We start from the raw sequence: 72,089 nt of genomic DNA on the forward strand, positions 1-72,089 counted from the left end.
TTTGTACTTGAAATCACGCCTAATAAGATAATTAATAATTTGATTTAGGCTTAATATAATTTTAATTCAAATGATTACCAATAATAGATTTTATTGTGCATTAATCAACCAACGTAAATTAAACAGGTTTAGGATTAACTTGATGTATGTATGTTAATCGAAAAGCGCACGAGAATATCATAAGAATTGAGTAGAGACCTATTTAGGACAGGTTCAATCTCTTTTAGTTTGGATTTGTACCATTATCCTTACACGAGGCTAGGAAAAATCAATTGCTCATCACAAGTCTCGAGTGATATGATCATTATCCAACATATCGTTTTGCAGGACCTCAAAACTGACGTGGCCACGTCACTTTCATCACGTGGCGACAGTGTTGCCGCGCCGCGTTGGGATTGGGTTTAGAGTTCTTAAACTGCTTCTTCTCCCCTTCGTACATTTTCGTTTTGCTGCCGCCGCTCGCGCTTTCTCGCTTCGTTCTTGCTCAATTCTTCATCAAATCCTTTGTAAAGGTTCCTCATCTGCCAGGGACTTAGTGTACATGCATCTATGTTTTAAACTATAGGACTTTGCTCATGTTTGCTTAAGGTTGACCCAAGACTTGGTGTACTTGACTTATGTGACTCAATATACTCAATTCGACTCGATGTGACGGTGTGGTGAAATGACATGACTCAATGTGATGACATGACTCGTGTGTGCATACTCAACTCAATGTGATGACATGACTCAATGTGCATGACTTGTGTCTGCATTCGTGTTGTGATTGTGCTCGTGCGACTCGAAAATGCAAAAAAGCAAAAAAATTTCGTCATCTTTGTGGAAGGACGTGAAAATGAAAAGAGGTAGGGTGTTGGTGAAAATAAAATTTTTTGAACTTCCCTAAAAGAAAAAAAGGTGAAAAAAATTAATCAAGTAATGATGCATGTTGAATGAGCTTAATCAATTGTATGTGTTAATCGTTGTATTTCATGGTGCAAGGACTGTGGCATCCTAGACTATCTCAGTTGGTGATTCGACAATGAAAGTACTTGGGTAACTAAGGCTCGGAGGCTAAGTACCTCATACTTTGGGATGCGATGACGATTATGATAATGAGTGATTTTAAGATGACCAGGCATGCTTAGAGTTGCATCAAGATTTCATGACAAAGGGTTCCTAAGGGAAGGATTATTTTGCTATGTATTTGTGATGTGTGTGAGAGTGACAATGAGGTTAGGCTACAAAGGGTAAGGATGTGGAAAAATATTTCGAGAAGAGCCAAATGATGGTGACTCTTAGGTTGGGTAGGCTAATGAAGTAGGGATCAAGCCCCAAGTCTAGCTCTAAATGGATAGGGATGCGCATTGGAGATCCCTTAATATGATCATGCATGAATGTGTGATGAATGCATTTTTATTATGGCTGCACCCTGATGTGAGGTTGCCTACGTATCCGTTAGGATTCAGATCAGACGTAGCTCTAACTGAACCTCTTACAAGCGTGTGTACACCTCAAGGAGGTCTTTCAAGGGTTGTAACGGGGTTAGGCTAAAGGTTGAAGAAGAAGAGATGAAGGCTCAAGACCCAAAATAAGCACTCAAGGTGTGCAACCTTGCATTCGAATCTTGGTATTTATATGCTTGAGGTTTCTCACTTTCTCACTTATTTTTTTTTTTTTGTATTTGGAATTTGCATTTGAATCTTCTTTGGATAAAGATTGTATATTCGAAAAGGGTAAAGATGATATGATGTGGCTAAAAGGGATGCCTCAAATCATTAGTATACTAGCCTTGTGCTTAGCTCAACATAGATTTTTTTATTTTTTGAAATGCAATGATCATGATGCAAGGAAATAATTTCTCATTTTATTTAAAATGGAAAAGGTAAAAAAAAAATTAAAAAAAAAAACCTCATGAAATAAATCTAAGAAATGATGGAAGGTGCCTATGCTAGACTTATTGAGGGAAAAGGAAAACAAAAAAGAGAAAAGAATCATGAAATATTTCTCATTAGAACTTACCTTGTGCTTCGTGCTTTCCTTGACCAAAGGTTGTAGAAAAGGAAACCTGGACATTTGTTGTCAGTCACATGATTTAAACTCGATTCAACATGCATAGACTGGAAAATTCCCGAAAGAACATGGTGATGAGGGAGAATGATATGCATGGGGAAAGCATGTAGATTAAAGTATGTGGAAAGTGTTTAATAAGGAAAGTGTGAGGTATGTAATGTATGGAAGTAGAAGGGAAAAGATGTATTTGTGGAAGGAGATGGTAATTTCCAGGAATAGGATGGACCCTTAACTCGAATGACCGAAAAGATGAATCATGCATGGGCCTAAGACATAGTCATGGAGTGAAAAAAGTATGTACAAAGTGTGTGCAAAGACCCGTGAGTATAAGTGATATTTACAAGACTCGTGTCATGATCATAGGACTAGACACGTGGTTCAACAAGACCAGTGAAAGAGCAAGTACGGGTATTAAACTGGTTAGTCATAACAGTGGGACTCGATGCAAAGACTCGGAAAGAAGTACTCAAACCATCGCACAGCGATGGAACCATCGCATGGCGTCGGTCCCATCGCGATGCACTAGTTATAGACACGTTGCGTTGGGAACCCTCGTCCTGCACTATAGATTAAAGTGGTGCGCTATTACTGGAATGACACCACAATCTATTTTTAGCCATTCTTTCAAAGGTTTAAGCCTATAGTCTTCTTGGTCGAGCATACTTATATGTTAGGTTTGTTTTAATTAACCAATTAATTAAGCAAAGTCCTCTTAGCTTTGGGTTAGTATGTATAGACATATGTACAAGACTCAAATCAAGACAAAGGTTAGTGTAATCACAAGCAAGGGGTTAGTTTAATCATAAACAAGGTATGCACAAGTAGTCAAATAGTCACAACATGATGCAATGAGTTTGCCATCTAACCATGGCTCTAGTTCTCGAAGGTTAAGGATTATGGTTTCCAAGAGGGTCCATGGTTAAGAGTCCAGATGCATCGCACGGAAGCCTTACCTTAGAAGGGTTGCACGATGGACGGGACCCGCGAGTTAAACTCAACTCCATGGTTTGGTGAATTCAACAAACTCGGATGCACCCATTATTGCACGGAGCATTTTTAGGATGGACGGAGCGTGAATTCCCAAGGGCTAAAACCACATGTAAAACAAATATGGGTTTAGAAAGGTCGAAAAAATTTAATTCGAAAGTAAAATTGTCGAGACGGTACTAGAATCAGGCAAAATGCGAAGACAGAAGGCAGGTGCAAAATCACCAGGCACGATCGCTAGTCGGCAAGGACTAACGTCCGACGATAGCCTTGTCGCGATGGGACAGGACTGTCGTCCGGCGTTGGTCACTGTCGTCACGCGATAGGACTGATGCTCTGCGGCAGTTTCAATTTTCGATGTTTTTTTCGATTTTTCGCAGCGTCTTTTCGATTTTAGTTGTGAAAAATATTTAAGGAATTCCTACGTCCTATGTTTTTTGACACATTACAGAAGGTCTTTCAAATGCGTACCTTTTTATGCTTATGCCACAATGTTAATCAAAATTACGCACATGAATATCAATAAACTTTTAAGTTTCATCCTCTCATTCTAATCAATTGTCAAACAAATTAGAAAAATAATTTAGAAATCCTCCCTGGTGGAGTCGCCAAAAACCGTAGGGAATTTTTCAACTTTGCCCTACATGTGGGTCATATTTTTAAGCATGGTGGCGCTCCAAGGAAAAGCTAGAATCTAGAGAAAAAGAGTCACCAACAAGTTTAGGAACTTGTAAACCGTTCACGAGTGTGAAAGTTACACCCCATTCACGATCACGGAGATCGCTAACTCCATATTGGTCTGGAACCATGATTGGATGTTCGAGAATGATGGTATGAATCCAACCTAAAAGAGATTGAACCTTCCCTAAATAGGCCTCTACTCAATTCTTATGATATTCATGTGCGCTTTTCAATCAACATACTTACATCAAATTAATTCTAAACCTGTTTAATCTACGTTGGTTGATTATTTATGCACAATCAAAATCTAATATTGGTGATCACTTGAATTAAAATCATATTAAGCCTAAATCGAATTATTAATTATCTTATTAGGCGAGATTTCAAGTACAAATTCCCTTTAAACATACAAAAAGGGTGTGATCAAGCAATAACAATAAATCAAGAATACTCAAGCAACATATGATTAATATAATATTCATCATCATAAGACATCATCAAAGCATCGTTACTAGTAAGATCCTAGGCATGATACTAAACGGATTAATAACAAATCCTAGCATGTCACTAATAACAAAATCAAATCATTGTCCTAAACATGATACTAGAAATCATAATAACCCCCTAAACATGATTCTAGGAATTGAATCAACGTCCTAAACATGATACTAGGAATTAAAATAACATTATAAACATGATTTTTACTCCAAAATCAAAAGAATAATAAAAAGGGTGATTGAATTACTCACCTTGATGCCTCAACCTTCTTGCTATTTAAACAATACACATGTTAGTAAACTTCAAGAAAATTAAATCAATAAAGTAAATATATCAAATATGAATTGAAACAGAGATTTGGGACCAAACCCTCATAACTATCAGCCTTTCACGTCGAGGTCGAATGCAACGTCGAGTATGGTTTGGAGTATTCGAATCTCGTGAATGAGGTATCGTGACTGATTAGGAGAGTATCAAGGATATGTTTAGGCTAAGGCTAAGAACATAAATGATTGATGATAGGTGTATGATAAGGATTGTTGATGATGATTGGAGCTAGGTGGTTGTAGCTTATGATTGATGATTCTAGATGATTTTAAAATGGAAAAAACGACCTCTATTTATAAGGAAAAAAGAGAGTCTGACGATTAGAAAAAGATCAGAATTTGAATGGAAGTAAAACTTACTCTGACGCGCTGCGCTGGCTTTATCGCGCCACGTTGGGTGCTGACGCGCTGTGTTGGGACCATTGCGGTGTGTTGGTACGCTGCTGGCATTATGCGCTGGTTTTAAAGGATAATCTAATTAGTACAGAATTTGATTTCTAATGAAATTATGATATCCGAACGCCTATGAATTTGAATAGAACAAAGATTATTAAAAGAGAAATTTTATTCGGTTTCCAATTCATGATCTTTATCTTTTTGGAAAGGATAGATTAGAACCTTCTAGAGGATTCTAGTAGTTCTAACAGACTTAGGATTCGGAATAAGATATTTGGACCCTCATATGATCATTGGGTCGTAGGTAAGGTGGACCTAGGCTCGGTTTGGGTTCGGTTTAGTATTTTGGCCATAACTTATTCGTTTTAAGTCGGATTTGGGCTTATAATATATCATTGGAAAGCTCTTTTCAACCCCTATCCTACTAAATAGAAATTGGACAGGGATTATTGACCAAAATAATCGAGTTTGGAAATTTTTATGATTTGGACACGAAATGAATGATTTTGGGTTTAAAGGCACGAAATGAATGATTTTAGATTTAAGGACACGAAATGAATTATTTGAATTAAAAACATTTTAGGAAAGGTTAGAATATGGCCAAGGTTTAAGGAAACTTTGTGGGACTCTTCAAGTCTTTAACGAACTCGTTAATTAAAGACGTGAAAGGTACTCATCACTGGGTTTGGTTGTGGGGAGACACAATAAGGAGTCTACAGTAGTATGACATTTAATATTTTTATTTTAAAATAAATTGTAAATTTTATTTCATTCGTTGTATATTTAGATCAAATTCCTATTAATATCAAAAGATAATTTTAAATTTAATTTTTTAAATTTTAAAATCTCATTTCCCAATTTTGCTTATGTGGCATTTGAATTATTGAATTCTCGTGCGATGCACGGTTTGTTTGTATTTTTTTAAAACAAATATTTTTTTGTATGTATGTAATAAAATTTGTTATTTTATTCTTTATACATAGAATATCATTTAATATTTTTATTTTAAAATAAATTATAAATTTCATTTCATTCATTATATATTAAGACCAAATTCCTAATTAATCTCAAAAGATAATTTTTTATATTTAAGTAATTTAAATTTTAAAATCTTATTTGCCAATTTCGCTTATGTGACATTTGAATTATATAATTCTCGTGTGATGCATGGTTTGTTTGTATTTTTTTAAAACATTTATTTTTGGTATGTATGTAATAAATTTTTTTATTTTATTCGTTATACATAGAATATCATTTAATATTTTTATTTTAAAATAAATTGTAAATTTCCTTTCATTCGTTATATATTTAGATCAAGTTCCTAATTAATCTTAAAAGATAAATTTTTTATATTTAATTAATTTAAATTTTAAAATCTCATTTGCCAATTTTGCTTATGTGGAATTTAAATTATTTAATTATCGTGCGATGCTCGGTTTGATTGTATTTTCTTTAAAACGCATATTTTTTGTATGTATATTATTAAATTTTTATTTTATTCGTTATACATAGAATATCATTTAATAATTTTATTTTAAAAAACTTGTGATCTCATTCGTTATATATTTAGTTAAAATTATGAATATCAAAAAATTATGAATATCATTTGCCGATTTTGCTTATGTGGCATTTGAATTATTTAATTCTAAAAGAAATTACAAATCTCTTATTTGATTGGGTATAAATAAAACTTATAATCATACATGGCGCGATAAGAAAATTTAATCCTACGTGGCTCTCTAAAAACTCGGGAAAAAACTCTCCTTTATATATATACTAGTAAGTGCCCTGGGCATTGCCCCGGATAACCATTTTAAAGAGTGTACAGATTATTATTATTATTATTATTATTATTATTATTATTATTATTATTATTATTATAACAATGATAATAATTATTATTATTAGTATTTATATTTTTTTAAAATGTTAGATACAAAAAGAGATAGGAAACACTACCTATTTTTTTCACGTTTGTTATTATTTTCTGTTTTTGTAAGTTGTACTATATTCACTTGGTCTACTACGACCAATATTTTTGAATAATACATACAAAAATATATAATTAAGATATTGTTTATTAAAGTTTTATGTCGACATATGTTCTAAATTTCAATGGGACACTAAGATAGTAGTGCGAGTATAATTTTGTGAAAAGAATTGAAGATGCGTCGGTAAAAATATAATAAAATAAATAAAAAGTTAAAAGTAATTGTTTTTTTAACACATAAAATCAACAGATTATATTATTGGCCTAATTGGACTATTTGTAAGATATGGCTAGTAAATGGGCTACGGAGGCTTTGTAAAACCCGTAAAGTTCTAAGACCTTGCTAACATTGATCTGAATTCACTTCAAGATTCCCTTGTACTATACAATTTCTATTGTGTCCTAATTTTATTAGTTTTTGACTTTTTTAATTTCATTAACAAAATCACAACATATACAAAAATATTACAACCGAATATGAAGAATACCTGATTCAAAAGCTTTAATGGTAAGTCAATAGTAGATTAAAAAAACTAATGATACATGGCCATATTTATAATTATAATTACGTGGTTATTCGTATATGAGTAAAATTCTATCGTTAATCGTATATTCATATTAATTATAATATGAGGTGTGTTGGTATAAGTAAAATTCTATTATCAATAAAGATTAATTTTTTTCAAAAAAATTATAAATTATTTTATGTATACTGTTTTTCAAAAAAATTATAAATTAATTTTATTTTTATCTTAAACAAATCTATCCAATCTAATATAATGTGGAATCTAATCTAATTACAATTATATCTATTTTCCGCCTACGTGGCTCGACAATTGGCGAAAAACTGGAATGTCAAGTGTCTCTGTCTCGTGGCCTGGCTGCGAGACCGACTTTATTTATTAGTGACTATTACGTGTCCCAAGCGTTGCCCCGAATACCCATTTTAGAAAGTGTACTTATTTGTGGGCATGTTTTGTATTATTATTATAAGTATATTAATTATTATTATTATTAGTATTTATATATTTTTTTAAAGGTTAGATACAAAAAGAGAGTAGGAACACTATCTATTTTTCTTTTTTCACCTTTGTTATTATTTTCTGTTTTTTTAAGTTGTACTATATTCTTGGTCTACTACGACCAATGTTTGTAAATTTTACATAAAAAAATTATATAATTACGATATTGTTTATCAAAGTTTTATGTCGACATATGTGCTAAATTTCAATGGGACACTAAAATAATAGAGGGAGTATAATTTTGTGAAAAAAAGAGTACATGCGTCGGTAAAAGAATAATAAAATAAATAAAAAGTTAAATGTAATTTTTTTAACACGTAAAATCAACTAACTATTCTTTACAATGGGTTATTATAATAAGTTGAATCTGGTGAGCCTATTCCACTAAAAAGAGTTAGTTATTCTTTATAATAGGTTATTATACAATGAAAAGTTAGGTGCTATTGTTAGAGACATGCTTTTTCATCAAATAGGATCATGTCAATTTCCATAAACTGATTGTTCCTCTTTGGGTTTAATACTTCCCAAAATCTAGTGATCCTTCCTTTCAAAATCCATACTTGTTTGTCGTTATTGATTTCATTCTAAATCCTTGATCAAATTATAATTTACTTGTTTATGAGATGTTCTATGTCTGTGAATGGTTAGAATATAATTTTGTAAACATCAATTGAGAAATTTTAGTTAACATAAAAAAGCAAAAGAAAACTAATTGTAGTATTAAATTTAGTAGTACCTTTTACTTTTTATTGCTTCCATTCTTACTACAATAAGTTGAAATAAAATAAAATAATAATATGATTAGCATTACAAGAAAAAAATATAAATAAATAAAAAAATGAATAAATAAATAAAAATATAAAATAAAAATATTGAAACGTTTTTTAAGTGAAAAACCTGCAAAGTTCTAAGACCTTGCTAACATTGATATGAATTCACTTCAAGATCCTTTGTATTGTATAGTTTCTATTGTGTCCTAATTTTAGTAGTTTTTGACTTCTTTAATTTCATTAACAAAATAAAAAACATACACAAAAATATTACAACCGAATATTAAGAATATCTGATTCAAAAGCTTTAATGGTAAATTAATGGTAGACTAAAAAAAAATTAATGATACATGGCCATACTTATGATTATAATACGTGGTTATTCATGTAGGAGTAACATTTTATTGTTAATTGAATATTCATATCAATTATACTATGTGGTGTGTTGCTATAAATAAAATTCTATTTGCAATAAAAAGATAAATTTTTTTCAAAAGAATTATATATTATTTTATGCATACTTTTTTTATCCTAAACAAATCTATCCAATCTAATCTAACGTGACATCTAATCTAATCACAATAATATCTAGTTTTATGCCCGGGTGATGTCCTGGTTAATAAAAATTTAAAATAACAATCTTACTTGAATGTTAAATACGGTCAAATAATTCGTTCTAATAATGTAGGATATTTAGACATACGATATCATATGGCTTATATTTATATAATAGTGTACTTTTTGTTGTGTTGTTTGTAAATAGATATCTATGTTATTATTAACTTGAAATTATATTTATTGAACTTAAATTTTTTTCACTGAACTGAAGTATTTTCACAAGACTAAAATTATTTTTTTACTGACTAAAACATATTTTTATTGATTCTCAAAATTTTTCTTAAATAAGTTAAATAACAACGCATTTTGTATGCGGCTAGCCACACCATCTGGCCGGACAAAGTAATACCTATAAAATTGACTGAGTAACCCCTGTAATACTAAATGATCACTAACCTCTAACACTGACTAAGTAACCCCTATCAATAGTAGAAAAACATAAATCAACACCGCCTTTTTCGCACTGGTTTTTAAAAACCGGTGCAAAAAAAATAGGCGGGATTGAGGGAAAGAGTTTTCGTACCGGTTCCAACCAAACCGGTGCGAAATTATATTATTAGCACCGGTTCAAACTGGTGCGAATTAAAAAAAAAAAAAAACAAAAGAGGGAAAGAGTTTCGCACCGGTTCGAACCAAATTGGTGCAAAATTTAGTTATAAGAACCGGTTTAAACCGGTGCGATTTAAAAAAAAATAAAAATCGGGCTCCCTTCTTCTTCTTAATTTCTTTCCCCCTGTTTTTCATTATTTCTGTTTTCCCTCCCAAAATATCGCCCTTCTCTTGAATCCACCACCTCTGAAGTTTCTTAATTCTCCATTGAAGCGGTTTCCGACCTTTCTCTCGCTGCACCCCCTTCTCTCTCCATATCTCTCCTCCATTGAAGCGCGTGCTCTTAATTCTCCATTGAAGCGGATTCTGAGCTTTCTCACCTCCATTGAAGTAGCGTCGAGGTAAGATTTTTTTCTTGTCCTTTTTAAATTATCGAATTCTAATTTCGCAATCTAGGGTTTGTCGTTGATTTGATTTTCAGTTTAGTAATTTAAGGGTTCTTGTAATCTAGGGTTCTTTTTAAATTATCGAATTCCATGTTTTGGATATCCAGTACAGTTTATTTTCGTATATCATGTGAGTAAAAGGAATGTGGAGGTTCCAGAAGTATGTGATCGAAACCTGTTTTGGAGATATAAGCTTAGTTTTAAGCACTTCAAAGAATAAGTGAATATTTGTTATAATAGTTTATGGTGTAGATTTTATATGGTGTCATCTTTCTGCTTTAGCATTGCACTACTGCAGTAGTTCTCTTTTCTATTTCCGCTTAGAAGGTAAATTTATTAAACTATGACAGAGCCAAAGAATAAGAATGTTTTAGTACTCATTGTTTAATCAGTCATAGATAAGCAGCGATACCAGAGAATTTTTAACTCTTGTATAGTCTCATAGTTTTGGCTTTAGACTGTTAACGGAGAGTGTGTTCGTTATTCAGTTATAGCTGAATGAATTTTTTAATGTTGCATGCTGTTTGAGGAAAGTAATTTTTGGATTACTACGTGTTATTTTTGGATAACATACAGATAAGGATTTGATAGGACCTTTTGTAATCCTGATGTGTTGAGAACTTGAATTGTGTTATTTTCTCTGTTCCGTAATAATTTATAAAAAAATAAAAATATGAAAAGACAATAAGGGGATGTCGTTCACTATATGCTAATATATGTATTTAATTCCAAACTTAGATATTTCTTGGTTTGTATGAATTGTATCTAGTGACTAGTATTACTATTATGTATCCTAAAGCAATGAGTGTAGTTGGAAGATGCATTGTTGTATTGAGTTATTGCTAAATGATAATTGCTATAATTTGATTGGGAATTTGAAATAAAATGATATATAATCGTTGTCTTGTTGACTAATTTATTATTTGATTGAATTAGAGTATTGCAACAGTTAGTTATTTAGTTGAATAGTTGGATTTGAATACTTGTGGAATTATTGATTATTAATTAATTGGTAGACATGATAGATTGATACTTTGATAGTTCATAGTTTCCAATTGACAAATGATAGTTCATACTTACTAACTTTTGTTTTTTGTTTTGTTTTTTGTTTTTGTTTTTTTTTTATAGATTCATATGTGAATTGAAGTACAAGTTTAGCTTGAAGACTACATATTTAGCTCAAGTGGGAAGTTAGAAAGAATACATCCATTGTACTTGCTATATTGGTATGAATTATAAACTTTACTAAGCTATATTTATTTCTCTTTATCCATATAATAAAAGTTTTTTCATGCTATTACAACTTGTGTATTGTTTAATGACAAATAAATACAACAATATATAAAATGCTTGCATCATCATATGCCTAGATACTCGTTCAAGGCTTTCTCATTAGGAGAAAGTCTTGAATAGTCCCCGGTTGGGACTGTTCTTGAACGTTTACTCTCACTTAGGTGGTGAATGTATGTCTTTCTTTTTCGATTTTGAGGAACATCTTTGCTTACCATTCCCTCACCCTGTTCTCTGGGTACATATGTGGGTAAGTAATTATCGACATCGTGTACTTAGAGAACTGGAGGGAAATGCTGCCGGATTTTCCTTAAAATTGGAAAGTCGACATACATTCACTAGTGAGATTAGACGTTCAAGGATGGGTTAGGTTGGAGTGATAAGGACCCTTTGGAAGCATATATGCATTTTTTTACTATATGAATGGTATATGCATGGTGTGTGGTTGAATTTGATTTACATATATAATATATGTAGCAATTATACATTATTCATAATATGTTGCTATGTTTAGAGACAATTTACAAAATGGAGAAGGATCGTGGTTGGATGTATGGTAGACGTGATACATTGGAATTCTTTCATGGGGTTCAAGAGTTTTACGAGAGGGCTTCATCTTATAAGCGCAAAATGGGTGTCGATTGCCTCTATTGTCCTTGTGTTGATTGTAATAATGTGAAGGTGGTCAATAGTGTTGAAATCATTAGAGATCATGTAATTTGTCCTGGGTTTAGGCTTAAATACCATGTGTGGATTTGGCACGTTGAAGAAGGAGAGTACAGTGGGGATGTTGATGGGAATGATGTGCATGATAGAAGCAATGAGATTCATGTGGACGAGGAATACATGAATGATGAATATATAATTGATAATGGTGCTGAGGACGGATTTGTGGATGATCACGTGGATGAGGTCGAGGATGAAGAGGTGGATGAGATGATGCGTGGTGTTGAAGGTGACGTGTTTGAGTCATTATCGGAGGCTTCGAAAAAGCCTTTTTATCCTGGGTGCAAAAAATACACCAAACTATCAGTCGTGCTAACACTTTTTAACATTAGGTCGAAGCATGGGTGGACGGACAATAGTTTTACTTATTTGTTGACCGCGTTAAGTGAGATGTTGCCTAATGGGAATAAAATTCCTAAGTCTTACTATTATGCAAAGAACCTCATGTGTCCATTTGGTTTGGAGTATAAGAAGATACATGCATGTCCTAATGATTGTATTCTTTGTCGAAATGAATATGAACAATTGGAGGAGTGTCCACGATACAAGAAGTCGCACTACAAGCGCATGAGTTGCAATGCTGGTACGAAGGGACCTCCTGCTAAGGTGTTGTGATATCTTCCCATTATTCCAAGGTTTAAGCGTATATTCTCAACACCAAAAAAGGTTTGTGAGTTGGTTTCGTAATCGAGTGATGGGTAGAATGGATGAGAGTGTCACTGATACAGTAAAAAGTTCATTTGATAAGAGTGTGGTTGCATGTTGACTATTCGTTTTTGATAAGTTACTTGCTCTTAAATGCATGTTGCGAAGTGTTCAATGCATGATGAATGTTTCCTAACGCTTGATGCCTTGCATATGAGGGACTGTAATTAATGAATGATGTGTATGATCAATTTTAATTCTTGTTCTTGATGACAGTATTTGAGAGAACACTCTGTTTGCAATAGAGTATGCATTGTATTGAGTCCCTCCCTAGTTCCTATTCAGTCCCTCCTTGTTGCCTATTTAGTCCCTTTCTTCGGTATTTGTCTCTAGTGGAATGAGTCCTTATTTCAGATTGGCATGCCCATTAGTAATCCATATGATGAAGGGACTTAATTGATTAAAAGTGGTCCAAACTATGGGTTGCTCCAGTTTTAGTGTTGTGCACTTACTGTTGAGGTAACATGCTTTGGGATTTTTTTTGTTAATGAGAAAAAATGACACCCTCTGATGGATTATCCCCCCTTTGTTTAATGTGACTTAGAAGTAATGTATAAATGCTTGTAAATGTGCAAAAAAGAAAAGGTGACTTTCATATACAATACTACTAAGAAGACTTCATACCATTTTAAAGTTAGCTACACATTGAGTGCCTTCACACAATGTCTTCTAACATGACTGCCTTAGACAAAAAACTTACAAGACACAAAAGTACACATAACCAAAGTTAATTAAAATAACTTACAAACCCATTGTATCAACAAAATGTTGGTTATGTGTGGCAGTCCCTGTTGGCTATTTCCACTATTAAAGCCTTCAAAATGCAATTGTCTTCAACATTTTTCTTAATTCCCTTGAGACAGATTGTGTTCAGTATTAGTCGGTTGGGTAATACTGACATTAATTTTTCCATGTTTAAGGAAACTTAGACCTTGAAGCATTAATTCATTTGGTACTTCTATTTGAACGGACAATTGTCCCATTCTTTCCAGCCTTCTCTTTCCATTGTGAGGGTTTTTATAACGATTTCCGCCATTTACCTTAAGGATTTCCAGCATACAGTACTACATGTGCAACCAAGTGAAATTCAAAGACTTCGGATCATATGTATTGTATGCATTTTCAATTGTTTGTAGTAACTCTTCTAAACTTCTTGGAAATTCCTTATACTGTATTGATTGAATGGCTCGGAAAAAACTCAAATCCAGAATATTCAAGTCTGAGCTTTGGGCTGGCTAGTTTATAAGCCTAATGTTAAAACCATCCGAAGTTGCAGCTTTTAAGAAATCTGTATCATTAGGGTTGATGTGGGGTCTAGCATTGTCCTGTTGTATCCATATTTCCTTGCATGCTCCTAATGGCCATTTCGATCTGATTGCTGGAAGCATTTTATCAATTAACACTGATCTGATAACAGATTTAGTAACTGATTGCAAAGCCTTTGTCTTAATTGTGCCCGCCACTTTATTATTTGAGTTTTTCTTTGCTGCTACCTGTTCTGTGAAAAGAAAAACACCAAATTTTCCATCCCAAAATATTTCCCCATCGTTACAAATATGAGATAGAGCAGTCCCAGCCATAACCATAACCTTTTCCATGAAATTTTTACTCTGAGTTGCTCTAATAGGTCATCCTCCCACGGGAAAAGATAAAATCTTTGAGTCTTTTCACTCATGTAAAACCATTTTTCATCAATATGCACCATGTTATACATTGCACTAAACTTAGGAAGTTCATTTACCGTTCCCAGAACGACACTGTATATTATAAATTGCACTCTTTTAACTTTATGGTGATGCTTAAGTGATGGTTTTATGCTATTTGTGTGTGCCCTAAGTATGCCAGTCCTTAGCAACCTATACACTGTTGTATGACTTAAGTGTAGTGCCTCAGCTAACCCTCTTATTGAGGTTCTTTTTTTAATTGGTATTGTTGCTAAAATAGTATGATCAAAGTCTAATCTCTTCCTTCCCCTTTGTCTTTTTCTGCTGCGCACATTAATCACTCTATTTCCCCCAAAGGCCCTTAGCTTTTGCCCAAATTCTACCAATAGTTGTCCTATGTACATTATATTTGTATGCTAATTTTTTAATTGAACCCCTTAGTACTGATCTCCCCCCCGGGTAGTACCTTTTTCCTTCTTGTGCTAGAATAAGTTCTTAAACAATATGTTGTCTTTGTTTGTCACTTAATTCAAATGTTTTTTTTTCATTTTTCTCTACTATGACATTATCATGTTCTAATTCGATAACTACAGTTGCTGGATTACCATAATTTTCTAATTCTATATCAGATTCAGATTTAGAAGAAAACAATACCTCGTATTCTTCATGAAACCGTTGTGACAGTTCCGAATTGTAAAGCTGTTCTATGTCCTCAAGCCCCTCAGAATCCATTCCCCTGTGTTGTGTGTGCTGTGTGGTTCCTACTGTAGTGGACTACTTCAATAATAAAAAAAAAATGTGGTGGGTAGAGTAAAACTGAAATTTGATTAGTAAATGTAATGTATTTCCACTGTTTCACTGTTGCTGGGTGGAGTTAAGTTAGATATTTGGTGACTTTTGGGTAATGCATTGCAGCACGTCACTTACTGTGGCAGCAGATTCCAGGTTTTGGTGGGTCTCATTTTTTTGCTAATACAATGACAATTTTGTAATTTTACCCCTATCAAATTTTGCCGTCAAAAGCTTTATAATGCGATAAAAAAAGAACGGAGGAAGTATAAAGTAATTATTTTAATTATAAGGGTCACGGCGATGAGTACAGTAAATAAGGTTACTTTGACGGAGATGGGGTAACTCCAATGAAAAAAATAGGGTAAGTCACATAGATAAGTGAAGTAATTAGGGATTACTTATTTACTTGAATGAACAAATTAAATGGGTTACTTATTTAAAAAAAAAACGATAGTACTTGTGTAATCAATTTGGGTTAAATATATGGACATAATAGGTTAGGGTTACACTTATGAATATATGAGGTTATTCATACAAATGAATAAATATTAATCTTATAAACCAATATGGCATACCGTTAGCTATATTATGATTATTTGGTGTTAAAATTTCAAAGTTTAGTTCCAAAAATTCAAAGCTTAAACCAAATTGTTTACTTAAGATACGAACAAGTCTACAAGAGAATATTGACTTTTATAAGCATATCTAAGGACTAGAGAGAACTAATTACGTACTCCATCTGTCCCTATTTTAATGCTTCATTTGATTTGACTTTTTACGGTCTTCAAAATGTATCTTAAAACGTATATCTCTATTTCTATACGTGTAAAAATCAGGCCCGTAGCAAGGGCAGAGCAGCCGCCCTTGGCCCCTGATTAAAAAGCCTAGATTCAATATAATACAAGGCCCCAAAATATATATTAAAAAACAAAGAAGTGTGTATTGTACAACACTACAATAGTACGTACTACCTAATTCCATAATATCAAACAGTATTTTCGGTCAATGTCCTTCCTCCCTAACTTTGGGCCCAAAATTATTCACTTTCCTAAGTGAATTTTATTAAACCCCTCACCCCTGCCCCCCCCCCCCAAAAAAAAAAAAAAAAAAAAAATTGTCATCAATTCAATTATAATAAATTTTTTTCTTTTGACAAGTAATTAAATTATAATATTATATCCACTTCTTTCGGTAATTTTATTTTTCAAAAATTATCTCTTTTCGATTTTCAGTCAGATTAATGATCTCTTTCGCGATTCAATTGAAGATTAAAATAATGATAAACGGTCCTTTTACTCTTCAATTTTCAACGGGATTTATCTAATTATATTTAATCCTATTTGCATACACTACTTTATTCATCAAGGTCTCTTTTTTCCAGTAAATTTTTCTTAATCTGTATAATTACTTTCATTCAAGAATTACAAAATTTGAGGAAAAATCTATTTGATTGGTTGGATAATTGGCTTGAATGGTTTGGCTGGTGTAAATGTGGCTAGGTGTAATTGCTTCAACGAGAGTTGTAGGAATGTGATTTCAATGTTTTATGAAATTTGATGTTTTTAAAGATTATTAATCATAGTAAATATCCTATCAAAAAATAAGTCATAATAAAATATGCTTTTTTCTTTTTGCATACCTAATTTTTTTTAATATTATATTCTATATGTGAATTAGGGCCCCAATTTATGTTTTTGCCCCAGGTCACCAATGTTTCGGGGTTTTTTGATGTGTCCTACGGGTGAGTTACAATTTCCTAGTATGCTTCTTCCTTTGCCTATACCTGCACAAATAACGGAGACTCCTGATGGGGGTGGGAGTTCCGCCTCCGAAGATCAAGTTAGAATCTTTCTTAAAGAAGTATAAAGAACAATAAATGCTTCTCAACTAGAGAGCGTTTTGCAATGGGTTTTGTGTTTGGTTAGTTGTTGGAATAGTTCTGGATCCCCATAAATGAGATCTGCCCCTACTATTTATAGTTGGGGAGAACTGTACCTCATTAGGGTATAATGGACACGTGTCGCAAAGGGATTGGGCCTTTGCTGACCGTTGCAAGCTTGACACGTGGCAAACCTTTATAGGGCCACGTGTCTAGGGGGTATTTTTTTACCCTAAACATCTTCCCCTCACAGGTGTGACGTGGCATAGCCACGTGTCACCTGTGACAGACGTCAGAAGAATGGGAGGTGACGGTTCGCCTACGACCCTCCTTTTTTGAGTTTTTCAATTTTCAGGGCAGAAGGTGTTGATTTGCCTTCTGCCCCTTTCCTATAAGTAGGAGATATCACCTCTCTCCTCCACACTTTACAAAATTTTCAAAAAAATTTTCACAGAGAGCTCTGACACCGGCTGTTTAATTTCCTGAAGAATTCTTGCATCCGGCATTTGTAGATCAATCGCATCCGGCTACCGGTTGAGTATATTTTGATCAATTTCAACAAGGTACCGGCTGCACCTTTCTCTTCACTTTTAACTTCTGATTTTAAGGATCTTGACCGATTTTCCCATCCGGGTTGCATGCCGCCTGGGGGGGGGATCTTGACTGATTTTCCCATTCGGGTTGCATGCCGCCTGGGGGGGGTCTTTAACCCATTCCCAAGTACTGAATTCACTCCCTCAGCCGGCATAGCTCCATCTGAGGGGTCTTCAACCTTCAAAAAATCATGAATTCAATGTACCCCCATCCGGTGAAACATTGCCTGGGGTACTTCTGAGTTTAATACCGCTTGGGTTACATTCTTCGATTTTTAATGAATTTAATATCTACGCTACCTCAGCAAGAGTATTCCGTCTGGGGTATCTTCAAAATTTTTTCAAGTTGCATTTAATATACCCCCATCCGGTGATTCACCGTCTAGGGCCTGTTTGAGCAATCTCCTTTTTTCAAAACAGGTTCCACTATACCCTCATACGGAATTAACTGTCTGGGGTATCATTGAGTGACCTTGGTAACATTTTCAGTGCCTACAACCGGAATCCATACCGGTTATGGTGCTTTCAATCTTTTTTAATCTTCTTTGAAAGATATTCAGCCGGTGATGCTCCGCCTAGGGCATTTCTGAGTTTATTTGACAAAAAGTCCTCAGACCCTTAGCCGGTTTTAATACCGCCTGGGTGGCTTTTAAGCAATTTTCATTTTGGTCCAATGACCCTCATCCGGCTAGTCACCGTTTGGGGGACCTTTAAAAACTTTTCATGGAAGACCGTCTGTGCTACTCTTGCAAGATTTATCCTTGAATCTGCTTGATCTAATTCTTCTTTCTTATTTCAGCTTTGTACACATCCGCCTGTGGTGACTTCAAGCCACTTTCAACTTTGACGGTTGTACCCAACAAGCTTCACATTCTAAGGTACCGTCTGTACCCTTTACAAATCTTTGCCCTTTAATTTCCGGTTGTGCATATAGAGTTAGGATATGGACCCCACCAATATAAACACGGCACAGCCTACGACAGTGGTCAGCCGGTCACCAGGGACGGTTGAGTCTAGGACTGGGACTGCCGTCTGGGGGTGCTTGGGACAATCTTCACCTACTTTGAATCCGACCGTTTCTGTTCATGTGCAGGACAAAATGGCCCGGACTAGATGGACGGCAGTAGACCCTGATTACAAGTCCGATGATGCATCCGTTGATCCGGCTGACCCTTTAAACAAAGAGCAGATTGAGGAACCGTCTTAGAGAGTTCCAAATGAGGATGTTCCACAAGACTCCCCGAGTGTACCTAGCACACCGGGTGATAGCATTTTGGGTAGCTCTGGTTCTAATGCCGAGGAATCCGCCAAAGGATCAGATGATTGGGAGTCCGACTCTGATGAGAAGTCTCCTGAAGCGGCTTCCCCTATTGATGAGGAAGCCTATAAGTGGCCGGCTGCAGGTGACCCTACCCACATGACTATGTCCGCCAGGGATGTGGTTACTTTAAACGCAACACTCCCTGCTTTTTTGAAGAAGAAGCCGGTAGGGGAGAACTGGGAAGTGGTAGTACCGCCTGTACAGGCAAGCGCCGTTTGGACCGACGATGTGGAAAATGCCGATAACTACTTCGGCTGTTACGAAGCGACATTCAAAGTCGGCCTCCGGTTCCCCCTTCATCACTGCATAAAAGCCATACTAAGGGGGTATGACTTGGGTGTATGGCAGTTGACCCCTAACTCATGGGTCAACATTTTGGGATACATTGCCGCCTACGAGTTGCAGGAGGTTAAGCCCAGCTGGGAGGCATTTGCTCATATGCATTACCTCAGCCGGGCGCCGGGTGGATGGAATGCATGGTATACCTTAACAACCCATCTGGAATATATGATGACCCTGGACACGCCGTCTAAGTGGAGCAGTTGGAAGAGCAAATTTTACAGTGTTTCTTCTCCAACTCCCCAACTAAACCGCCGGCTGGGCAGATATAATAAGCACCCGGCTTTGCTCGGGAAAAAATGTGCTCTCCCAAAAGTGCCGGCTGAGGCATGGGAGCAGATAATGGAGAGGGGTCTTTTTCTTAAGACGACCTCTCGGATGGATGATGGGAGCGACATTATTGTTCCCAAATTCTTGGTTCCCCATCCGGAATGGTTTAAAGATGAAGCCTTCATGTCCCTTTGTAATCTTAGTACAATGTTTACTAAGGGTAGGTTGCTAAATGACCTAGAATTTGCCGTCAACGTATGTTTATCAGTATTTTAACCCTGCCTTTTGTCTTTTTGCAGAAGTTGCCAAAGAAATGGTGCCACCAGAAAAAACTTCAGCCACTTCTGTTATTCTTCTTAGGAAGAAGCAGATAGAGGAGGAGAAGGCGGCGTTGGCCGTCAAAAATGTCGGGGTAGCCTGCCTTTGCTCTTTTATTATATGCCGGATGTGATATACTTGAAGTAGATGATATCTAACTGGTTGCAATGTGTTTGATTGATTTCAGGCTGGGAGCCAAATCATGCCTCGCTCTTTAGCGAGCATGCACAAAAGGCCGGCTGGAAACATACCTCAGCCGGCTGTTTAAACACCAAGGCTGGGCGCTCCCGCCCCGGCTGCTGCGGCTTCAAGGAAAACGCCTGAAAAAGACAGGCCAACTACTGCAGGAAAGAGCCTGCAATTCATTCCCCACTTTGAAATGGTAGTGGAGGAATTGAGGCCGGTGACTCCGGCCGATCAGACTCGGAAGAGCTCTGATCCAAGTGCGGCTGGGGGGGCTTTGACCCCACAGTCCGAAAAAGGTAAAACCTTTGCCTTTGATCCCCCCTGGCCGCTTGGTCATATGAGAGTTAAAACCCAAGCAAGCCAATCCGGGGATTCCTCAAGCTACCGTCTGAATATTGGCGGAGCGTATGCCCAACATTTGACGGATAACTCTATAATTGCAGATTCATCCTCCATCCAGCCCATTTACAACCAGTATGCGCAGAGGATGATTAAGACTCTGACCCGCTCTGAGAAGGCGGCGGTGCCGGCTGTGCACCAGGTGAACCTTGACCGCATCAACTCCCTCCTAGCTGAGGTAATTAACCGGATGACCTATGTTTATGCAATGTTCTATATTTACCGGAAGAGTAATAACCTTTTTAATTTCTTAACACTTTTTCCGGCTGATGTCGCAGGTGATGCTGAGAGTTGATGAGTTGCGAGTCCCCTTGCATAAAAAGTAAGAGGAGGTAAGGGACGCTCAGAAACGTGCATCTGAGCTGATTGACGTTTGCCAATTCAATGCTATTAAATATGACTTGGAAACTAAACGGAAGGAGTTGGAACAGGAGGAATTGCTGAAGGGAGCTGTTTCGGCTAGGGAGGCGACAAAAAAGAGAGCGGATGAGCTTGATCAAAAAGTCAAAGACCTTCAAGCTAATATCAAGATTCTGAAAGGAGTCGACACTGAAAATGCTAACCTCCGCCTTGAGAACAACCGGCTGAAGGACGAGCTTGCTTCAAGTCAGGCGGCACATAAAGAAGAGCTGGAGAAGGAACAACTTCGCCTGATTGAAGAGAATGAAGCCGACTGTGAGGAACGCATGAAGCTGGCTTGGAGTCTCATTCATCCGGACTATGAGTTCGAATACTTAAACCTCCAATACTTGTATGCTTCTGAAGTATACGAGGCTAAGGTACTCGGTTCTGACCCTCCTCTTCCTTTTGAGGTGTGGGTCGAACAGAATACGGAGAGTCAACCAGATGAGGTAAATCAGGAGGCCCTAACATAAATCCAGCCGGAACCAACTATGGTGCAGTCGGCTGAAGTTCCAACAGAACAAGCTCAGCAGCCGGAGCGACAGCAACCTCAGCAGCAACAACAACAGCCATAAACAATCTTCTCTTATTTCTTCTTTTTACCGGCCTACGAGCCGTGTATGTTTCTGTACTTTCCCCGGACATGGGTCTGGTTAACATTTCTATTTTAATATATTTACCGACTCAGTCGGTTTTGCTATGTACATTTATCCTTTATTTGCATTTTTTTAAAAATGCAAATTACTTATATATATCTACAACGCACCGGCTGATACAATCAAATGCCCCTGAAATGGCTGACTTTGTTTATTCCAACGGTAAACAAGCAGCCGTTTCAAAGACAGCCGGATAGGTAACGATCTTTGACCTACAACATACCGGCTGATACAATAAAATGCCCCTGAAATGGCTTTGTTTATTTAAACGGTAAACAAGCAGCCGTTTCAAAGACAGCCGAATTGGTACTATGATGTTTTAAAGAGCATTATAGGTCGTCTCCATATCTTTTGGATAAAGACCGGTTGCTTTAAGCCCATATATATATATATATATATATATATATGTATATATATATATACACACATATATATATATATACACACATATATATATATATACACACATATATATATATACACATATATATATATATATATACACATATATATATATATATTTAAAAATCTGTTGTGTTTTTAACGCAAGAGTTTTCATACAAAGAGGAATAACATCGTCATTTTAAACAAATATTCATCCGGAATACCTAACCGCCTGTAGTGCTTTGCTGCTAAAGTCGGTTGGTGTTTTTACTAGGCTTTTGATTTTGCCGTATGGACCACTTTTGGGTCTATGCCGGCCGAATCCCAGATTCAATGGATCATTTCGAACGGTTGTTTACTTTCAATGATGTGTTAGTAAGCCGTTTGAGTTTACGATCGCTAGAACAATGTACCACCCGGAAGGGAGCTGTTCTCTTCGGTGAATTCACCCGGATGGGTGTCACCGGATGACTGCTCTTTTTGGAGCAGTGGTTTAATAAGTGTTCTTCCGTCTGTGTTTTTGCACTAGACGGGTGCTAATACAATTAAATGAACAGAAATGATATACTTCAAATTTCAATGCTATTTACAAAAATTACAAATTCCTTAGAAGTAGTACTTTTTCAAGTTATCTACGTTCTAGGTGCGAGGTAGCTACATTCCGTCTGGGGTTTCCAGGTGGTATGTGCCATTTCTAAGTTCTTCAAAAATCCGGTAGGGTCCTTCCCAATTTGGAGTTAACTTCCCTTGTTCGTTCGCCCTACCGGTTGCCTCAAGTTTACGTAGTACAAAATCTCCTACTTTAAGGGGTCTTTTGCGCACCCTTTTGTTGTAGGCTCTCGTCATTCTCAGACGCTAGATTTCATGACGTAAGGCGGCATTACCTCTTCTTTCAGGGAGAGAATCCAAAGCCAGACGCATGGCCTCCCAATTTGCTTCTTCATCATAAAGCATGATTCGAAGTTTTGGTTCATATAGTTCAATAGGGAGGACAGCCTCTGTGCCGTATGCCATGAGAAATGGGGTTTCACCGGTTAACCCCTTCTCTGTCGTTCTGATTGACCAAAGAACATGAGTCAATTCTTCAGCCCAAAGACCGCCTGCTTTTTCGATCTTTTTCTTTATTCCGCTTGAAATGAGCTTGTTGAAAGCTTCCACCTGACCGTTCGCTTGAGGACGGCCTACGGATGTAAAATAATGTGAAATTCCTTGGTCTTGCAACCAAGTTTTGAGGACAGGCGTTTTGAACTGCGGTCCATCATCAAAGACCATTGACATAGGAACACCGAACCGGGTGATGACATTCTTCCAGATGAAGGAGATAACATCCTTGGTTTTGATGCCCTTTACCGCCTCTGCCTCAACCCACTTTGTGAAGTAATCAACAGCCACCAAAATGTATCTACAGCCGCCTGAGGCTGGCGTATATGGTCCCAAAATATCCATGCCCCATTTGGCAAATGGGATAGGGCTGAAGATAGCCGTCAAATTAGTAGCCGACTGACAGATAAGCCGGCCAAATCTCTGGCACTTGTCACATCTCTTTACCAGATCTAGAGCATCTGCCTCAAGAGTGGGCCAAAAGTACCCCTGTCGCCTGACTCTCTTTGCAAGGGTTCTGCCGCCTATGTGTGATCCATAGAAGCTGACATGTAGGTCTTCTAGCACTTCCCTTCCCCTTTCTGGGGTTATACACTTGAATAACGGCTGTAGGTACCCCTTTCGAAAGAGTTCACCCTTGTGCATGAAGAAACTTAATGCTCGTCTCTTTAGAGCAACCGCTTCTGAGGAGGCATCCGGCAGAGTGTCGTCTACCAAGTAGTCCCGGATGGGGTCCATCCAAGTAGAGCTTCGATCTAGAAATCCAATGGGATCATGTTCAATGCTTTTCTTTTCCATGACTTCCCAAAAGACTGACCTAGGCGTATCGCAAGTGGCGGATGATGCTAGTTTTGATAGTGCATCCGCCTGATTATTCTCAGACCTCGGCACTTGACTTAGATTGAATTCATCAAATGCCCCTGCCTCTTCTTTGACTGCTTGAAGATATTTATTCATTACCGGGTGGGTGGCTTTGTAATCACCATGGTACTGGCTAACGATTAGTTGAGAATCAGAACATGCGTCAACCTTCCTTGCCCCGGCTGCCTTACACATGCGGATACCGGCTAGCAAGGCCTCGTACTCTACTTCATTATTCGAAGCTTGAAACTTGAATCGTAGAGCATACTCGTATTTATCCCCTTCCGGGGAATGACAAATTACGCCTGCCTCACAACCATTCATGGTAGAACTCCCGTCTACATACACCTTCCATACCTGGTCAGTATTATCCGGCTGTACCGCCCTAGTCATTTTGACAATGAATTTGACAAACGCCTGACCTTTCACTACCGCTTGGGCTCGAAAGTTATCTCTAGACTTTGAATTTCCACTGCCCATTAAATCATTCTCCCGGATGACTCTAACGTGGTCATAGGCCGTTTGAGCGGTTGATCAGTGTAGACGGTCACCGGATGAGCCAAGAAATAAGGTTTCAACCGTTTGACTACTTTGTATAAAGCCAGACCAAAAATTTCAATCATGGGATATCGAAGTTTAGCATTTCGGAGAACGTGGCTTATGAAATAAACCAGGAGCTGTTTGCCGTCTATCTCGGCAAAGAGAACGACACTTAGGGAATGATCCAAGACGGCTAGGTACATATAGAGGGCCTCCTGGGTTAGGGGACTCACTAATCTTGGCAAAGAATGCAAGTGTTGTTTCAGCCTCTGGAATGCCGCCTCAGCCTCTTCACCCCATTCAAACCTGGACCTCTTTTTGATTGCTTGAAAAAAGTAAAGGCACTTGTCACCTGACCGGCTGAGGAATCTCCCCAATGCCGCCAGACAACTGGTAAGCTTTTGAGCCTCTTTGACGGTACGAGGCGACTGCATGTCAATCACCGCCTGCACCTGGTCCGGATTAGCCTCTATACCTCTCTGGTTAATCAAAAATCCGAGAAACTTCCCAGACTCAACACCAAAGACGCACTTTTTTGGGTTAAGCATGACCTTTTGCCGCCTGAGGGTGGTGAAGGTTTTTCGGAGGTCAGATAGATGATCCGCCTGTAACTTGGACTTGACTATCATGTCATCAATGTACGCCTCTACATTTCTCCCAATCTGATCATAAAAGACCGAGTTTATCATTCGTTGGAAGGTAGCAGGCGCATTTTTCAACCCAAACGGCATCACCGTGTAACAGTATAAACCTTGATATGTGACGAAAGTCGTCTTTTCTTGGTCTTTCTTCCACAAAGGTATCTGATGGAAGCCAGAATAGGCATCCATAAAACTCATCAGAGCATGACCGGCTGTAGAGTCTACCAAGTGGTCGATCTTTGGAAGCGGGTAACTATCTTTCGGACAAGCTCTGTTTAAGTCCGTGTAATCTAAACACATCCGCCAGGTACCATTCGGCTTTTTCACAAGGACAACATTGACTACCCAATCCGGGTAGTAGCATTGCCGAATGAACCCGGCATCTAAAAGCTTCTTGACCTCGGCTGCGGCCGCCTGAGATCTTTCCTCGCCATGGTTCCTCTTGTTTTGGCTAACCGGCTTATTTTTAGGATCCACAACGAGTTTATGAACAGCAAGATCCGGGCTTACGCCCGACATTTCTTCCACTTCAAAGGCAAACACATCTTTGAATTCTCTTAGCAATCGGAGCAAGTTGGTTCCTAAGTTGTCAAAAGCAACCGTCCCAACTTTGACATTTCTGTCAGGCCGGCTGTCATCTAAGATGATGTCAATAATTTCTCCTGTCGGATGGGGGCGAAGGTCGTCTAACCTCTCCCCTGATAGTGATTGCTATTTTTTTTCTTTAGCGGGTGCCATTTCATTCGCCTTTCTCTTTTTACCGGCTGCTTTCAAGGCCGGTGCTTCTTGATCACATTCGTTAAGTTCAACTATTTCCTTTTCCTGACAGTCTGTGAACTATGTTGGTTTGACGTCTGAGAGGTAACACTCTCTCGCCGTCTTTTGGTCCCCACTCAAGGAACTGACTGTGCCATCATCCCTCTCGAATTTAATCAACATTAGAGACGGGATGATCACTGCTTTGGAGATGTTAAGGGTTGGGCAACCAATGATCACGTTGTAAGCCGTCAGTTCCTCAACAACAAGAAACTTGACAACCATATGTCGGCCTTTCCCCTTCTCTCCAAACCGGATGGGTAGGTCAACCATCCCCACCGGATGCACTACTCCTCCCCCAAAGCCAACAAGAGGGTATGGAGCCTGAATCATGCTACTAGGCTTGTACTTGAGTTTTTCTAAGCACCGGTAGCTTATAAGGTCGGACGAGCTCCCGGTATCAATTAAGATCCGGCCAACTCGTTGATTGGCAATTTTACATTCGATGACTATGGGATCATCGTGGGGCCGCCTGACCTCCCCTCCATCCTTTTCGAAGATATTGATCTCCGGGAATGAATTTTTAGACGACTGACCCTCATCCACTGAGTTAATCAGCCTTCTTATGTTATCCTTTGTACCCCGGATGGTAGGACCTTCACCTGCAAATCCACCGGCTATGGTTAAAATGGTATCCTCATCAGTGTCAGAATGAGTTGCCGGTGTCTTTGGAGGTTGTCCCTTGACCTGTTTGGGAGTACCCTTTGATTTTGGCAGATAAGTTTTTAGAGCCCCTTCATCAGCAAGGCGGTCAAAGAGCCGCCTGAGACTAAAACAACCTTCAGTGTCATGGCCTATCTCTTGGTGGAAATGACAATATTTACTTTTATCTCGGCTGCTCACAAGACTCTTCATTGCTGCCGATTTTTCAAGATTTAACCGGTCTTTAACCTCCTTGAGAATGGAGGCGCAATCCTTGGTGAATTCGTACCTTGGGACATACGGATCCGACCTCTTTCTCTTCTAGAACGGTTGTCCAGATGGCTCTGCCGCCCAGACTTCTTTTCGTTTCTTCTCTTCCCTTTTGGCCGGCTGAGTAGGCCGGCTTTCACTTTTATCGGATCTTTTGTAATCCGCTGGAAGTTTAACAGCGCAAAGTTCCATTGCCTTTACGTAAGCCTCTGCCTTCATTAATGCCTCATGAAGGGTAGAGACCCTTTTTCTGACCAAGTCAAACTTAAAGGTTAACCCGTCCTTTAGACCTTTGAAGAAGTCGGTATAGGCAACGTCATCAGACAATCCCTGGATTTGGATTCTCATCAGGTTAAACCGCCTGACATATGACTTGAGCCCTTCCTTGTCCCCCTGCTGTATTGCCCCCAAATCAAGGCTTGTCTTTTTAGCAGGGATGTTCATTGAGAAGTTAGAGGTGAACCAGTATGCCAACGCTCTAAAGTTATTGATGCATCCGGCAGGTAGGTTACCAAATCAACATTGAGCAATCCCTTTCAACGTTGCCAGGAAGCACCTACACCAAGAGGCATCATCCAAACCCTGCAAATACATCAGGTTGGTGTATGCCATAAGGTGATCTTCTGGGTTGGTGGTGCCTTCATAGGCACCTACCAACACATTTTTGATCTTTGTCGGCTGAGCCATCTCAGTGATTTCCCTGGAGAACGCCGTAAGCTGTTCCCAAAGGGTGAGCAGCCGGAGCTGCCAGTCCATAGGCTGGACAGGTGGCTGCTGACCCCCGAATAGGGTCGTCTATGAGTAAGGAGATCCAAATGGCATGTATGGTGACCCATGAACTGCCGGTTGGATTATATGAGGGCCGGATCGAGCGGAAACCTCGGTCGACCGACTCTCTTTACTTGTTCGCGAGTGCTTCCTTGATGTAATATGGAAACTGTCTTGAAAGGTCGACGTCGATGCCGACTCGGAACGTTGCTGGATCTTTTTATCCCGAATGAGCGTCCGAGCATCAAAGTAGACCTTCTTTGTTCCATCCGGCTGTATGTGCCGGAAGGGTTTTCTGGTTTTCTCCATAGGAATGCGAATCTTTGAGATATCAATGGACCTAACCGGCACCTTTGACTTTGGGTGCGGAGTAGGTGCTATCTTTTACCACCTTGGCCGTCTTTTTCCCAAGACGTCTCTCTTCCGCCTGCCCCTTTCGGGGGCTGGCTGATTTATGTAGGAGGCCTTTGATTTCTCCTTAGAAACTCATCATCATACTCATGAATTCGTCCCTGGAGACAGGAGTGGCTCCTTCCGAAGCGGGGGTTAACCCAAGCAGACCATTGGTGGGATGACTAAGGCCCACCTAATGTTCTTCCCGTTCCCTTTTGTCTTTGGAACGGGTATTCTTGGTCCTAAAAGAACCATCAGCGGCTGTGTAAGTCTCGACCTCATAGTTGTCGGCTGTATCTTGGTCCGAGTGGACCTCAGCCTCACCAGCAGGTTGGCTATCTTTCCCCGGTAGAACAGGTTCTGAAGTCATCTAGAAAGTACTCTCCCCACAGACGGCGCCAGATGTTTTGGGGTTTTTTGATGTGTCCTATGGGAGAGTTACAATTTCCTAGTATGCTTCTTCCTTTGCCTGTACCTGCACAAATAACGGAGACTCTTGATGGGGGTGGGAGTTCCGCCTCCGAAGATCAAGTTAGAATCTTTCTTAAAGAAGTATAAAGAACAATACATTCTTCTCGATTAGAGAGCGTTTTGCAATGGGTTTTGTGTTTGGTTAGTTGTTAGAATAGTTCTTGATCCCCATAAATGAGATCTGCCCCTACTATTTATAGTAGGGGAGAACTGTACCTCAATTAGGGTACAATGGACACGTGTTGCAAAGGCATTGGGCCTTTGTTGACCGTTGCAAGCTTGACACGTGGCAAGCCTTTATAGGGCCACGTGTCTAGGGGTATTTTTTACCCTAAACAACCAAAACCTCAGAAACGGGGCTGGTAAAAATTATATATACTTAATATTAATAAAATATACAATTAGACAAATCCAACAAGATTTCATGTGACTATATTAGCTCTTATTGATTAATGAATATTTAAGGTCAAACTATTTAAAGTTTGACCCAAATACTAGAATTGGGACAAAAATCTAGGGACAGAGAGAGTAGTAGCATGTTTAGGGAACTTGTGGTTTGAACTTGATTGTATGGTAATAAGATGCCATTGTTGACATTTGCTGTGATTCATGATTGAGATTTATGAAAAGGTTGTCATTGAATTGTTGCAAGTATATGTTGGAATTTCCTTGTGATTTATGTCCATGTACTGATATGCAAACAAGGATGATTAGGAGGCAACAAGGTATGTGAAATATGTTGATTGAATTGTTTCACAATGCTTGGATTTTAATACTCATTATTTTTTTGATGCAAATTTTAATACTCATTCATGACATGTGTACGTGATATGATGAATTGATTAAAAGGGAAATATGAAGTCTTTTATGCCAATGTAAGTTAACTTGGTTCAACAGGTAATTATTCTATAAATGTAAGGAAAAATTGCAAGGAAGGTCCTTTTAAGGAGACGACCTTGTGAGGAAGGTCCTTTTATGAAAAAGGTGGCACCAAAGGTCCATTGACCAAAACTCCTGCGTTGACTCCCATTTTCTGGCCAAAATAAACTCACGTGCTGGGCACGTGACTTCTTTAGATTTTTTTTTCTTTTCTATTATTTCCCTTTCTCCATGTGAACCACCTTCCTCCATGTGAACCACCATCACCACCTCACCCCCTTCCTCCATGTGAACCACCATCACCACCACCTCCAACACATCACCACCCACCCACCCATCACCACCGAACTGACCCCTACTCCGAAACCCCACCTGAATTGGTAATGGTGCGACTATCAGAGTACTTGCATATCCCCAGCCCCAAGCACTTGCAGACGACCCAGCAGCTGGCGACCCCACCTTACCCTTTCTTCTTCCTTCCCACCATAACTCCCGACATCAATTGAGTAGTCAGCCCCCTTCAACCCACCACTAGCGACGCCTCTCAACCCACCAACAGCAGCACTCGCCCTTTACACACCACCAACACAACCCACAACCAGCCCATAATAACCCACCCTTCCGCTGCCCTCGCCTCTTCCCCAGCACCCCAACTCTTTCAATTCCTTGCCCTTTTTGGAATTGGCCATTCGAATAGATGATATTGGGTAGCGGATTGTTGGTTGCAATTTGTTTTGGTGGTTCAGTTGGTGGCTGATAGACGGAATTTGTGGAGGTTTGAGCTTGGTGGAATTGATGCGGTTGTTGTTGTAGACTTGCGGTTGCCGGAAGTTTGTTGCTTTACGTGAGAGGAAAGGTGATTGTTGACGCTGGTCTTAATTCAGGTGATGGGTGGGTGGGTGGCGATGTGTTGGAGGTGATGGTGACGGTGGTTCACATGGAGGAAGGGGGTGAGGCGGGAGAAGAAGGATTAAAGAAAAAAAAAATTGAAAAAAAAGAAAAAAAAAATTCTAAAGAAGTCATGTGCCCAGCATGTGAGTTTATTTTGGCCAGAAAATGGGAGTCAACGCCGGAGTTTTGGTCAATGGACCTCCTCACAACCCAAATGCCTTAAAAGGACCTTTAGTGCACCTTTTTTATAAAAGGATCTTTCTCACAAGGTCGTCTCCTTAAAAGGACCTTCCTCGCAATTTTTCCTAAATGTAATAATGAGTTAATTTGTGTTGGATAATCACTAGTGTCTAAGTTGAATTAAAAGTGAAGTGTTGTGAAATGTTATGTGGTGATTTGATTGATAAGTCAGTTATTAATTAATTAAACTTGCTAATCATGTGAAATGAAGGAGGGATAAGCTTATCTTACTTTGGGTTGTTAGTTAAGATCTCATACTAGCAATGAGAACGGAGTTGTGCCTGTTCACCATCTTATTTATATATGATGTTTTTAAATGGGAACATGAGATGAACAACCTTGTCTCTATTGCTTAATCTAGACCAATAAATAAATTGAACTAAGCAAAGTCATATTATGAACAAGAGTCTTAGTGTCTTGAATGGCTTGCATGTTTACAGGTTTTTTTTTTTTTTTTGTAGTTTGTAAGCATAAATTATTTAATCGTATCTTTGTAGAAGCTATTATGTTGAATTATATTAGTTTGTACTTTAATTTGTTGTGTGTGTTTTCTTAGTTATAATTTTCACCTTTAAATGGCCAAGTAATGATCCAATTGCTACAATTGTATTACTGGGGAGCTGTTTCCTCACAGGTATTTGACTCATGACTTGGTGTATGTGGATTTGCATCATGGTGACAGGAAATGAATGAAGAGAGTTGGTTGTTCCTATCAAAGGATGTTTATAGTATTTAGTTTCCTCTGACATTGGTTTTAATTGTTGGCTAATTTGGGTTTGAATAAGGGTCTTGAATGGTTCTAGCTGGTAAGACTTAGTTTTAAATTCGTTATTGCTTTTCATTCTTATTTAATAAAATGGTGATTGCTGAAATCACTTGTTATCAACCTATAAATCATGACAACTAAATATACAAACTTTTACTCTTACAACACCAAAATCTTGCGGTAAGCACACGGTGCAACAACTATTAATCATAAAAATGTTTATAGTTTTTTATAAATGAGAATTATTTTATTATTCAAATTTAACACAATCTGATTGTGAGCTTATCTGATCCAAATACTACTCAACTCAATAGTAATTCGACTTTTATTTGATTTGAGTCCAAAAATAATTAGATCAGTATGATAAATGTTTTAATTTAACCTAAAGGTCTCGATTTTAAACCTTTTGAAAGCATGCTACATCATTTCGTAGAGTAAGATTTACATTCAATTGAAGTCGTTTGACCTGATTCAAATCCGAATTGATGTATAGGTGAGGTATTGAGGTAACAACACCCTTAAAACATCATACACGATGTAATCAAGTTGTTATAGTGTGAAATCTAGGAATAGTGTAACCAATAGTAGGCCACCGCTCTAACATGACAAAAAACATAATCAGGAATAGTGGAAGAATATGTTGTTAGACTTGAGTTGTTATATTATAGATTACATAAATAATTAATATATTAAACATAAAAGTAATCACTAATTAATAAAATGTTTAGGAATAGAAAGTTCCGGGTTGCAGGAACAAATAACAATTGGAGGAGGAAAGCACATGGGACAACGACAGCATATGGATAGTGGAGGAGATCCAGAGCATCTTTTTTAGTGAAAAAATTACAAGAAAAAAACATGTAATATTTACTTGAAATAATTAATAATTAGTTGCAATAAGTAGCAAGCAATATATGCAAGGATCCAACCAATACCAAAATGGATTGAACGTCCCTAGTGATTTATAAAATTGAGCAGTGGCATGTGATGGTTACAAGGGTATTTTGGGAAATTTTGGGAAACTATGAAGTTGTAGACGTAGGACCATCCTTAACCTCATTCTTCATCCTACTCCTGAATACTCTGAATTCGAGGGAAAATGATGTGGGTCTAAGTCAGTTGTTTATGTCTGTGTCGTGCACCCGGAATTGGAATCGGTGGTCCTGTTGTAGTTAGTTGTATGTATTTAGTTAGTGAAACCCCAAAATCTTTAGTATCGAATTCCATATAAAATTTAATTGAATTCCAAATAAAAATAAATCAATTATAATGTATAAATGAATTCTTAGAATCGTTAATTGTGGTTCTAATTTTAGTTCCAAAATTTTAAGAATCAAATCTGCTTGGTTACGATTTCTATTTTAAGGATACGGTTCCAATTGGTTTTTCTTCCCAAGGTTTTGAATGATAACTCTGTTCTAGCCCTTCTAGGTATTCACCGAGCAGAACATTTGATTATTAATTACAAGGTGGAATTGCTGAGTAGCCTACACGAGAGAAAATGTGTCCTCAGGGATGGCTCTAGGAACAACGATGGTTTAGTAATTTTCTGTTAGATAAAAAGTTGATTTTCTAAAGTATCTGATAGATATTATAGTAAATCCTCAATTTGGAGTGTGTATCATTGATCAATATACATAGAGTTTTACAAATATCGTAAACTTAGTACGATAAGAATACAGAATATATACAAATATTATTCTAATCTGTGACAAATATTATCATGACTATAATAATTATCAGTATCTAACTTATTCTTTATGGCAGATGGAAGGGTGTTTGATAATGTACTTTCAGTTGGACTGGGGTGGTTCTTGGAAATCATTTGCCCACCAATGCAACTCGGCTCAGGTCCCATGAGACATCATGTATGCATATCATGGCGAGGCTAAGCTACTAGTGAGATAGCCTAGCACGAGTTATCCTATATAACTAGCCCTCCGGTTGTGAACTTATATAAGATTTTTCATGCTACCTATGTCAAACTGCATCACTAGAACCTTAGTCGAGTCATTCGTGTTGTCCCGACTTTGAGTTGTCCCATACACACTCTATTATGCTTATCCCTAATTATGACCACACTTTATCTACCATTCTTTAATTTGTCATTTATAGATCTAGGTAAATATTTACATGTTCTTGAGATGTCAATTCTGATTAAATAATTCATCTTACTTGCACAAGAAAATATGATATCAACATTTACCACCTTCTCAACGACAATAATATGTCAAATCATATTTACCATCTCCTCAACAGCAATCATGTAAAATCAAATGTGTATATATATCTAAAATTAATTGTAATATTGATACTGTGCTAATTACATTAGTACTAATGATATACAATATTACTTGAATGCACACCTAATTAATTGTTTGATATGTAAGTCTAGTTTAAAGCAGTTAATTAAAATAGTTATCCATTACAAAACTGTAATAATGACATTAAATCTAATACTCCGTATATAAAACTACGAGTACTTTCTTATGATTGATGGGAATTGTTGCAGCCTTGCAGGTAACATAATGATGTATAACAATGTACGTACCATGCAATGTATATGGATGAATAGTTTAATAAAATTACCAAAGACAAGAAGCTTTACATCTGAAATGTGATGGTGACCGCTGTTTTCCTTCTAGGTAACAACATGACATTTATACCGCAATTACAAGTTTTCCTTAATAAACCCATCTTATGGAATAAGGATGATTTGTTAGGTGAAGGTGATTAAATGAGTTTGAGGAAGTGTGTAAAAAAAATCAATGAATACAAAATAATAATCTAGTATTTGCTAAATGTTTAATAAAACGCCCTTCAACATAAAAATAATTAGTTTAAATATATAAGCTCAATGAAATTTAAATTACAGCCACGGTAAAGTCTTGTTTAGTTCTTATTTTTACTTATTTCAGAAAAAATAAGTTCAGATCAGAAAAAATAAGTTCAGATCAGAACATCGTTTTATGTGCGGTTTTTTATCGCTAAATATTCTTAACTTCGTAATGAAAAAAATTGTGAAAATTACATATTAATAAACTACACATTATTACGAATCTAACAAGATCCCACTTGATATATTTTTTCCTTATAGATTATCATACACTTAAGGTCAAAGTTTGGTCAAATCAGACAATCAGATCAGACCAAACCAGACCAGATCAGTAAAAATAAGGTGAACCAAACAAGACCTAAGTATTAAGGGAATTGATCATTTGAAAAGGATACAATCAAAGTGTTATGTTTTTAAGTCAAAACTCGAAATCTCATTTTGTGTACATTTTCTACTTTACTGAAATAAAAAACTACTTTAAAAAACAAATGTCAAGCAAACTTACACAAAATTTTCCAAGGATTTCCTATAGATAATTATTTTTATTACAATAGGTAATGCAATATACATATTCAAAACTACTCCTAATTTTTCTTCAAAAAAATTTGATGATCAGATCACGCAAATATATTCACAATATAATGCCACACACCACTAATTGCGTTGCATCAACGACCCTATATAACTATTAATCTAACCCATGGATCAACACGAACAATTTCAACTAAATAAAAATAATGCTTAAAGCTAGTGGTTCGTAAGTCGACACAAACTTGATATGAATGCAAACGAATTGTTTCATTCCATGGCTTGTGTTCTTGGTATGGTCGACACAACATGACTCCAACGACCAGTTTAGCCTAGCATGACACACAAGTCTTGTTTAAGAGGAACCATGCATCAAGAAGTCACCAAATCTAACTATATGCAATGCAATCAATCAATTACTTTTTAACCGTTCATAAGAAATTTACATCCATTGAAGTTGAGTCAAATGAAGAGAATGAAACTAAATCAGATCATCTTTCAAAAAAAAAAAACACAAAAACTAAACTAAACTAGATCACGCTCTCAACAAAATTACGACACGTTACGTTATTTCAGGTCAATAAATTAAACACTACCATGATAACAATAAAATGCTTACAAATCAGACTCAAACATTAATTGAATCTCATCTGCATACATACATCAAGTCATCAACGCCCTATACCATTACTTATAAACCCCTCACCAAAAATAAGTGAAGCTAATGAAGGTGTACCCCATCACATGGTAGGTTTACATAGAATTCTATAATTAAAATAAATTAAAACTTCCACTCACAACAACACATGATATGATGCAAAAAATGCTATAAATTGATAAATCTACGATTAATGGAAGTGGTTTGTGACGAAACATGGGATCGATTGATCTCATGCACTTTAATTTTTAATTTATAAATTTGATACCCACATTAATATTTCATGTGCTACGATATTGCCTTTGCCTGCATGTCCCAATTTTTATGGGGTTCCTTTAAAACACAGCAAAACATGCTCTGACTTTTTTCTTTTCTTTTCTTTCTTTTTTTTCACAATTATTATTTTTCTTTTTATATTTTTATTTTTTGTGGGATGAAGTTAAAGTAGGGGTAAAATTGGATAGCATGCAAAACATACTCTGACTTAATGACTTGTATTATGAATGAATTAATGCATGTTATGAATGAAGCCTTTATTTAGCTAAGCTAGGTTTGTCAGCCTAAGCTAAATCATCATCAAGTTATCCACATAGAGTTATATTATTTGTTGTAGGTTGAGGGAGTATGTACTAGGTTTTACTTTTGTTTCATTAGGGAATCAAAATTTGTTTATCTATTATTAGATCCTTAATTTTCATATAATAAGGAATTAAATTACTAAATGGCTTTCTTTAGAACAATTATCTCCCAATTCTTAAGTATATCATCACTTTGTATCATGTAAGGATCAATAGTGACTTTAATCTGTATCATGTAAGGATCAAAAGTGACGCCATAAATTTTGATCATGTCGAGTTTATATATGGAATTTTTTGTTGATAGAATATAAAATCAATTATGGGGTAATAAGTCTTTTAACCAAAGTAACAAATTACAAAATATTTTATTTGCGGGATAAAGCAATATAATAGTTTATATTCATATCAAAGTATCAAACCAACTTCACCTCGACCTTGAATTCTTTTCTATATACTTGGTACTATAATTCTACAACTATACTGCGCACATAGTAACATATTAAATATAAATATAGTTGTCACTAACGGGGTTTTGATCCTTTTGAAATTACATATCCTAAACGTATATATAAATTCATCATATTTATAATTTTGCTTAAATATCTTATTATAACCTAAATTTTCTATATGCACATCGATCTTTAGCTACACATACAACAAGTGCATGAAATAATTGATAAGTGTAGTATATGTGTGATAACATATACTACATCGGCAATAATTTTTATTTGTGATTACAATTTCTTCACCTCCAACTGAATGATCTAATAATATTTGTTCCCAAAAATTAGAAATCTTATACATAATTCCTAAAGAACTTCAATCATGGCTAGACCTTTATAAGATCCATTCCATTTTATCTCATACCAATCATATAATTCAGTGTCTTTTCTCCCCTCTTGTCTACTTATCATAAATAAAAAGAAAAATAGTTAAAGATAAAAATTTGTAAAAAAAAAAAAAAAAATGGCAGGTCCAAGTTGAACATATATAGCTAGATATTTCCTAGATCTATGCTGAAAAATAATAATTACGAGTTCATATTATTATTATTTATGTGAATAAAAATACTAGTAGCAAACAACTCTTACAACGTATAACAAGTCACATCCACTACTTAGAATTCTGATGTTCTGAAAAATTTATTTAACGTCATTTTTCTCTCTCCTCTAAAAATACACCTCCTCTTGCTTCTCTCTCTGCTTCGCTGCACACAACACATCCTTTTCCACACCAAAATTTTCAATCACATGCAAAAGTCAGACACTACTCCTATCATCATCATCCCTCTTATTCACCACCCCCCCCCCCCCCTTCAATTCCTTTGCTTATTAGACTTCACTTTTCTCTTCTTCTCTACTCCCTTTCGTTTTTGTTAAATACAAATCTGGGCCGCACCTGTCTTCAACTGCGACTCCTCTGATAATAAAAATGAGAGAAATGGCATTTCTCTCTCAGGATTACATGATGTATCAACCGCATCATAATCATCATCATGAATTCAATAACGAAGATGATGATCGACATCATGATCCTTCGATTTCGCTTAATATCCTTTCTTCTTGTCCTCCTCATCATCAGGAATTCCAAGGTTGATCCCGTCTCTTTCTCTCTTTTTTTGTTCGACATTAAATTCGTTAGTTGTTGTTCAAAATTCATTGTCGACTTCCTACTTTTTTGTACCGTCATACATGACATTATTCATAATAATAAGTGTGGTATACTTTTTATGTGGGTTGTCAGATGGATAATTTTTGTTCAGAACTGCACCTACGTATGATCTACAGTATCAAATACTGTAGTAGTGACAACAATCAATCTTGGACAATGATAGCGGTATGATCCGCTATTAGCCAAGATTGATTGTCGTACTTATATTCATATCGTACGGTGCAGTTTTATTTGAGTATTAGTAGCATACTCTTGTATGCTACTAATACTCATTCAAATCATTTACGAAAGTATAAAATCAAACAACAACAATTTCTAACCAAGAGTAATATAGCTAGTTAGCCATAATTCTGATTATATATATATCATGGTATAACTGCAGGTGCTCCTGGAGTTCCATCCTTAGCCATGATGAACAGATCGATGTCATTTTCCGGCTACCATCTACATCAAATAGACCATACTCAAAACCAAGACGATGTACTCGGAGGAGGTGGTCACGAAGAGCACGAACACGATCATCACGGCGGTGGGGGAGATCAAGACGAGATGTCGGACGACGGGTCGCAAGTGGTGGTGGTAGGGCCAAGAGGAGGGGAAAAGAAGAAGAGGCTAAACATGGAGCAAGTGAAAACATTGGAAAAGAATTTTGAACAAGCTAATAAACTTGAGCCTGAGAGAAAAGTGCAGCTTGCTAAGGCTTTGGGATTGCAGCCTAGACAAGTAGCAATTTGGTTCCAAAATAGAAGGGCAAGATGGAAGACAAAGCAACTTGAGAAAGATTATAGTGTGTTGAAGAGACAATTTGATTCTCTTAAGGCTGATAATGATTCACTCCTTTCTCAAAACAAGAAGTTACATGCTGAGGTAAAACATAATTCTAACCCTCCATTCGAAATTTAGTTCGTTGTCATATCATTAGTTCAAATTACATACTCTGCTTTAGTAACATGATACTAACTCGACTCGAAATTTAATTAGCAGTTCAAATTAAACTGCTATAATTTGAAAATAAGTATTCGGATTTAATTTTATAATTACTCTAATTTTTTAATACAAAATTTTAAAATAGGTCAACTCAGTTTATCATTTAAATCATATACATGTACAAATTAAAATGAAATATAAAATTTTGCAATTATACTAGAAAATTTGTGTATGAAAAGATTATAGTACGTAAGAAGACCTAAGATTTTCTCTTTGTTGTGGATGGTGTGTGACGGTTTTAATTAATTAATATAATAATCTTGCATGATTAAGCTTCCATGTGCATTCAACATGGCCAGAAAACCAAACCTAATATTATTAGTGTATTTTATAATTAAATATCACAAAATCCAAATATCAAAAGTATCTTACTCGAGTGGAAGGATTTAAAGTTAAAATGCGCCGCCACCCATCTAATATAATATCATAATTTTTAGAAACGAAAGAATAGAATATACTGCAATAATTCTTTTCTGTTCTTTCTTTTTTATTTTTTTTTTATTTTTTTTGGGTGTGAAGAACAAGTACTGTAAATTACAGTATAATAGGTTTTGTATATTACAAATTTTCAATTAACATTGTAAAATTCTTGTATTATATATATAGTGTTTTATAATGGCAAAAAATTCAGACAATTAAATTGATCAATGGTTAAAGTACTATAATTCAGTTATATATGGAAACATTGCTCACGTATTATATTCCTTTTTTGATTATCATTTCCTGTTATAGTAACATTGTTATAAGGAATAATGTTGCATGTCTAGTCTTTAGATAGAAAACAAAAGAATTTGTAAATGACATATGTAATTTGTTGTCTAGTAGTATTAAAATGATTGTGTTGCTATGGTTTTCCTACTTTCTTAGTATAAATGTGAAGTACTTAGTATAAATGCTATTATGTATATCAGTTGTAGGAGATGAATCATAACTAATATAAAAGATAAATTTATTTTGAATTGGGCTAGGGTCGTCTTTAAAACAAATTCATTTCAAAATCATATCTGCTTGTATGAGTTGTATCTCTTTATAGCTTACCACTCTAATAGCTAGTTAATCCTTCTTAACACGTAAAACATGAAAACTCAAAGTTCGACATAGTAAATTTAATTAGAAAGTGACTAATTATTTTAGACAACCTAAAATATAAATGTTGCTCATTTGATAGGAGTAAATATATGTTGTTCAAAAGGACTTGATTTGGTTCAACATTTCAACAGAATTTACCCTAGATTATGAATTTAATATTGAAAATTTACATTTTGTTAACATTTCATGCAGTTAATAACACTGAGAAACAGAGAACCAGCAGATTATGGAGCAATTAACCTAAACAATGCAGACACAAAGAGCTACTGGAGCAACAATGGTAGTGAGATCAGCTCAGACATGAACCTAAACAACGCCTCAAGAACCGTCACGCCTCGAACCGGAAGTCCGTTATCGACGAACCCATCGACAAAACTTCAATTCCCTCCAAATTCCTTCATGCCAACAAGTATAACCCAATTCTTACAAACCTCTTCCCCTAAGCCAGAATTGGACCTTCAATGTCCCAAAATTGACCCACGACTTCATGATGATACTTTTTGCACCATCTACGGTGCCGGTAACGGTGGTGGTGGCGGCGGCGGCAATGGCGATATTGAGAATCAACCACCGGCCTTTTGGGCTTGGCCAGAACAACAATAAAATCTTAATTAAGTAAGCCAAGACAATGCAAGAAGGGCATGCAAAACAATGCAAGCAATTAAAGCAAAATTTCTTTATTATATATAATAAAGTCTTATTATTGCTAATGCTAAGCTAGATTTTCTACTATATTACGTTAAAAAAAAAAAAAAAATTCAAGCCTTCCAAATTAAACGTTAAATTCTTGGCCCTGCAATCTAGCTTTTACTATATATGTGTAATTAGAATTTTTTTTTTTTTTAAATTTTTATATATGTGATATTAATTTTTGTGTTATGCTATGCTTTTTGTTGTTTTATAATTGTTGTATAGTACGTACTCTGTAGTAATCTCACTCTTTCTTTTAACCTTACAAGGTTTACTAATAAAGAAGTTCTATTTTTCTATGATATTTGCATGTGATATTTACCTGAATAATATTGCATTTTTGTTGTCTCGTGTCATATTTTCTTAATTATTATCAATAATGATTATTATTTGATAGAATATTCATGGACTGTCCAATCATTAATGAATTTTATATTGTATTACTATTTGTCAATGAGATAAAGCATATTACTACTCGGGAACTCATGTTGTTAGCGGACTTATTTCAAATTGGACCTTCTATGACATAAAAGTGTAAACGTTAATAGTATCTTTGATATTATATATTTTCAAAATTTTTCAGCACATAATTTTGTTTCTAGATGAGTTGGTGAGTGTAGGAAAATGAGTGCGTGTAAAGTTAGAGATCAGAGATAGAATAAATTTTAGGAGCTAACAAGTGTAAAAAAAATGTTTATTAAGTAAGACAAAGAGAGAGAAAATGCATTAATATTGTGAAATGAGATGATAAAAAATAGTTTGCATCAAATAAAAAAACTAGAAGTGCGTTGAACATTGAAAAACAAAAACACTCCACTGAATTGAAACGAGTTGAGCAACAGAAAATGAAAAAAAAGGGTGCGCTTTTATTTCAATAATATTCTTACAAATTACAACCAAACTACTTCTTATGCAGCTTTTTAAAAAAGGGATTATATATATATATATATATATATATATATATATATATATGTTAAATGAATGAATTAAAAACAATAAAACACTCTCTACTTGTAACTTATAAGCTTGCTAGTTTTTTTTTTTTACAAAAAATAAGTATATGAAAAACAATAAAACACTCTCTACTTGTAACTTTTAAGCTTGCTAGGTTTTTTTTTTTTTTTTTTTTTTTTTTTTTTTTACAAAAAAATAAGTATATGAATACAAATAAAAATTAAGGTGTACAAATAAAAAGGAGTGAAATAAGTAGTATATAGTTTACAAGCTTACCATTTCATCCATGAGAATCATTTTTAAGTTTTGAATATATACTTTATCAAATAAGAATCGAGTCACTCTTTTTTTTTTTTCCACCTAAATGTGTTATCTAATATGGAGTAAATGGAAATTGATTTTGGCACACCCTTAATTGATATTGACACATAGGATGTGCCAAAATCAATTTATAGTGTGTCAAAATTATTTCCCGGAGTATATGGGTACCTTTTAATTAGCATTATTATAGTATCTAGTTTCACATTAGTAATGTTAATTAAAACGGTAGTCACTACAAAATTACACATTAAAAAAAAATGAGCTAATAAGGTTTCATTCACATGATAATGTCCTATTATAATTTTTTTTTTTTTTAAAAAAAAAAAAAAAAAAAAACCTATTTAAATAGTCAAAGTTTCAAAGTCTAATTATAAATCAGTAAATGAATTAATTAATAAGGACCAAAGGGAGTAAAGTGAATATAGGCCAACAAAACAAGAAAGTAACATTGTGAAATATTTATCTAGTCCTCAATAATAACACTTCAAATCGTTCAAGCTGAAAGTTAGAGTTAGATATAAATAAAATCAAAACTTTTCGTGAACTAAAATCACATGTAATTATGGACAATGTATGCCTTATTAATTAAAATCCATAGACTGAGAAAACCTCCTCATTCATTGGTAGAATTAAAATTAAAATAATTAATGTCAACGACTTTTAATCATAAGGTCTCTTTTTGATTAACCCATTTTCTTAAGCAATTTTTTTTAAAATATTTTTTTTAAAAAAAGAAAAAAAATAATTAAAATGGAAAAAAAGAAAAAGAAAAAGGAGGCAGATCTGTCAGCAGGTGGGATCCAGCTCTGGCATGTGGAATGGGGGCATGAAATTGAAAAAGATTCTCTGAGTTACGTTCTTTTTTCATAAAATATAAAAATAATATTAATTCTTGTTACAATGTTACATAATAAATGTAATAAGATGCCATGTACTTGCAACCTTATTGTAAACATTAAGATGATTTGATTAAAAGTTCTTTGATTAAGATAAAGTTCTTTTGCAGGAAGAATTGAAGGTGGGCAGAGCTTTAAAGAGACCTGCCTGGTTGGCTGTTGTCTGTTGATGATGTAATTAATTTGTGCCAAACATATTCTGTGGCCAATTGAAATTTTATACCCTATCCAATTTTTGTTAGTGTTATATTTTGACCGATATATAATTTTAAATAAATTAACTTTAATATAAAAAGATGTAAGTGGAGGTGATAGGAACGTTAAAAAATCAAAGAAAAGTTAACAGAGTTATTATTGAAATAGTAAGCTTGTAAGGGATATAAGAGGGAAAGAAATAATAAAAGAAAAAGTAGTATGAGTTTAAGTGAGACGATGGAAGGAGAGAGATATAATATTGAATGGATAATTTGTTAAAATGGAAGAGCAACACCTAAAAAATGGTTACATTTGAGTAAGACCCTCTTCTTTTGAGTTGTTCTGCTCTGCTCTACTCTGCTTAAAAATAATTAATAATAATAATAATTATTAATAATTAATAAAAATAATTATTAATATTTAATATTAATAACAAATATTTATAGATAATAATAATTAATATTTAATAATAATAATAATAAATATTTTATAATAATAATAATAATTAATATATAATAATAATTGATAATAATAACTAATATTTAATGATCATATTTAATATTTTATATTTTTTAACACATTTTCTAATGTTATAAAAAGAGTAAAAAAAAAAAAATCAAACAACAACTAACAACAACAACAACAACAACAACAATAATAATAACAACAACAACAACAACAACAACAACAACAACAACAACAACAACAACAACAACAACAACAACAATAATAATAATAATGCGATAATAATAATAATTGTTCCGGGTATAGTTCCGGAGCCTAGCTGGTGACTGCTCCTGGATGCTAGCTGGGGTTACCTGCCCAATGAACAGTGGTTATGCCCTCGGGGGTGGTTTCGAGGAACTCCCCTCTGATGCTTAAGTCAGTAAGGTATTGGATAATAATGGGTGAGTGACAAAAGATGAATGTGTGTCACCCCTTTTTTGTTGTACTTGAGTTACTAGTTATAGTTGTTCTATTCTTGGTGCTGCAGGCTGAAGCTTGCTGAGGCCAGCCCTGGTGCTGAGCCCCCGGGAGATTATCCCTGACTCTGAGATGGAGCCCTTCAGGGAGGGTCAACCGTGAGGCTGAGCCCCTTGGAGGGTTTTTCCTTGCCTTGGAGTGGACTGGCCCGAGTGCGCACCTCTCAAGTAATGCTAGGACCGCAAGGTGATCGGCGGATAATAGGTCATGGTCTACTATCCTAGATCAAATCAACAATTTTTATTCCTAATCTTACTCTACCAAGTTTACACAAGATAGTGACAAGGTAGGATCGAACCACAAGGATTAAGTGTATTAATTTGAGCTAATTAAACTAGTAGGAAGGTTATGAGATAGAGAGAAAAACAACTAAAACACTACTTAAAGCAATTAACATAAACTAGGGAAAATGGAATCCAATTACATTAATGAATTCAACAACATATTGCAATTAAAAGATCATGATCTCAATTAGGAACGATCAACACACTCAACTCACTCCTGCGCAATTAAGCATGTTGATTATCCTACTAAGCTGATTCACTCCCGTGCAATCTAGCCTAGGAAAGGTATGGAAGAATCTAGACTCTTAATCAACTCACTTCTGCACAATTGATTGAAAGCACAATGAAGAACCTAGAATCAATTAGCTAAAAAGATTCTAATCAATGTAAGCATCATCCAAACACAATAATCACGAATCAAGAAACAATTGCATACTAATCACAATCAATCACTAAATTCATCAACATAACCTTCATCCATTTCCCTAGAACAAAATCTAAGCAAACATAATGAAGAAAAACATGGAAAACAAGGTAAAACAAGGATTAAAGCAAGAATCAAACAAGTAAACTAATTATCTACTCTAGTCAACAAAGAAATAAGCAAAAACAAGAATTAAACAAAGCAATAAAGGTGAGAGGAAGTTAGAAAAGCTCATTGAATAATGGAGAAGAGAATCCATAAAGTTGCTTCTTCAAGCTCCCAAATCTCCATTGAAATCCCAAGCTTTCTCTCTCTAAAACTACTCCTAAACTAGAGAGAGAAACTCCTAATCTAAGCCTAATTCTCATTAGAGGAGAGAGAAAATGTAAAAACTTGCCTCTTTGAACTCAACAGAAATCGTTTAATTTATATTACAAGAAGAGAAAGAAGGAAATCCGGAAATTAAGATCGAAAAACACCTAGAAACCCGCGCCCGCGGCGAGGCTTCTTCGAGGCATCTCCAGGCACTGGCCAAAACTAGAAACCCGCAGGGCCACGCCCGCGACGGTAGAGGCAGCACCCGCGGTGGGCTGAGGCAGGCTGTCGCGCCACGGTGCATCCCGCCGTGCCGCGGTGCATGCTACAAAGCTGCGCTCTCTTTTTTGCTTGCTTCTTAGCGTCTTTATGGCTTCAAGGCTTCTTCTATTGAATTCTTTCGCCTTCTCTTTGGTCATCAACATCGAGCAAAGTGCAAGTACCTAGAACAATAGACCAAGAGAGAAAAGAGTGAAAGATCACATAGAAAAACACGCAAATCAAGCTAGCAACCGAGCAAAAAGCATATTATTCGCAACTATGGCCTAAAACCATAAACTAAGACAAAATTAACTAAAAAAAAGACTAAAAGGAATGGAAATAACAAAGAAACACTGAAATAAACCTAAAAATAAGGGGGAAAATCGTCCTAAAATGTGTCATAAATAACACTTATCACAAGGCAGCTCAGCGGGAGCTACCCTATACAACTAGCCCCTCATGAGAGAGCTACCCTATACAACTAGCTCCTCAAGAGGTGGTCTGAGGCACTCAGGCGAGCTCTTGCTGACTGGAGACGTTCTTCTGTCCTGAGGTTAGGAGCATGGGAAGAGCTTTGCCGAAGCTATCCCATACAACTAATCCCCCAAGAGGTGGTACGAGGGACCCATTCCGGCTCTTCCAAGTATTTGACTCCTGCCAGGTCATTACTTGGCTAAAATTTCTGAACGAAATCCTCCTCATACAACTAGCCCCCCTAAGTCTCATATCTGCACTTAGCTGATTTGAGGCTCATAGAGTTCCGCTAGTGAGGTGCGTTATGCTGAACTGTCTGGGTGAGGAGCTTTGATTACTCCTACTGAAGTTATTTCAAAGCAACGAGCTGAGGCTGAGCGAGGAGCTTAAATTACTCCCGCTGAAGTTATTTCAAAGCGACGAGCTGAGGCTGAACGAGGAGCTTTGATTAATCCCGCTGAAGCTATTTCAAAGAGACGAGCTGAGGCTGAGCGAGGAGCTTTGATTACTCCCGCTGAAGCTATTTCAAAGCGACGAGCTAAGGCTGAGCGAGGAGCTTTGACTTTGTCAGACTGATTTTTCTCTTCTTTCCCTTTTTTTTATTTTTATTTTTTACCACGTGGCTATGTTTAGTGGGTGGTTATCTCCCTTTTTTGGGCAGGTAACTAACTAACTACCATTAATGCCCTTATTCAGTTTCCACTCTCCCCTTTTCGTATTTTGCGTTTTCACTAAATCGATTTTCATCTTAATTTTGAAATCGTTGATCCTCTTTCTTTTCTCATTCACTCACTTGCTTTTTCTAGTTACTCTCTCCTCGTTCTAACTTCTCACTTTTCTCTCTTTTATTACTCTTCTTGCTCTGAGTTTCGCAATTTGCTTGGGTGTCGCTTGCCGCAAGTTCGCCGTAAACTAGCCTTTGTTTGCTCCACATTTGTTGTTCGTTCCTCACAAGGTACCATCCTTAAACCTTCTTCCACCATTTTTGTACTTTCATTTGTAAAATTGAGTATGCTTTTTTCCAAAGATCGTCCTTTTTCCCCTTGTTGTGTTGTTAATTAGCCCCTGTATACTTCCTTTCTTGTTCAAAGACCAATTCTCGCCCTGTTGTTGTCATTTTTGTCGCCATCGTATTTCTACTGTTCATTCTTTTATTGGTTATTTTTGTTACCTCTTTATTGGAACTTTTTGCTCTTTTTTCTTTTTCTAAGTTTCTATCTTTTTGGCCATGTCAGACGCTCTAATAGTCAAAATGATTCCGCCTGCTTTTATGATGATGACGGTGAGTCCGAGTCTGCTTTATCTTCCGAGTCAACTCGCTCAGGTGAGCCTTCATGCTATCTGCCCCTTTCTCTTCTCCCATTTCTTGTTCCCCTCTCCCAGATGTGTTTCCTTCCAACTGCAATGCTCCAACTGAGCCCAGCGGCGGACACTCAAATCCTAGTGCGTTCCATCCACACCTTCATGGTAGGGTGCGCAACGATACTTTCGACCCTTACTGTGAGAGGGTCCTGATGACTAGGGGGTTGTGTTGCCTCACTTTTTGCGTCTGTGCCTGCTTGCTGCTCACCATGCTCAACTGGAAGCCAAGGTCAGGGCTAACCCTCCTATCAATGCCCCAGAGAGCCCCTTTCCTGATGTACTTCCTTTGCTTGAATTTGCTTGGTTGGATGATATATCTGACGTGCACCGTTTTGACCATTATGTAGAGCGTGGCTCCATTGCTGTTGATACTTCAATGGTTGCTCCTCAACCCCAATCTCCTGGAGATGCTGCCTTAAATGCCTGTCAGCCCTGGTATGTAGATGAGTACGGTGGTCCCTCTAGGTGATCCTACCTTTTATTTGGATGACAAAGCTGATGGTCCCCGTCTTTGCTCTTTGAGTTTTGATTGATGGATGTTGGCTGCCCGTTTGAAGTTAGCAGAGTGCGGTAAAAACTTCTATGGGTTGAGAGAAGGTTATGAGGCGGTGTTGTTGATAACTTGCTTTTTGATATGATTTTAGGGTGTTTTTGAACCTAGTTTACTTGATAAAATTTGTGTTTTGGTTCACTTTTACTCTATTATTATACAATTTTTGTGTATCCTATGCTTCACGGGTTGTTAGTGTTTTTGTTGAGATTCTAGGTTCAAAAATGACCGAATGGATCCCATGGATACAAAGCCGAGGTTAGAAGCAAGAAGATGGTTGAAAGAAGCCAAGGAAAGGAGCAATATAGAAGAAAAGATGGAAAAAAAGGGCTTAGAAGACCCTGCACGGCCGTGCCAGACCTTGCACGTCCGTGCAGGAGGTTCCAGAAAGTTAACTACATTCTTCCAAGGCCTGCACGGCCGTGCTCAAGTTGGCACGTCTGTGCAGAAGAGGCTGCACGTCCGTCCCATAACTGGCACGTCCGTGCAAGATTGCAAGCCTAAGCAGTAGCTTCTACCATGCCCTGCACGGCCGTGCATAAGGCAGCACGTCTGTGCAGCTTGGTCTGCACGTCCGTGCCAAACCTGGCACGTCCGTGCAAACCTGCAGTCAAGCCCGATTCTTGTTTTCTCCGTCCTTTTTATTTGGGGGACTTATAAATACCCCCTTTTGGCTCATTTGTACGATATATGCAGTTTTTTAGAGCTTTCCTCTTAGTTTGTAGTCTTAGAACATTAAATTCTCAAATCATTAGTTAGTTCTTAATTATTAGCTTGGAAATATTCAAATTCAATCATTTTAGAAGACAAAGTCCACCATTTTTTCTCACTTTGAAGCTTCATAGTAACCATTTCTTACTCATCTTTTCTACTTCTATTTACTTTGTTGTTGATTACTTGATTAATTCTTGCATGCTTAGATTGTTAATTAGCTTAATCCTTAGTTTGAACTTGTTCATGAATTGCTTGAAACCTCTAATTGCTTTAACCTCCATGGATTGTGAGTAGTCTAAATTCTAGGGTTTGGGTAAAACCCTCAATGTAGTCACTAATTACTTGTTGCATGTAATAATTGGGAAATTATTGGGTGTTGATTAGTTGAGCTTAAGTGGTTAAATTGCTTAGTTCTTGTATATGGCCATTGCTAGAACTATTTATCCAAGCTTTCTCAATGAAGGATCGAGAGATGAACTTGAGTTAGCTCCCTTATGCTTGATTGACCCGAAATTCCATGAGAATAGGAATTTCCGGCCAAGGGAATGTTTATGTCATCGTGATTATGCTTTAACACTTGTTTTATGCTTTGTAACCACGAGAGTAGGTTGTATTCATGATTCAAGTAATCCCTCTAGCTTGAGAGAGTAGTTGGGTGCCTTAGATGACTTCCCCTAATTTATCCCATTAATTTACCTTGATTGTTGCATGCTAATTGTGATTTGTGATGAAGTTGAGTGGTATAACCCGAGCCCTAGATTCCTCTTAATATTGTTAATCTCCTCTTAGCTTTAGTTAAATTAAATTAGAAGAAGTTACTCAAAACCAACCCAATTTAGAATTCATTTATCTTATTTAAACGGTAGTACTCGGTGGTTGATTCAACGCCTCTCTTGGGTTCGACCCTTTCTTACCCTTACTATTGTTAGTGAGACCAAGATAGGAATTATTATCTTTGGTAGGCTCGATGACGGCCTATCAAATTTTGGCGCCGTTGCTGGGGAGGCAAAGTCACATTGAATGTATTATTGTTGAATGAGACTAGATGTGTGTATATGTATAGTAGTTTTCTTACCTTAATTTTTGTTTATGTGTGTTTAACTTGTGATAGTCATTGCTAACGTTTTTCTTAGCTTTGTTTGACTTTGCATGACACGAAAGAGTAAGCAATCACCGCTTATTCCCGTTGATCTAGAGCTAAATAGGACTTTGAGAAACGTGAGGAGACTCTTGCACGGCACACCCGAGTTTTCCATTGTATATTCGGATTCTGATCCGAAAGAGGATTTTGGAGTTAACAAAGAAGATAACATGGGAGAGAATCCTCCACAACCTGTGTTACGAGACTATGACCACCCCAACGCATTCTAACTTCGGAGTGGCATACGTCTTCCCACCACAAATGCAAACAACTTTGAGCTTTCACCTCAACTCATCCGTATGATTCAAAGCGATCAATTCGGTGGTAGTCCTCATGAGTGTCCCTTTGCTCATTTGGATAAATTTCTTGAGTTGTGTACAACCATCAAGCAAAAAAAACATTTTGGAAGAGTTCATCCGTATGCACATGTTTCAATTCTCCCTCCGTGATAAAGCAAAGCATTGGTTGAGAACGGTTGAAGAGTGATCATTGAGTACATGGGACAAAGTCACTAGAGCCTTTCTTGGAAAGCATTGTCCTCCGGAAAAGACCGCCGAATTAAGAAGAAAGATCACCAATTTCAATCAAGACATTGATGAAACATTGAGTGAAGCTTGGGAGCGTTTCAAAGATTACACAAGGAAATGCCCCCACCATGGTTTTACATCATGGATCATTGTACAAAGCTTCTATGACGGTCTTACTCCTATTTCAAGGGCCAACCTTGATTCCGGGGCCGGTGGTAGCCTCAAAAAGCTATCGGTGGATGATGCATATAAGATGATTGAAGAAGTGGCCAAGCATTATGCATATGGAGGTGATCGAAGGCAGCCTCAAACAAAGAAGGGCGGAATTCATGATCTTAGTGCAATAGATCTTATTGCATCAAAGTTTGATATGCTAGCTCACAAGCTAGATCAAGCCACCCTCACACCCTCAAGCTCTTCCTCACAAGTCATGTATTGTGAGACTTGTGGAGGAAATGATCACTTGTCCTCTTATTGCAACTCAACGAATCAAGAGCAAGCGGCGACAATTGGGCAAAGAAATGAGCAATACTCCCAATCCTACAATCAAATTTGGAAACCCCAACAAAACACGGGATGGAAGCAACACAACCATTGCCCCCCACAAAACAGCTACAACCAAAACCAAAACCAACCTCAAAACCACTACAACCAATCTCATTCTCAAAATCAACAAGCTCCATACCGCCACCCTAACCAAAGGGATCAAAACCATTAAAGATCACAATACAACCAACCCACTCCTCCTCCCCCACCTCCTCAAAAGACTAGCCTTGAATCCGTTCTTGAAACTTTCATGACACAACAAATAAGGAGCAATGCGGATATGAATGCAAACATCCAACAACTTCAAGCGCACAACAAGATAATGGAGAGCCAATTGGCTCAAATTGCACAACAAGTTGGAAGTTCATCCTCCAATCCTAGTGGTCACTTTCCACGCTCAACGGTAGTGAACCCAAAGGAGAAAGCTAAGGCTATTACTTTGAGATCGGGAAGAGGTTATGAAGGCCCGGTTATGAGTGAAGAGGATCCACAAAAGAGATATGAGGGAGTTGTGGTGAGAAGTGAGGATGATTTTGAAAATGAAGTAGTTGAAGTTGAGAGAAAAGAGCAAAAGAGTGATGAGGGAGCCACAAAGAAAGATGAGGGAGATGAAGAAAGAATAGAAAAGCCCCCTATGAGAGTATATAAGCCCCTCATTCCATTTCCTCATAGAATTGTAGAGAAAAAGTTAAATGAGAAGTTTTCAAAATTTCTTGAAGTCATGAGAGGACTTCAAGTGAACATCCCTTTTCTTCATGCTATGTCACAAATGCCTACCTATGCAAAATTTTTGAAAGATCTTCTATCCAACAAGAGTAGGCTTGAAGAGAGTGCAACCATCTCCCTTCCTAAGGAGGTGAGTGCAATCATTCAAAACAAGCTTCCCCAAAGGCTTGGTGACCCCGGTAGCTATGCAATACCGGTGAAGATTGGAGATTTGGAAGCTATGGATGCTTTATGTGATCTTGGGGCAAGTGTGAGCTTGATACCCTATTCTATTGCAAAGAGCTTGAAAGTTGGAGACTTGAAACCAACAAGAATGTCCTTACAACTAGCCGACCGCACGGTTAGGCTACCTTTGGGGATTCTTGAAGATGTGCCGGTTCAAGTTGGAAGAGTATTTGTGCCATGTGATTTTGTAGTAATGGAGATGGAAGAAGATTCAAGAGTACCCCTCATTTTGGGGAGACCATTTTTAAACACCGCGGGAGTGGTGATTGATATGAAAGAAGGAAGATTGACCTTGAATGTGGGAGATGAGAAAATTTCATTTTCATTCTCACAAACTTTGAAAAAGCCATTGATTGATGAGGTTCATAGAATTGACACATTGGAGAAGGACTTAGAAGAGTTCCGGGAAAGATTGTATGAAAAAGATCCTTTACAAGCTACCCTAACGGGAAGTTTAGTTGAGGAGGGTGAAGAAGCAAAGGGGTATGATCTCTTACTCAACCAACCTTTGGTCCACGATGTGATGAAATTTGAAGTGCTTAACGTGGAGGCAAAAGAGGAGAGGACTACGCCTCCTCCTAAGGTTGAACTTAAACCCCTTCCCCCTCTACTTAAATATGCTTTTCTTGATGATAGTGAGAGTTATCCCGTTATTGTCAATGCTAAGCTCGATGACACCTCTCTTGAGAAACTCCTAGTTGTTTTAAGGGAGTATAGAGATGTCATTGGGTACAAAATTGATGACATTAAGGGGATAAGTCCCACCATATGCATGCATAAAATTCTACTTGATGATGATCCTGCTTCCTCGATTGAGCACCAAAGAAGGCTCAATCCCAATATGAAGGAAGTGGTGAAAAAAGAAGTTTTAAAACTTCTTGAGGCGGGCATAATCTACCCTATCTCCGATAGTAAGTGGGTTAGCCCGGTTCAAGTTGTGCCTAAAAAGGGAGGCATGACCATCATCAAAAATGATAAGGGTGAGACCATTTCTACGAGGTCGGTCACCGGGTGGAGGATGTGCATTGATTATCGAAAATTGAATAAATCCACCCGGAAAGACCACTTTCCACTCCCTTTCATTGATCAAATATTGGAAAGACTAGCATCACATAGTCATTATTGCTTCTTGGATGGATACTCGGGATTCTTTCAAATCCCAATCCAACCCAAGGACCAAGAAAAGACTACATTCACATGTCCTTTTGGCACCTTTGCATATCGAAGAATGCCATTTGGACTTTGTAATGCACCTTCCACATTTCAAAGGTGTATGATGTCTATTTTTTCCGACATGCTTGAATCATCAATCGAGGTATTCATGGATGAATTTTCTGTTTTTGGTTCATCTTTTGACACTTGTCTTTCAAATTTGATTAAAGTGTTAAAAAGATGTCAAGAGGTGAACTTAGTTTTGAATTGGGAGAAATGTCATTTCATGGTAGAGGAGGGTATTGTTCTTGGTCATGTGATTTCTAGTAGGGGCATTGAGGTAGATCATTCCAAGATTGAAGTAATTGAGCGCCTCCCACCCCTTACAAATGTGAAGGGGATAAGGAGCTTTCTTGGACATGCGGGTTTTTACCGCCGGTTCATAAAGGATTTTTCAAAAATCGCAAAGCCGCTCACTTAATTGTTGGTAAAAGATGCCCCTTTTTGTTTACTAATGATTGTTTGCTAGCATTTGATAGGTTGAAGGAGGCCTTAATTTCGGCTCCTATCATTCAACCCCCTAATTGGGAGCTTCCTTTCGAGCATATGTGTGATGCTTCGGATTTTGCCGTTGGGTCCGTTCTTGGACAAAGGAAGGACAAGAAGCTCCATGCTATCTATTATACTAGAAAAACATTGGATGAGGCACAAAGGAATTACACAACCACGGAAAAGGAGTTTCTAGCCATTGTTCATGCAATTGAGAAGTTTAGGTTCTACTTGTTGGGCTCTAAGGTCATAGTCTTCACCGACCATGCGGCCTTGAAGTACCTCTTGTCCAAGAAGGAACCTAAGCCAAGATTGATAATGTGGGTCTTGCTCTTGCAAGATTATGATATTGAGATTAGAGACAAGAAGGGTGCCAAAAATGTTGTGGCCGATCATCTTTCACGGTTGCCTATCTTTGTTGGTGATCTTGATAACTTGCCAATTGATGATTCATTTCCGGATGATCGACTACTTGCTATCCTTCAAGCACCGGCACCATGGTTTTCGGACATTGCAAACTATTTGTCTTGCTCTATTCTTCCTCCTGACCTCACCTATCAACAAAAAAAGAAGTTTCTTTATGATGTTCGCCAATACTTTTGGGACGACCCTTTGCTCTTTAAACGAGGTGTTGATGGCCTTTTTAGAAGGTGTGTCCCGGATGATGAGATTGAAAGTGTTATCACAATGTGTCACTCCTCACCTTGTGGAGGACATATGAGTGCTAACAAAACTTTGGCAAAGATCTTACAATGTGGTTTCTATTGGCCTTCAATGTTCAAAGATGTGTGGGGTGTAGTGAAAGCTTGTGACCGGTGTCAAAGAACCGGAAATATTTCAAGAAGAAGTGAAATGCCGTTGAACAACATTCTTGAGTTGGAGATTTTCGATGTATGGGGCATAGATTTTATGGGGCCTTTCCCGACCTCTTTTGGGAATAAATTCATTCTTGTGGCCGTCGATTACGTGTCAAAGTGGGTAGAAGCGGTTGCATCTCCTACTAATGATGCTAAGGTGGTGGTTAAAATCTTCAAGAAGGTCATTTTTCCAAGGTTCGGGGTGCCACGTGCCGTCATTAGTGATGGAGGTTCGCATTTTGCAAAGCGGTCCTTCCAAGCTCTCCTTGAGAAGTACGGTGTGAGGCACAAGGTGTCATTGGCTTACCACCCACAAACAAGTGGTCAAGCTGAGATTTCAAACCGGGAGATAAAGGTGATCCTAGAGAAGACGGTGGATAGGTCTAGAAAGGATTGGTCTACGAATATAGATGATGCTCTATGGGCCTACTGCACCGCATTCAAGACTCCCATTGGCACCATTCCTTACAAGCTTGTATATGGGAAATCATGCCATTTACCGGTAGAACTTGAGCATCGTGCTCATTGGGCTATTAAAACATTGAACTTTGACCTTCAAAGTGCCGGTGAAAAGAGGTTGCTTGACCTCCATGCCTTGGAAGAGCTAAGATTGGATGCATATGAGAATGCACGGATCTACAAGGAAAAGACCAAGGCTTGGCATGACAAGCATATCAACAAAACAGAGTTCAAGGAAGGTGACAAGGTCTTACTATTCAATTCCCGGTTGAAGTTGTTTCCAGGTAAGCTAAAATCAAGATGGAGTGGACCTTTTACTGTCAAGAAGGTGTTTCCATATGGTGCAATCGAAATTTCCAAGGAAAATGGTGAACCGTTCAAAGTAAATGGCCAAAGACTAAAGGCATACTTTGACGGTTCTGTGAATGAAGAGGCAAAAGTTGTTCACCTTGATGAGTTCGATATTCCTCACTAACATTTGATCCCGCAATGTCGTCAAGCTAGTGACGTTAAAGAAGCACTTCCGGGAGGCAACCCGAGTTCCTCACTCCCTCTCATAAATTATTATTTCATTTGTTTTATCTTTATTATTACTAATCCTTTTTTTTTTGTTTTTTTATATCTTTTGTAGGTATTTATTGAAAAGAGGAGTAATAATAATAATATAAAAAAAATAAAAAAAAACAAAAAAAAGTAGAAATCGTGCACCATCAGGTCTGCACGGCCGTGCAGAACACCGCACGTCCGTGCAGAACACCGCACGTCCGTGCAGATGAGAGCAGAAGCAGCAAAATATTGAAGGATTGAAATCTGGGTTTTGGCACGTCCTTGCTGTTTACGTGGAACGTCCGTGCAGTCAAAGCCAGAAACGAGCACCAGTTCTGACTGGAGCTGCACGTCCGTGCCAACCCTGCACGTCCGTGCAACCCCAGCATAAGGCCCATTTCGCACGGTTTGATAGCATTCAAGAAAGAAAAATTTCACCTCACCTCTCTAAGTCTCACGATTCTCTCTCCTCTCTCTCTCTAAACTCCATCTTTCTCCTCTTGAACTCCATCAAACACTCAAATTCTCACCCACATTCAACATTTTTCATCAAAAATCTCACTCCTTTTCAACAAATTTGCAAAATACTACTCCATATTTAAACCCAAAAAACACCCAAAATTTTCAAGCCCTAACAAAAAAATCAAATTGGGGGTTTTCTTGTGGGTTGAATATCAAAGCAATTGGTTGAAGGAGGAGGCTCAAGTAAGCACAAGGAAGGTTAGAAAAGTTCATTTGCGGGTTTTACACCCACGTTAGACCCGGTATAATCGTTCTTTCTACTCACTACTTCCATACTTACAATCTTGATATTTTGTGCTTAATTTTGCTTGAAAAGTTGTTTGAATTGGTAGTGAGGGAATAATTGTTGATATATGTTAGGCATTGTTGACATTGATAGTGTTTTATGAATTTTGTGAAAATTGGGTGTTTGTAAGTGAGTAGGATTTGGAGGATTTTATTTGGTGAATGAAGAGCATGCTAGCCTAGTTGTGTTGTTGATTGTGATGAATTTTTGACATGAATGCATGAGTTTTTCAACCCTTGGTGTTGAATTGTTGTGAATTGAAATAGTGAAGACCATCTTGGTTGTTTGTGATTGATTAAACTTGATCCTAGGTGGTGTACTTAGAGCCCCAACGTGATTTGTGTGGTGTTGTGTTGGTGTTGGTTGAGCCTTGAATTGTTTAGTGTGGTGACTATAATTTTTGTGGCGTGTTTAATTGTTTTGCATAAGAACCAACCGTGTCAAGAAAAAACCGCCCAAGAAACACCTCCTCCGCTAGACTTAGGAACCCATCGCCTCCTCCACCCGTTGCTCCACCACAAGTGGATACAATGGGAATAATTTTCAATGACCCGGCCTTTTCGGCCAACTTTCTTTGAAATAGTAGGAGGAGACTTAGGCCCACTAAGTTTTACGATGAAGAGGTAGCCAATGCCCTAGAGGTAGGTGACGATGTTAGGATGTTGTTTGAGGGTACCGACCTAGGTTCTTGGCTACAATTACATGCCCAAACCTATAGGAGACTAACCCTTGAATTCCTCTCCACCCTTTATGTGCATCGAGACACCACGAGGACGCTCCGCTACATAACTTTCCAACTCATGAACACCCAACACAAAATGACTATAGCTAGAGTTAACCAAGCTTTTGGGTGGCCCACAACTGGAACCATTGGACCTAAGGATAGGCAACCCCGTGGCTATAATGCGAGAGATTTTTGGAGAAGAATCTTGGGGGCTTTTGAGTACAACCCTAGGTCTGATAAGGCCACCGCCATTATCCACCCTACATTCAGACTCTCACAGCGCACTATAGCAAACACGACGTTCGCTAGGGGGGATAGCTCGGGGGTGGTGTCCACAAGGGAGCTCTACTTCCTTTGGCACTTGAGTGAGGGAAACACTAGCTTGGATGTTGGGTCTTGGTTTGTAGACCACCTTGAGGATGTTGCCACGGTATCCGGCAACATTACCATAGGTGGCATGATTACTATTATTGTTGTTGCTCTTAACCTTGATTTTGCAGATGAAGAGATTATCCCAGGACCGACACGGTTGGACATGCAGTCATTGAGGGCCATGAAGTGGCTCACAGATGTAGAGGGGAACTACCCCTACTTGTGGTTAGTGAGTAGGCGTCCCCATGCCTACCTCCTTGACCTGGAAGCCACCGCCATCTATGACCAAGGCAATTGGATTTTCGCAATGGACTTTCCTTGGGCTCCCGGTGAAGAGGGAGAAGAGCAAGGGCAAGAACAGCAGCATTAACAACATCATCAACAACATCATCAACAATTTCAACATCAACAATTTCATCAACAACACGAGTTCCAACAAGGGCACCAAGAGGGGTACCAAGATCAAGGCGTGGGTGAAAACAACCCCTACCTTGCTTTTGAGCAGCAACTCGCCAACATGAATGCGAATTTTGCCCGCATGACTACCGAATTTGAGACTATGAGGAAGTCAAACGACGACATGAGGACTTCCTTCGACGGAATGAGAACAAGTTTCGAGGGTCTTAGATCGGAGTTGGGCGATTTTTGAAATGTGTACCGGCATCTCTAGCTCCCAAGGGGGCCCAAACCAATGAGTTAGTTTCTTCCTCCCCTTCTCTTTGTGCTTGCATTGTTTTAACATTGGGGACAATGTTTATGATAGCTTGGGGGGGAGTGTTTTCTCATGTGTCATTGGTTCATGTTGTGTTCTCGTGTTTCGTGTTTCCATGTTGAGTTTGCATGTTATTTATTCCCATTCCCTTCTTCCCTAACATCCAAATCCTTTAAATCCAAATTTGCTCCCTTTGAAATCCAATACCCTAAATCCAAATTTCTTATCTTGTGAATACCTATCTTATCTTTTTATTTAGATGTATAGTATTTTTATTTTTATGCTTAGTTTAGCTAGCCTAATGCTGTAATTTTTCTTTTCTTTCTTAAAAAAAAAAACAAAAATCGGAAAACGAAAAAATATTGAAAAATGAAAAAAATTGCCCAAGGATGAAACTCAAATGACGACGCTAATATGTTTTGCTTGCTTGACTCTTGAGTGATGAGTAAAATTTCTTTTAGAAGGGTGTATGCAAGAGTTGGGGTCATTTAGAGGTCTATTAATCCTGGTTGCATTAGTGTATATGAAATGAAAGCCGATGAATGCTCAATTGCACGTCTAGCATAGGATATTGTCAAATTTGCCTAAAGTAGGATATGTTTGAATCAAATTGCGGTCCCTTGTGCCCTTAATGTGCCTCCTCTCCTCCCCGAAATGAAACTCTATTAAGGAATTAGCTCTACTTGTATTATGTGTAATAAGTGGCATAATAAGCCACATGTTTTGAATAAAGAAAGAGCCGCTCACAGTTAAAAGAGGCGAGGGCAATGGTGTTAAAAAAAAAAAAAAAAAAAAAAAGAAAAGAAAAGAAGGGAGAACAAAAACTCCCCCAAAATTCTCAAAATTTTGATTTTCTTTTCTTTAGAGGTCAACTTGTGGATGCCTCTCACACATTGTCTACTATGATTTTTATTGTTTCTTGTGAAATTCCTGAGTTAGAGTGTAATTAAGGGGCCTTGGGTGTGCATTTTGGGAGGTGGAATAGCATTTTGAGATTTTATAACCGAAAGAGGGCTTGTTACAGCTTTAGAATATCTAGATGTGCTCTAATGAACTAGTAAAAGGTCTAAAAAAGTATCCTAATGCAACCTTGCTTAGTTTCCCTCTTTACCCCCAACTCATGTGTACATTTATATGATTGGTAATCCTTGAAAGTTGCTCACTTGACTTGCTTGCGATTTATATCCCAATGAGTTGACTTGGGTGATAAAAATATTGGAATTTGTGTAGTTGATGGTTTTGTCGTGGTCTGTGAGTTGTGGGTTAAGCTCAATGAAAACCCTCACGAGATAAAAACTCGTCCTCTAAGGCGACTTAGAGGTTTAAATTGCTTCTCACTTGTGCTAAAAGTGATGATGGTTGTCACCATGCGGATTTGTGTATTTATGCTTCCTCCTTGTTGCCTCTCCTTGGATTGATGTTAGCAAATTGTTTTCCTCCTTTCGTTCGACATGTTTGTTTTGCTCGAGGACGAGCAAAAGCATAGCTTGGGGGGATTTGATAACTTGCTTTTTGATATGATTTTAGGGTGTTTTTGAACCTAGTTTACTTGATAAAATTTGTGTTTTGGTTCACTTTTACTCTATTATTATACAATTTTTGTGTATCCTATGCTTCACGGGTTGTTAGTGTTTTTGTTGAGATTCTAGGTTCAAAAATGACCAAATGGATCCCATGGATACAAAGCCGAGGTTAGAAGCAAGAAGATGGTTGAAAGAAGCCAAGGAAAGGAGAAATATAGAAGAAAAGATGGAAAAAAAAAGGGCTTAGAAGACCCTGCACGGCCGTGCCAGACCTTGCACGTCCGTGCAGGAGGTTCCAGAAAGTTAACTACATTCTGCCAAGGCCTGCACGACCGTGCTTAAGTTGGCACGTTCGTGCAGAAGAGGCTGCACGTCCGTGCCATAAATGGCACGTCCGTGCAAGATTGCAAGCCTAAGCAGTAGCTTCTACCATGCCCTGCACGGTCGTGCATAAGGCAGCACGTCCGTGCAGCTTGGTCTGCACGTTCGTGCCAAACCTGGCACATCCGTGCAAACCTGCAGTTAAGCCCGATTCTTGTTTTCTCCGTCTTTTTTTATTTTGGGGTCTTATAAATTCCCCCTTTTGGCTCATTTGTACGATATATGCAGTTTTTTAGAGCTTTCCTCTTAGTTTGTAGTCTTAGAACATTAAATTCTCAAATCATTAATTAGTTCTTAATTATTAGCTTGGAAATATTCAAATTCAATCATTGTAGAAGACAAAGTCCACCATTGTTGCTCACTTTGAAGCTTCATAGTAACCATTTCTTACTCATCTTTTCTACTTCTCTTTACTTTGTTGTTGATTACTTGCTTAATTCTTGCATGCTTAGATTGTTAATTAGCTTAATCCTTAGTTTGAACTTGTTCATGAATTGCTTGAAACCTCTAATTGCTTTAACCTCCATGGATTGTGAGTAGTCTAAATTCTAGGGTTTGGGTAAAACCCTCAATGTAGTCACTAATTACTTGTTGCATGTAATAATTGGGAAATTATTGGGTGTTGATTAGTTGAGCTTAAGTGGTTTAATTGCTTAGTCTTGTATATGGCCATTGCTAGAATTATTTATCCAAGCTTTCTCAACGAAGGATCGAGAGATGAACTTGAGTTAGCTCCCTTATGCTTGATTGACCCGAAATGCCATGAGAATAGGAATTTCCGGCCAAGGGAATGTTTATGTCATCGTGATTATGCTTTAACACTTGTTTTATGCTTTGTAACCACGAGAGTAGGTTTTATGCATGATTCAAGTAATCCCTCTAGCTTGAGAGAGTAGTTGGGTGCCTTAGATGACTTCCCCTAATTTATCCCATTAATTTACCTTGATTCTTGCATGCTAATTGTGATTTGTGATGAAATTGAGTGGTATAACCCGAGCCCTACATGCCTCTTAATATTGTTAATCTCCTCTTAGCTTTAGTTGAATTGAATTAGAAGAAGTTACTCAAAACCAACCCAATTTAGAATTCATTTAGCTCATTTCTTTCTTTCTTTTTTTATTTTTTTTTATAGTATGACTAACTTGTTTTTCTCCTTTCTAGGTTATGAAAAATTGGACAAGGCTTTGCTGGGTGTGGATGATACTTGGAAACCTATGGTCAGGACTCCAGGATATCCTCACTTTCCCCTTGAAGTATTAGAAGTTTATGCTGCTGCCCGCTTGGGTGAATCACGTCCACTCCCTCCTAAGTTCAAACATGGTTCCACCACTACTGGGGCTTCTGCTCGTTCTACTCCTACTGTTTAAGCAGAGACTGAGCTTGAAGTTTCTATTGCTGCCAGTGATCAAGTTAGGGGAAATGCCGAGTCCCCTCAAAAGTCTAGGTCGTTGATGGCGCCGAGTTCTTCGGTTGCGGTCTCCGGTCGGTGGACAGCCTAGACTGTCGATGAGAATAAGGATGAGGTCTACAATCTCTAAGTCCCTGATGCTGCAGATACCTCAAATCGCGCAGGGCGCAACAACAATGAGTTTGCAGATTATCTATTTAACGCTGCCTCTTTCGTTACTGGTGGGGTATCTGAGTTTGCGCAAGTCGATGCATCTTCTGGGCTTGAACCTCAGGGTTTTATTTGGGCATGTTCTGCCCTTTCCTAATCAAGCTTCATTTCCTATTTTGGAGAGTCGACCTCTTCCCTCTTCCACTTCTGCCGAGCATGTTCTGCTCGAACCTTCTACTATTGCGGGCTTGACTGTTGAGCTCCCTACATCTACTTCTGTACTTTCTGGCGCTGGTGTGACTCACCGCTCCATTCCTCAAACAAGGTTTTACCATGACCGTTTGCGCAACCGCCGTCGTGGCGGTCACGCACCAAGCAATTCTGGCCGAGAGGTTCCTACCCCCATTATTGACTTGGAGCCTATCTCTCCTCCACCTGAGCCTTCTCTTAAAAGGGCTAGAGTTCCTACTGTGGACGAGTTGCTTGCTTTTGCCTTTGGTCAATCTGAGTCCGTCACCGCGCTAAATTCTCAAGGTGGGGTTGCTCCTGCTTTCAGTGAGCTTAATCGCTACATGAATCAATATTTTGGGGAGACTTATACTCATCCCTTCTCCGTTTCTTCTAAATCCGCAGGCAAGGTTTTCAGGGCAGTAGGTCCTTTAGGGTTTTCTAAGGTGCATATTGACGCAGCTCTAAGGCCTGCACCATGTCCTTCTGGGGTCGCTGACGAGCCTTTCTACCCTGCCCTGAATATCAGAGTTGACGAGTCTTTTTTTCTTGATGATCCCTTTCAAGGGGGCACTCTGGGGTATAGGCTGACTCAGGGTATCCGGCTCCCTGCTGACCTTGGGAATGAGTATGTCAGCGTGCCTGCCGCTATTGCCTACCATGACTTGCAAAAGGTATCGTTTTACTTGCTTCTTGCCTTCTTTTATTTTACGAGGTTTTCCCTTATCTGTTTTCTTCGTCATTCTTTGATTCTTATTACTTTGTTCTCTTCTTTTTCGGTTGCCCATCTCACTCTCTCTGTTGGTGATTTGGCTAATGCTTTGCTCACTGTTGAGAAAGGATACCAATCTCAGAGTTTGAGCTTAAATAAAAATACTGCTAATTTGGAGTGAACTCAGAACGAGAAGGCATAGTTGGAGCGTGGTTTGAGGGAGAAGGATGACACGCTGCGCGCTGCTCAACTCCAACTAGCTGAGTATCTCCCAGCTACTCAGAAGCTGGCAGAGCGTGAATATGAGCTAAAAAGGGCTCAGGCCTAAGTGCAGAATTTGGAGGCAACTATTGCTCGTTTAGAGGGAGACCGTACTGCAAAGCTTAACGCAGCTCGTTGGGATTCCTTGGTGGAATTTGCCTCTTCTCAAACCTTTGCGGATTTGCTCACAGATAGATATGATAGGGGTTGGAAGGCTACACGCAGGTGTGCCAACCATGTCTTTGGCATAAGCGAGGAGCAACGAGTGAAATTTAAGCAGTTTTGGAGCAGGGTTAACCAGGCTGGGAAGCAAGATGTTTATGCGTACCCTACTTGCCACCCTCGCATTATTGCCTATGGCATCCTAGATCATGTTATTGTCAACAAGGTACCTGCTGAGTCTCCTAATCTAGCTACTGCCATTGGGGTAGAGGCCCTTACTGCCAACCAATAAAGGTTTTGGCGGCCATCTCCCTCTTCTTCTAGTGGCTCCTCTGAGTACCCCTCTCACTACTCTGTAGTGAGCTAATATTTATCAGCTTTCGCTCTCTTTTCTCATTGGGGTGCGTGGCCGCTAATGGTTATGTAGTTTTTGAGGCTTGTAGTTGCCTTAGCTAATTGCCAAAACTGTCTACTTTTCTTTTGGTTGCTAAAACAGTATTTTTATGTTTTTCGAATCTGCACTTTGGTTTTTTACCCAGTACCAGGGGTTGTTTAGCAAAGACTTTGTAGCTTATTTTGCTGTACTTGCTCTAATTCCCAGTTTCCTTCCTTTTGTTTTTTTTTTTCGCATCTTTATTGTGTGTCTGCTTGATATGAGCTGGGTTCAGTTGTCAGAGGAAAAGGGACCTCCTCTTTCTGCTATTTGGAGTTCTCCCCTTTCCTGGCTGACACTGTCGTACCCTTGGCTTTGTTGCTAGCTACCTTTTCCTAATAGCGCTCTTCACCCTTAGTTTACTTAGGCAAATTGTTACTTCAGGCATCCCTATTGTAACAATTTCCTTCCAAGGCTGAAAACACTTTCAGCAGGATTATGGCCCCTTTCTTTTGCGTTTTCATGCCCGTCCTCTGCCTCTTGGGCAGGGCTTTGGGTTTTTGTGCCGCCACTTTATTTTAGTGTTGTTTTAATTGTTATGCCATTGTTTCTATGAACAGGGTTTCTACCTCTACTTTGTTATATCGAGGCTTCAATGAGGCGAAAGCGTTGTGTTTCGTTCTTCTCAGCTCATGCTGGGTTTTGCTTCGTTGTAGCAATCCCTGTCCTTCCCTACTTGCATTGGCAGAAAAGTATAGTCTTTTGCAAATAAACGAGTAAGTAATGTAGTAAAATGTTATATTCAAGGAAAGGCCTCACGCAGAGGTTAAGTATTCCATTGAAAATGTGAAACGCCTCACGTAGAGGTTAATGTTCTAATTCTTTGAAATTACAACTAAGCCAAAATAAAGTAGGCAAATAAAGTTTTAAGCTTTGTCCTTACTTATAGTTAAATAAACTGCTAAAACAAAACGCTGAATTACATGGAAAACCTTTTTAGGACGTCTGCGTTAAAGCTATTTCTCAGGATACGACCATCTTGGTCAGAGAGTAGGTAGGCCCCTGGCCCTACTTTCTTGTGTATTATGAAGGGTCCTTCCCAATTTGCGCTCAGCTTTCTATGTAGCTTCCCTCTGCCCACAACAGCTGTTCTTCTAAGTACCAGGTCTCCTTTGCTGAGTTCCCTATGCTTTACTTTTCTGTTGTAAACTTTGGCCATTCTTCTTTTCTGAGCAGCGAATCTCAGAGCAACTTTCAGCCTGACTTCTGGCAGGAGGTCTAAACTCTTCCTTCATCCTGTCTTCATTTTTCTGGTTGTCGTAGTGCTGCACCCTTAAACTTGGGAGTTTTACTTCGATGGGGACTACTACCTCAGCCCCATATGCCAGAGAAAAAGGACTTTTACCTGTTGCTTCTTTCTTTGTTGTTCTGTTAGCCCACAATACCCTTGGGACCAAATCAGCCTACGGAGACTTTTTCCGCTCTTGCGGTCTCTTCTGGGGCTTTGGGAAGAGAACCATATTTCACTGGGTTATTCAGAGTAGTAATGTAACACTGCCTTGCCATTTTCTAGCAGCCCCTCAATTTGGCTAAGCAGCCTCTATTGTTAGTATATGCTAATGCTAAGTGCAGCATGGCACCACTCCACTTATCTTGTGGATGAGGAATCTACCCATTATCACGTTGTACGGAGATTGGGAGTTAATGACAAGGAATTCTGCTCTCACGTTCCTAGCCTGAGCTCCTTCTCCTACTTGAACAGACAATTCTATTATCCCCTTTGGTATCATTCCTGGGCCATCAAACCCTGTGGCTTCATAGTTCACCCTTTCGAGGTCTAGTTTGTCTAAATGCATTTTGTGGAAGGCTTCTATGAACATGATGTAGGCTGAGCTTCCTCCATCTATTAAACCTCTCCTGACTTTCTAATTTGCAATTGTTATTGCGACTACCAGAGGGTCGTCATGTGGGTATATGACTCCGTATTGATCCTGCTCGTCAAACACTACCTTTGGCTGAGGAGGTGGTGGTGGCCACTTTCTGCGCTCATTGTAGTTTACTTGATGGACCATGTCTTTGAGGTCAAATCTAGCCCTGCTGACTGTTCCTCCATGCACAAGCCCACCGCTAATCACCAACACGTCTCCCAGCTCTCTCTTTTCTTTGTCTTTCTCTTCCTATTTACTCCTATCACCCCTACTATCCTTCCACCGATCATTTCTGGGTGTGTCATTACCCCGATTCATGTCCTGCCCAGAGTATTATTTTAATTGATTCAGATACCCCCTTCTGATGGGGTCTTCAATGTTATCTTTGGTGAATGCATTCCTTAGACGTGTGACCCTCATCTCTGTGAAATTCGCACCATTTCTTTGGGTCTAGGTTACTAATAGTCATCCTTGGTGGTCTCTGCCACTTATCATCATATTTGTTCACATTGCAGATGTGAGATCGGTTGTGAGTTAGCGGGGTGTATTGGTCGTATCTCCCTTGCAATTTTCCTCGGCCCTGTCTCCTCTAGCCTGAGGACTTCTTGGAGCACATGGGGCTCAGAGACTTGCTGTGGGTATGAGATTTTCTACGCGGGTTGCCAGCAGGGACTTTGCCTGACTCTCCCGAGCTCCATTCTCTATTTAAGTTTCTGGCCTCCAACTCTTTCACCTTCTTCCTCAAGGCTGCCAGCTCTTTCTGCTCTAGAACCAAACTATGTACGGGTGACCTGATGGGAGTCTGCCCAGCGATGTCTGCGGATGAGAGGAGCTCAATACTTTACCAAATGAGTTCAACACAGCCGTCATGGCAGCCAGTTGATCCTTGTTGCACTGGGACAAGTTCTGCAGTATCTCTGGTATTTGCATTGTCTAGAACTTTCCCGTCGGCGTTTGAGTAATCACCTCGTTGTTCTGGTTCGTGTATGGCATTCCAAATCAAATTGTTTGAGCTGGTCCGATCAGTTTATGAGCTCCATTTGTGTTTTTGGTAATGCTAGAAGAAGCTCCAGCATGATTTGGGTTATGGGTATTGATCAGAGTTGATTTTGCGGTTGCTTTTGCGAGATCAGATTTATTTTGTGGTGTTTGGATACTATCAACTATTGGTGTTTTAATCGCAAGATCTGGTTTTCCCCCCGTCAAAACGGCTTTCCCAGCCTCGAACAAGCTTACTGGTTGAGCTAAGGTGTCGGAACTCCCTCTCCTTCTACCGCCAATTGTTCCGGGTATAGTTCCGGAGCCTAGCTGGTGACTGGTCCTGGATGCGAGCTGGTATTACCTACATAATGAACAGTGGTTATGCTCTCGGGGGTGGTTTCGACGAACCCACCTCCGATGCTTAAGTCAGTAAGGTATTGGATAATAATGGGTAATTGACAAAAGATGAATGTGTGTCACCCTTTTCTCATTGAAAGCCCTCTGGGGTTAACCATGAGGCTGAGCCCCCTGGAGGGTTTTTCCTTGCCTTGGAGTGGACTTGCTCGAGTGCGCACCCCTCATGTAATGCTAGGTGTGTAGGGCAGCTCAGAGGGAGCTACTCTATATAATAATAATAATAATAATAATAATAATAATAATAATAATAATAATAATGATGATGATGATGATGATGATGATGATGATGATGATGATGATGATGATGATGATGATGATGATGATGATGATGATAATAATAATAATAATAATAGTAATAATAGTAATAATGATATTAATATTATTAATAATAATAATAATAATAATAATAAAAATAAAATTATTAATAATAAAATTATTATTAATAATAATAAAATTAAAAATAATGATGATGATGATGATGATGATGATGATGATGATAATAATAATAATAATAATAATAAATAAATAAATAAATAAATAATTAACGATAATTGTAGGCATCATTCGAAGCGCGCCTACTTTAAACATGTGGTGAATATGCGTGGCACTCATAGGAAGTGGGACTTGACATATTCGATTAGAGACAACGATTAGGGACAAGAAAAGTAGAGAGTCGCCAACAAGTTTTTAAGGAAGTTGTAAACCGTTCACGGATCATTTAAAGCAACACGATAAGGGACAATGATAGGCAAAAGCGATTGACCCGTAAAGGTTACACCCTTTTCATAATCCATGAGATTACTAACTCCATATGGTTCGGAACCACGAAAGGAGAATCGGGGATGATGGTACGAAGTGAGTCATTGAGTCACGTTCGATTCTTATTGTGAAAAGTGATTCTTGCGATCTCAAAGGCATGCAAACAAAGATTTAATTTGCTTCAAACAAATATTAAGATAAATTGATTTAATTTTAATGCAACATATAATTCTATAATATCTTGATCACTTCGATTAACCAACAAGATTAAAAAGGAACCTAAACCGGTCGTCCAAATTATCTTATTAGTCGTGATATTCAATTACAAATTCCCTATAAACATGCAATACGGTGATTTATAAATATAATAGAATCAACATCAACATTGGAAGCAATTTAACCATAATAACGTTAGCCAAATCAAATAATGATAAACCTAATCATGATACTAGCAACAAGAATAATAAAAAGAGTAATTAAGTGAGTTAACTACTCACGTTCCACGTTTCCTTGAATTGCTACATCAGGAATAAACTGTTAGTAACCTCAATAAATAATAAATCAAATTGAAATTAAATTAAAAGAAAAGTAGAATTGATTTGGTCCAAACCCTTAGTTAATTCTACCTTTCGCGCCTTGCTTTAAGTATAGAACTTCGGGTCAAGTATGGACTCCATGGAGTGTTTAGGGGAAGTATTATGAGAGAATAAGGTGGCTAGTGTTTAGGCTAAAGAGAGAAGAGAATGATTGTTGGTGTAGGGAGAAAGAAAATGATTTTTGGTGCCTCGAAACTGAGGAAATCAGCCACGTATCTATAGAGAAAATGTGAGGGGTGAAGCACGGAACCCTAGAAGTGAAAAGGCGCCGCAAAGAAACCCTTGAAAAATTCCGCGTTACGGCATGTGTGCCGCGACACGGCTTGGAATACTGTGACACGGTGCAATATAACGCGACACGACGCGGAATACCATAACGCGGCGTGTCTGTTGTGACACGGTGCACATGTTTTCTTGAAAACAATCCAGATTCATTTATTCCTTGCTTAATAATAAAGTACGTGATATATTATGCGCCGTTTCAGCTACTGCGGATTAATTTCAGGCTTAGGGTTTTTATTATTTATTAACCAGGCTTAATTAATAAATAACATGAAATGAATTAAAAGGGTTAGGGCTAGGACATGAGGTTGACTGAGTTTGAATTAATGGTTTGACTGATTTGTTTACTGAATATGTTTGACTGAACATGAATTTTAAGCACTCCCGAGATTAAATACTCGACCTGCCCAATAATGGCGGTGAAAGGTTGTTCATCATCGGGTTTGGTTTTGGGGAGACATTTCCAGGTGTGTACAGAAGCCCCTACTTTGACTGAGTTTGTAGAAACGTAAGTTTCCAAAACGATAATGCACCTAGGTCAGGAAGCTAAGTACATTTGTGATAATACTATCGAACGATGATGATTTTACTAGATGTCATCATGAAGCATGCGTGGTGTGGGAAGAAGATTTCATGATAAGGGGTTCCTAAGGGAAGGAGGATATGGCCATGAATATGTGAATGAAGTGTGTGAAAGTGATACTAAGGCTGGCTGCAAAGGTTATGGTGATGGGAATAGGTATGAGAAGAGTCAAAGATGATGACTCCTTAGGCTAGTTAAGCTAAGTGATGTGGGTTCAAGCCCCCAAGTCTAGATCTAGATGGACAGGGATGATCATTGGAAATGTTTTGACTTGATCATATATGAATGAATGTGAATGTGGCCGCACCTCGATGTGAGGTTGTCGTCGTATCCGTTAGGAATCAGGCCGAACGTAGCTCTAGCCGAACTTTTCACAAGTGTATGTACACCTCAAAGAGGTCTTTCAAGGGTTGTAATGTGGTTAAGCTTATGGTTTAAATAAGAAAAGGTTAAAAGCCTAAAGACCCGAGAGAATCCCCCAAGATGTGTAATTGTGTATTTGAAATTTGAACTTGTAAGTTTTATTCTTCATACATTTTTTTTTGTTTTGAATTTTTGTCCTTTATTTAATTATTTATTTTTTGAATCAATGTGGGAAATCTCGGATCATGCGGTCCATCACTCACTTAACATTCATGTTTCTCAGGCACGGTACCAAGCACTCGATGAGAGACGCAATTTGAGACGCGTTCATATCAAAGACATTGGAACACTTGCCCTTAGACATTGTTTTTTGTCATTCTTCTTTTTTTTTTTTTGGAACTTGCTTTTAACTGTTACACAAATCACACACCTTCCCATCCCAGGGTTAGGTGAATGTGGGTTGAAGAAATGAAGGCCAAACGTTAGACAAGGCTCAACTTGGTTAGTGAAGAAATGGAATATGTGTTTGAATGGTTAATGGGAATAATGGGTTGCAAAGGTGCCTCCAATCATTGGTATACCCTGTGTTTGGTTCGACAATTGATTTTTTTTCTTTTTTTTTTTTTTTTAAAAAAAAAAAAAAAAAAAAAAAGACCTGATCGAGATGTAAAGGAATAATGCTCATTTTATTGATGGAAATGGTGAATAAACTAACAAAATGATCAAATTACAGAAATGGAAATCTATGCTAGACTTGAATTGGGGAAAGCGAAGAAAACATCATGAAATCTTGGATAAAGGGCTCGCCGTGCGCCTTGTTTTCATTGCTACTTATCACTTCTTGCCGCCTGGAGGAGGGGAAGTTTGTCGGCATCCACTAGATCTTGAATAGCGTCTTTTAAGTTCCAACACTACTCGATGGAGTGACCCCTTCCTTGATGTTACAATGAGCATTAGGGTCCCACCTAGCACTCCTTTGTTCAGGTTTTGGCTCTGGAAATGGCCCAATTGGTGTAATCAAACCTTGAACGTAAAGAAGATCAAAGGCGGTGTCATATGTCATTCCCAAAGGAGTGTAAGTTCTCCTTTTCTTTTGAAGGGGAGCATTAAGAGCTAAAACTTCATTGAGATCCACTTGGCTAATATTGTTGGTAGTATTTTCAAGCTTAGAAGACGAAGAAGAAGGAAGGTCGTTCTTCTAGTTTTTCCAAGTGTTATTATTGTTACTACCAGCAGTGTTTATTAGCTCGTCCTCGATATTAATGCCGATATCATATACAGCTTCGAAAGTGTTCAAAGGCAAGAACCTAAGATGTTGCTTGTACTTGTAAGTTAGGTTCTGGATGAAGAGGCAAACCATCTCTCTTTCTTTGGGGGGATCCACTAAAAGTGCGGTTGTTTCCTTCCACATGTTCAGGTAAGCAGTGAAGCCTTCTTTCTCTTTCTGTTTGAGAATGGAGAGTTCACGTTCAGAAGTTCTGGCTTGAATGTTACACTTGTAACGATTCATGAAACTATCGGTGACATCTTGCCAAGTTGCAGTGTGCTTGGCATTTAGAGAATAAAACCATTGTTGGCCGGCATGTTCTAAAGAGAGAGGGAACACCGTAGGGAAGAGTGTTACATTCAATCCCTTGAGAACCATGGTTGCAGAAAAGTCCTTCAAGTGGAATACTAGGTTGTTTGTGGGTTTGAACTTGGGTATGTCAGAAGTAAAGAATTTTTCACGGAGCTTATCCTTCACATATAAAAGAGTGGAAGGTTGTTCTATGTAGGTGAACTCTTTAGAAATCTTGCTCACTTGCTCTTTGATCTTATTAGCTGCAACAACTGTGACCTTGGTTTGCTCTATGGTATTAACTTGGGTAGTGGGCTTTTACATCATGGCAGTAAGAGCCTAATGGACTTGTGGATTCCCTCAATATCTTCCTTAGTGGCCATGAGTTGAAAATAAACTAGAGATGGAGATGAGCTTTGTGGAGACGCTTATGGTGGTTTCCTTGTACGCCCCTTAGGTATAAGAGGTTGTTGTGGTAGTGACTCGAATCGTACCAATCTACCCTTGCTTCTTGACCAAGTACTGCGATATAAACCAAATTCACTTAATGGTTTAACTCATTGTTCAAAATAGGGACGGAAGAGGGAAAGAAAAAAACTCCACTCTTTTTTTGTGACGGAAAAAGGAGACACATGCATAAACCTAGTGTACGATCATAAACGACATGGTGCATGACTTGAGTCAAAAAAAAAAAAGTGTGTGGACTATACTTGACTCGTGAGTGATTAGGTGATGTTATAAGACTCGTGGTACGATCGCATAGCTAGACGTGTAAAGAGTGTCAAAACAATTGACGCGTGGACCAAAATTAGCATGGAAGACTAAAACAGGGACTGACTGGACTTAAACCTGGGAACGTGGCATAGTACAGTTGTCGTCGCGGCACGGGAAACTGTACCGTGGTGCGGTACAAGTTGTCGTGACACGACACTGCTTGCCGTGACGCGACATTTCTACCGTGGCACGATAATTAGTTCCAGGTTGTTTTTGTGCGTTTTTTTCCATTTTTTTTCAATTTTAGAGTTTGCGCTAAATACTAAGTGAGTACGGTCCATTGGCATTAGTTAGTCATAAAATAAACCACCATAGACAAAGAAAGATCATTAAGGTTAGGATCAAAACGATCAAATATACACACATAGGGCACGTAGGCACAATGATGTAAGGAAGAGTTCGAAACCTAAGGTCAAGTTCTATGTTCCACTATGGTCAAGTTTATTTGGTGTCAAAAGGGTACCATGGTTAAGAGTTTGGATGTGTTAGCAAGGCATCCTCTCTTGAGGGTGTATGCCAATGGGCGGCTCCGTGAGTTTGTGATTAAATCGAACTCGACTCCATGGTTTGGGTGGATTTGATAACTCGGATGAACCCTTATTGCCATGAGCATTTTTTTGGGTTGATAGAGCTTAAATCCCTCGGGGCTAAGATGTATGTAGAACACACACATTTTTTTTCCAGAAAAATCGAAGGAAGCTAATAACGAGAAAACCACAAAGCCACTTGAGAGATTTTAGGACTTCCGTGACACGGCAGAGCATACCGTGTCACAGTACAGGACGCCGCGTGACTGTATTCTGTATGGTGACACGGCGATGCTTGTCGTGGCGGGGTAGTCTGGAAATTAATCCAATGCCCTTGTTTTTTCGTTCGTAATCAAGTTATTCTAAATTTTCCTACGGAACAAATCTAAAAACAACGTTAACCGTCAATGCATATGCAAAAATGCCAATTTAATCACAGGAATACGATTTAAGAATCTTTCAAGTCTCAT

The 72,089-nt window shown here is 38.0% G+C and overlaps 1 protein-coding gene across 1 annotated transcript; it reads left to right on the top strand.

Moving 5' to 3' along the window:
• The first annotated feature begins 36,825 nt into the window (after nucleotides 1-36,825).
• Nucleotides 36,826-40,642, top strand: LOC110727039 (homeobox-leucine zipper protein HAT7-like). Its single transcript, XM_021906572.1, has 3 exons — nucleotides 36,826-37,729; nucleotides 38,192-38,676; nucleotides 40,078-40,642. The coding sequence occupies exons 1-3, from the start codon at nucleotides 37,570-37,572 to the stop codon at nucleotides 40,486-40,488; spliced, it is 1,056 nt and encodes a 351-aa protein (XP_021762264.1). The 5' UTR covers nucleotides 36,826-37,569; the 3' UTR covers nucleotides 40,489-40,642.
• The last annotated feature ends 31,447 nt before the right edge of the window (nucleotides 40,643-72,089 follow it).

The sequence above is a fragment of the Chenopodium quinoa genome, unplaced genomic scaffold (genome assembly GCF_001683475.1).
Source record: "Chenopodium quinoa cultivar QQ74 unplaced genomic scaffold, ASM168347v1, whole genome shotgun sequence".
Classification (NCBI taxonomy): domain Eukaryota; kingdom Viridiplantae; phylum Streptophyta; class Magnoliopsida; order Caryophyllales; family Amaranthaceae; genus Chenopodium; species Chenopodium quinoa.

Coding starts and splice junctions, on each gene's coding strand:
- LOC110727039 (XM_021906572.1), top strand. CDS start 37,570: ATGAGAGAAATGGCATTTCTCTCTCAGGATTACATGATGTATCAACCG. Junction 37,730..38,191: donor TCATCATCAGGAATTCCAAG/GTTGATCCCGTC, acceptor GTATAACTGCAG/GTGCTCCTGGAGTTCCATCC. Junction 38,677..40,077: donor ACAAGAAGTTACATGCTGAG/GTAAAACATAAT, acceptor CATTTCATGCAG/TTAATAACACTGAGAAACAG.